Here is a 72089-nt window from a genome sequence, read left to right as displayed (position 1 = left end):
AAATGACAAGAGACAAACATTTCTCACACAAGACTCACATGTAGTCTTTCTAGGAAGAACTACCTATTTCCTTTACTAAGAAAAACATATAAAATAATCAATCTTTTACTGCAAGTATTATCATATTTTCTTTACCAAGAAAACATATAAACAATCAATCCTTACTGTAGAAATCAACCCCATGATATTTCCAACTATTTAATAAAACACAACTGATTATTCTCTATAAAGAATAGAGTTACTTATCTTTTCCTTGGTTCAACATGCATAACTAACAAATTGAACCACCCTTACCGGAAGCAATTTCTCTACTTATGCAATTAGAAGCATAATCTCCTAAGTGTCACACATGCACCAGAGTTACCACTTGATGCTAGATGCAACAACTATCATAACACTACTATGTGACCTTTTCAGAATAATGACTTCAAGGAGACATTACGAAAATCATTAACATCAACACACTATAGTTATCATTTCCAACTCCTTAAGCATGGTCAAGGGAATACTCACATGCACATCGAGCGCTATCTAGTCATCCCAAGACTTAGAGTCTTCTGCAAGATTCTGACACTCAAAGCTTGCTCTATCTGGTCATCACCAGACTTAGCGATTTCTTTTTCCCATCTCCGTCTGTCCCTACAGCATGGTCTTCTTCCTTCTCCTTGCTTCCTTTTCCTTTGGAAGCATCTATGGTTGGGGAAGGTAGTTAGAGTTTTACTGACAACTGTATTAACACAGGTAGTCTATTTATGAATAATTATCACATGTAATTATACCATGAATGGGTCCTAGAAATGTTACCCACTGAACATGCCTCTCCAATTAAGTACACACTGGAATGCAACATGCATAAGAAATTCATCATTCCCATAGTAGAGATAAATTCAACCATCATTAAATCAAGGTTCCAATGGTTTTAATCTCACACAAGTAGTAATTAACATAAACACATACCATGCTAATGAATTTCAATTAATTAGAGGGTAACATCATTAAATCTATTAAGACATAAGAATATACTATTCATCATGCATTCTCATGGTGAATAGAATTAAGAACTATTCTCATAAACAACCGGAACTATAGCACAGAGAGAGTAAGAATCTTTATAAACACATTCCATGCATGTGACATCAGTCAACCTTCACTTGTTTACGAATTGTAATAATCTTAAGTCCAATTCAATTAATGCATATAAGTTCTATGGGTTAGTCATACAACACTAACCAATCTCAACTACCAATCATATTAATGAAACCATGGAAAAACTTAATCAAAAATTAGTTATGACAATCAAGTCTCGCTGCTTGACTCATTGCATGCTTTCAATATCTAAGGGGTTCTTCTAATGTCCTTTTAAAAAAAAATTTCATCCTATTCAAGGATGTTCCTCATAGTTTATATTCATGCTTTGACTCATTAAGTTTCGTTCATTGTAACTTCAACTTTGTTTAATAAATGAATCATTGTTATTGCCATATTTGCAAAGCAAAAGTTGGTAGTTGATTGTCACTTTCCTCAATGAGTGTTCAATATTGTTCTAAGTGCGACAAAAGTTTCATTGTCTTTTATCCTCATCAGGAATCCAATGTTATGAACGTAGTTATGCAACAACTTTGTTACTTACTACTCAAAGTAGTTATAAACATGAATCACACATATCATGCCAAAAGTAGTGTACTACATAAATCAATATGTGAATGGATAAACTCATACCTGAGTTATTGCCCACTAACGGCGTACCTCAATTTCTTTTCCGCTTACCAATTCCCAAAGGCGCCAGTACTGCAACCTTTAGCTCTGATACCACTTGTCATATACCCCGGTAACCTCGCATGTAAAAGTAGGAAGTTAGAATTTTTATACAAATTACCCACTAGTAATTTATCAAATTCATAACTCCACAATCATCATTAACCATTAGACATAGTGTTCATTAATACATCAATTAAATTGCAATAACAGTCAGTAAGTTGCATAACCATTAACCCCGACCATGGTAGTGTAATAACATAAACTATCTCATAATTCCTTGAATCCATTTCACGATTTCCATAACCATATTAATTTGGACATTATGATCATGCCATCAAATAAAGAACCATCAACATCAAGGATTCAACATCATCCAACTGACACAAAAGGCAATCACATAAATCCCACCATTGAACACTGATATACCCTGGAAACCCCGTAGGGGGAAACCAACAAATGTTTAATCTTATTATTAAACGCTCGTGAGGGTTTTCACCCCTCACTCAATGGCTCATAAGGGATTCCATCCCTTAACCATTGTTATTAAAATCATTACAATGAATTATCATTAAGCTGTCACATAACTAGCTAAAAGATAATACAGTTTTCATGTAATCTTTTATTTACATACCGCCACATACAATATTCCTTGTGGCATGATTGTTCTAGCAATGTGTGTTCCTGCAACTCGAACTCATCTGCATGGACCCTTGATCCTCTTCCTGCCACAACCTTAAACATCACCTTTCTGTGGCACCATTCGCCATCGTTTTCCTGTCAATGCTGTTGACAACAAGCTTGGGCAAGAAGATTAGATACCATATTAAAGAATCAATAAACAATGTCTGAAAGAGATTCTTTAGCATCCACTCATATGCGTAAGCAAGCATGACTTACTATTTAACTAGCATATATACCCAAATAATACTGTTTGACCTCCACAATGTTTACTAATGCATAACTCTCTTTAAGAGTTTTAACTCATTAGTTCATGTAAAACCGAGAAAAGAATCAAAACCAGATTCCTATTTTCCAAGATAAATCTTCGTAAATAGCAGCAAAAGAGTGAATAAACATGGTCGTTCTTGTATATTAAACTGCATTCTAAAACCAAGGCGGAAATTAATACTCGTACACGAGTATTCCCATGGTCTTGCAAACAAAACTATAACAACATAAATACATGAATAGCTTCATGCATGTAATACATATTCAAACATCAAAAGTTAACTAGAATCTTAAAGCATTTAACACAAGATTCACATGTAATTTTCTAGAAGAAAAACTACATATACTTAGCTTTTATGTCCACACGTTTATTCCACGTTCTTCAAGAACTGGTCGCCATAGCGCATGCTGAGGTCTTGTTAACTTGCATATTTGAACTCAAGTCTGCAGGCCCCCCGCCTCAGATCTGCAGCATTATAGCTCCAACGATGAGCTGGCACACATACTCACTCTGCGTGAACAACCGCAATAGCCACGACAGGCTCAAATTCAAGATGTATTTCTGGAAAAGCTATAATGCCTTTTTCGACGTCTTCCAATGTTTCATTGCAACACACCTTCGGCAGCACTTTACCACTCCAATCCTTTCACCAGTTGGGCGCAACTCCTCTCAAAGTGTTCACACAGGCTCGATCCACACTTGGCACTCAATAGATTTCAAAACGACTTTACACAGTCCATAGATCTCAGTGGATCAACAACGCTTCCACGCAAGTCTTCTACGAGAGATGCTGTAGTTTCCAACGACGCAGCTAACAACTCTCTGTCGACTCCAAAAAAAAGCTTTGAAGTCATTCGGTGCTTCCAAAAAAGAACAAAACGTATCAACAGATAAAACATTTCCCTTATCCCCATGTTTCCCCGAAACTGTAAGCCTCCTTTTGTTCCGAATACCAAGAATCAGTTCTCAATACCCAGCATCAGTTCCGAATACTAACTGTTAACTATTCCAGCCATTTCTCTCTGAAGCCATCCCGCCGTTGGAGAGCGCCCTTAAACCTAGCCTCATCGCAGGAATTCCCATTGGACGTGGAGCTTGAGGGGAAGGTGGTTACCTCAACCCTCTCTCCAGAAACCTAACCGTCAGATCCATACCCCTACGATCGCACGGGGAGAAACTATACAAATGTCAAAGGGATGAGAAGCTTCCCCTTGTTCAGTTCCATGGAAATCAAGAATCGGTTCAATAACTGATTCGTAAGTTTTGTAACTTAGAATTACTTTTACTCAGGGTTAGTTACAATAGGGATATTACATTTTTTAAATTATAAAAATATATTTTTAAATAAATATTATAATTTAAAATTAATTATTTTATTATATTGCCTCATAATTTTAATTGTATTTATATAAATTTTGCTTATTAGATTAGTTTACTCAATTTTATAAATCCGAAAACCCATAATTATTTAAATCATAAAATTTTGCCTTATGAGTTAAATTATGAAAACACATGTATAAGAATTAAAGTTATAAAAAATATATGTCTCCAAAAACCTTTATCAAATGGCCATTTTTACCTCACCATCGTGTTGAGTACCTAAGGTTACTTAAATTTGATGTTTTGTCATTTGGAAAGTGGTTTTGTTTTGAAAGGTAGATATTATGGAATGTAATTAAAAATGAGTCTTGATATAAATAAGAAAAATGAGTTTGTAATAGTAAATTAATTATTTATATATATGTGTGTGGGGGGTTTAATATGTTAATGTTGAACATGTTTATTTTGGAGTTTTAAATTGTTAATTAAAAAATAAAAATTAGTTGATGATAACATGTTTTAGTTTAGTATTTTCAAGATATTTATGTCTTTTTGTTTTTTATCATATCATATATGTTTTTGAGTATGTAATTCTTATTTATTTTAAATGTGATTGTTGGTGAGAATAATGATGATGTGGGGTAAATTAAATGTATAAGTATAAGTATGATAATATATGATTTAAGGATAGTTGCATGAAGTATGTATATGAAGGACATCTTAATAGGCCTATGGTTAGCGCAACTAGTTACTGATGCATTCACATATTAAGTTGACTAGGGTCGATATGTATCTTTTATGAATCAAGAAATTTCAAAATTACAATTCAACTTCACTTTACCAAGCATGCACTTCAAATCCAGTCCAAAGAATTATTGTCCCATTGTAGTAGCAAAACAAGTGTCGATCCACTACTAATGAATCCATTTCAGAAGTGGTTCTTCTTGTTTTTATAATTCTTCGACTTTACACGTGATGTGTGGACTAGGAAAAAATTTCAAGTTTTTGATGCAGCTAGTCCGGCTTGAGTAGAAAAATAAGTCCATTTTTACAAATTCCAAACTATAAAAAAAATACCACTTCTTGAATACCTACACCAGTTGCATTGAGTAGAAAAATAAGTCCATTTTTACAAATGCCAAACTATAAAAAAAAAATACCACTTCTTGAATACCTACACCAGTTGCATTCTTGTGAAAGACTTGAGATAAATTCCATTCTATTGATGGAAGGAGGCCACTACTCAATATTCATCTTCAAGGATCTTCCTCTACATTTCTATATGTTGAAGAACCAAGGGAAATTAGGTTTAGTATGATTCTTCTTGACTTGATAACAATTTGTGAAGCCTTTTTACAATTTGACTTGTTAGCTTAATCTTCTTGTTCTTATTATTAATGCATGTGGGTGTGCTTCATCAAACTGCTACCAAACAATAAGAAAAAGAACACAAGATGTTTGCTCTCTGTCAGGACCAAAACCTCTCTTCTCTTGAGAGGAAAACCCTTCGGTAAGTTTTCTCTTATTGAAGCTTCTTATTGATCAATGCCAAGCCGTAGACCCTTGACTAGAATATCCTCCAAGCAAAAGTCAAGTCCTTCCTCCTCTCTGCACTTGGTTTCCCTGGCACTTTGTCTTCCTCATTCCGGAAGTTCGTTCCCCAACACTTCGTCATCCTTCTTCTGACACTTTGTTCTTCCTTCAACTGTTGATCTACCTTGTTGCACTTGCTCTAGAAGAGACACTTGCGATGAGTCCCTTCCATTGTGATGATCCCTACCTCCTCCTTGACCAAATGAACTCTTCCTTGAGGTGTAGATGCAGACTTCGTAGGACTGTTCTGCAACCCTAATTCTTGCATGTGTGGGAGGTTTGTTTGATGTAATATGATTCCTCTCTCCTTCGCTTGAGGACCCTCCTTCTTCGATTGGATAGGAGGCCTTATAAGCCTAGATTCAAGCCCAAACAATGAGAAATGCTTGATTGTAAGTTGTTGATGTCATAACCGTAGACAACCCTCTCCTTCACACATGTGACTGGTATTGGCCCTAGAACAGTCCCAAAACCTTTGTTGTCCCTTCTATCTTCTTCTCTACACTTGGTGGCTCTTTCTTCGTCCTTCGCTCACCTTTTCTTAGCTCCTTTACTTCGTTGATTTCAGAGGTAGATGAATGGGACGTTGGAGGAGTGGACAACCTCTATATATAGAGGATTGTCCCTCCTTTAGGCCGACTTGAAGACTGTTGGCCGACTTGTCTTCTTTGCTTCAATTTGCTTCATTTAATGGTGCCATTACTAGGAGGAAGCTTGAATTTTCTTGGAGGTGTATTCTTTGACTCTCATACATAAATATACATAGTGTAACATTCCCTTAAGGTCTTCAACATAATTATTTTGACTCTTTGACTCACCTATAACACTTTAACATGTGCTAGACCTACTTCAATGAGCAAGAAACTCATTGACATATATTATAAAAAAAATATTTCTTTTCTTGAATAAATACAAACATCAAAAGTACATTTATGAAGACCGAACCTAGTTACATTTCCTTCAACACTATAGTTTCTCGATTTCCTATAATACCTGACTTTCAAACTTTCTAGCAACTTTGATCCTTCATAACTTGGATCCTCTACCTCTCATCTCAAATGCACCAAGACAATTATTCATCACTACTATAATATATTGTTGCTATCTCACCATGCACTTCAAAACTTGAAATTAAGGTATGGAATCAACCACTTGGATATGTATGAGGGTGATAAGTGGACTCATATCTAAGTTTGGTGTGGAGATGAAGAACATTTGTGTTTTCAATTAAGTGGAAAATCTGAGATGAAATAATCTCAGAATCTAAGAAGGTTGGGATCAAGTCATGATTATGAGAGATTAATATGTTGATCAACTATGTTGGTGAAAATGATTCCTAGAGAAATTGTGAGTGTAGTGGATGGCACTCATGTATCTCGGTAGATGGATTTATTTTAATATAAACATCAATGGTCAACTGTATGTAGGAAGAAGCATAAAGCTTGTGTGTATAGGTGCAAAAGGAAGAAGAAGAAAGCACATAGTGAAGAAGGTGTAAGTGAAGATGTGATCCTCGAAGTAGCAAAAAATAAAAAGTAGTGCTAGTGTTTGTGGTAGCAATGAAGATGAAAACAATGGAAGCCAAATGATGGTGGATTGTGAAGTTAAAAGTTGGTGAATATTGTGGAATACACTCAAGACTATATTGTAATGTGCATCACACATTGTGTATGTAAGCAATTCTATGGTTTGGTGGAGTTGATGTATTAGTTCTATATAATGTTTGAGTGTGTACCTAGTATCTTCATGGATGGAGTATGAGAATTGTATGTACCTAGGTGAATTATGAGTAATCTTTATGAGGCATGTGTACCTCCATGTAGTTCATGATAATCTAAAACCCACTTTGTTGTGCAGACTCATGATAGACGAAAGTTTGTGATTAGCTAGAAACAATGTTGTGTGATGGTTTGTAGTTATCGAAAATCATTTCATGAGTTATTCATGATAAGTAGAAACCATGTTAGGATGTGATGAAGAAACACAAGTTTATGAGAGATAGTGAACATATGGACAATGATTCCTATAAAGTTTTATGTTCCTTGGGAGTTGGATGCAGGAGCATTGGGATTAGGGTTGAGGGTAAGGCAGCAAAACCTAGAGCATGGTTACATGTAAGGCAAGAAAAACCAAGATGAGAATAATGTTGATGTGGGGGAAATTAAAGGTACATGTACAAGTATGGCAATATGTGATTCAAGGATAGTTGAATGAGCCGTGTATAGGAAGGACATCGTAGTAGACCGACGATTGCAGTGGCTAGCTACCCATGCATCTCAGTGGCTGGTTGTTCCTTTATATGGGCGTCAACGTTTTCATAATGTTTGTAAATGCTAGGTTGGACCACAAATAGAGTTTGCCAATTAGGATGTGCTTTAGTTCATTATGGATCATGTGTTGCTATCGAGAAAATATTGGTAAAGCCCTTAATTGATTGAGAATAAGGCAAGTATTTGTTAAGGGGCAATGTTAGAGGATATAATTCCTACTTGTCTTAGGCGTGATTGTTGCTTCGAGAAAGAGTTTGTTCCTATTATTTAGGAGTTGGTTAGATCTAGTTGATGTGAGAGATATTCCCCAACTAACTAGCTTCCTAGATTGATATGTGTGGAGTAAAGATAATTTCACTATATTGAAAAATTGTTCAAATATTTATATTATAACAATATTTGATGTAAATTAAAAAATATACGTATACATTTTTAATAATAAATATCTAACTAAATCTAATTCCATATATAAAATCAAGGTATTTTACATTTTACTAAATAAGTAATATGAGAAATAATATCTTATTAAAACTATAAATTTAATATTAAATTCCTTAAAATATGACGTCTTCTAATTCTTTTACAATTTTTTTATCACTTATAATTGATACCATACAAAAAGGCTAAATAATCTATTATTGAAATATTTTCTTATTTTTCATTATTAAAACTTCTTTACAATATTTTATCACTTTTAATTTACATTATTAAAAAAGATAATCTATTATTGGAATATTTCCATATTTACCATTATTAAAACTTTATTACCATTTGATTATTAAAAAAACTAAATAATTTATTAGTAGTGGTCATAATTTTTTTGCTACAATTATAATTTTAAAATAATTATAAAATAAATTTAACACTAACTTAATTCATATATATAATTTATTATTTTTTAAATAAAAATACCAACATCCTTTTACTTTTTGAAAATAAATAAAATTATATATTTGTTAACCTATTAAATTATACATTTATTCAATTGATAAGACTCAAATTGACATTTAAATACAATTATGTTGTCGCTGCATAAACTATAATTGCAATCTACCTGATAATCAATAATTGAAAGTATTCGAAGGCTTTCCTTTTACTCCGTTGCTTTTCCATCACGATAGATGCGTTAATTTATTTAAAATACTTAAATATTTAACGGTGCCCGATTATTTTCGAATTTTTATTTTAAAACGGGGGATTATTTAAGTCAAGATTGTAATATTGGAGTTGGTAATATTATTTTCCTCTAATTTAAATGGTTATTTAATACTATAATTGTATTATTATTATTTAATTATAAGTCATGGTTAAGCCAGATATCAAATTAGTTGGTGTATAAGCCAGATATCAAATTAGTTGGTGTATGAGAACCTTCAAATTGGTTGGTGTATGAGACCCCCTTATTTGTGGGACAAAGGACTTACTTTGCTAAGTCTACGAAGGCATACATACTCTAGCCCCTCTGGGTTTGAACCTGTGACCTTTTAGGAGGAAATACATGCTCTTAACCATTAGGCCCACTCAAGCTGTATCATTCTAGAATGCTAGTCATAACTACATCTATTGATATTTTAATCAAACACCATAGTATTATTAAAATTAAATCGCTTATTTGGTATCCTACTATGTAGAATCTTAATCACGTTCATTGAGATGCTTGCAAGTAAATGCCTTATGTGTTAATGGATGTAATCTTTGAAGTGATGAAGAGAAATTTGAAATAGATTATTGGAATTTTTTTATTTTTTGTTTTTATATTTTTGAATAAAAAAAATTAGAGTTATTGATTTATAAGGTTTATTTTAGGGGCATATTTTATTTGCGTGATTTGGGTTTTAAAATTTTTGAAATCCATTTGAGATATTAAAGGGCCATTTTGAGGGTCATAATATAACAAAAGCAACTCTTCAACATTATTCATCCATGGTGATGGATTTTTCAATTACCTCCTAACTGCATTGCAAATAAATGAGAAATTGTTCATTTAATTATTAATTCAATATTGGTATGGAACTTGCAAATTATCGTACATTATATATGCTAGTACAACTTTGTTAAGTGTCAATGATGTTGTAGTATCCTAAAGGAATGTTTGAAAACAAGATATTAATGTTCATTTACAAGTCACCAAGAAAAGCAAACCACACTTGCATGAAGTTAAAAGCCACTCTTACAGGATTGAAATAACACATACTTCTACCTAGTGAGCTTAAGAATCTTAACATTGTAACCCCTAGCATTAGTAGAATAACTAAGCTACTTTTGTAGGAAAGGAAATGATACACTTCTATCTAATGGGCTTAGGAAGATTGATGTTGCAACCTCTAACATAGGTAGACAATCTATACAAGAAGAAAGTAAATCACATAGGCATAAATAAATCACAAAGGTAGTAAAATGATGACTTGCTCAAGGTTTTTGATGATCATGATCCCTATAAAAAAGATGCTTATGAAACTGTAGAATGTTGACAATTTGTAATATACAAAATATAATCCAACAAGAATCTAGTGCTTTTAACTTATGAAAAATACCCACGTCATTATAGTATAATCTTCTATAAATAAAATAAAGTACCTTTCTCCTTGTAGAGTTGGAGTTTTGGTTGGACCACACATATTTGCATGAATGATTTCCAGAGGCTTTGATGTCAAACATTCCTTTAATTTGAAGTTGGTCCTGGTTTTCTTTCCATGTTGACTGGTGCACAAATAGCATTTGCTAGCTTTGAGATTTTGGGAATGTCTCTTACTGCTTGAGTTTTGTTAATATTCGTAAGGTTATCAAAGCTTAAGTGTTCCAAATGCTTGTGCCACAACTAATGTTCATTTACTTGACTCATTTACCATCTGTCTTCTTAAATTTCATTAAGAATATATACATTATCTATTATTCTTACTCTTCTTCTGACCAGTTTTCCTAAAGATGGTCTTCTTATCTCACATTCCTTGTAACAAAAGATGAGATCATGTTCCCGATCACATATTTGTATGAAATTTCGAAGATTATGCTTGATCCCTTCAACGTATAGAGAATTTTGTACTTTCCCCTTGTCATTAATGAGACTCACTATGCTTTTCCCAACAATTTTAGTGAATCTATTGTCTCCAAAGGTCACATTTCCATCCTTTTTTGTTCTTATAGAGATGAAATTTTTCTGGTCTCCTATCATGTGCCTAGAACACCCACTATCTACAAACCAATGATTTTCCTTTTTCTAGGCACATAAAGCTAGACTGCAATTCTCATAGGTAGATTCTCCAATTTTATTTCTCCAAACTTTCTCTCTTTGCTGTGCAGGACAATTTTGTGTTATATAGCTTGGATTATTGCATTTGTAACATTCAAGGCTATACTTTGAAAGAGGAGAAAAGGAGTTATAAGTCCTGATTTTTCCTTGCCTATATGGATCAACAATCTTATTTTGAATATTAGCCCCATAAACCTTGTAATGTTTTTCCTGATGACCACAATTTTTACAAAAGAAATAGTGACCAATGAAAATAGTTTGATACCTATTAGGACAAGGTTTTCTTCATGAGATATTCCATTTAGGAAGGGGCTTCCTCTCATTCCTTCGATGAACTTTGTTTCCTGCAAGGTTATAATGATAAGATCCTTTAAGGACATCAACAAAACTTCTAGACTTTTCTTCATGATTAACATTGTTTTCTTCCTTTTGAATTGGAAGATTCACATGTATAGCCAAGTCCATATTTTTCATGTAGTGGACTTTGAGAGATGAGAATGACATCCAAGGTATGTGAACTATTTATATTCTTGTTGTCTTTATCCAATTCTCCTTTTAGAGATACAACTTCAACTTCAAATTTTTCACAAATTTCTTCCTTTTCCTTTAGCTTATCACTCAACACTTCTTCTATTCTTTTAGCTTCATCCTTCTTGGTTTTGAGAGAGTTGATTTCTTTAGATAAATTTGCATTCTTATTTCTAAGTGAGTCTCAATTTCGTCTATGGAACTAACAATAGTTCCTCCACATTTCCTTCTACTTCTTTCAAACTTTATTTTTCTTTTGGACTATCTGTTTCATTTGTGAAGACCATGAACAATACTTCACTTCTTCCACCATATTCTTCTTCTCCATCAGATTTATCATTGTCTTGTTTAGAGAATAAATTCTTTTTATTTCAGCCTTTCCTCTTAAAGGTTCTTCTCTTAGGTTTATCTTGATCATCATTGTCATCTTTAAAAGGTAACTTTACTACATAATGTCCTATTTTACCACATCTAAAGAAAATGAGAGGTAACTTGCCTTTGAGTTTGGATCCTTTCTTCAACTTCTTGACCAATTGGCGCGAGAAGGTGTGGATGAAGCGGAAGCGAGAATGCCGGCTTGAGTAACGCAAACATTGGTGAGAATCCAATGCTCCGAAAACCTAAGGGTTCCTCCGCAAGGTTCGTCCACGGAGGGTGAGTCAGGGCCTAAGATCAGGCCGAAAGGCGTAGTCGATGGAAAACAGGTGAATATTCCTGTACTACCCCTTGTTGGTCCCGAGGGACGGAGGTGTTCCATTTTAGTATCATAATCATCGATGTTGCAATCACAATTATTTCCCTTTCTTGATGCCTTGGATGCCTTGAATGCAACTTACTTATGAGTTGAATTTCCTGACCTCATATCGTATGTTGTGAGAATTCCATGAAATGCATCCATGATAGAGAGTCAAAATCTTTTAGTTCTTCTTTGGAACAAACATTGGCATCAAAACAATATTGAAGAGATCTCAATACCTTTTGGATAATGATATTTTCTTTGATATCTTCACTTAGACCTTTGAGACAATAGGCTACCTCATCTACTAAGAGAAAATAAGCAGCAATATCTTCTTCATCATTCATCTTGAGACTTTAAAAATGACTTCTATAGGTTTAAATATTTTCCTCTTTTACCTTGTCATCTCCTTCATAAACATGGACGATCTTGTCCCACATCTCTTTAGTTATTTTAATACCCACAACTTTGGTGAATTTTGAATATGACAGGCTAGTTTCTATAAAATTCAAGGCCTTTACATTTTCCACATATGATTTCTTCCCATATGGATATGTTGGAAGAGGAGATGGGATCTTGTATCCATCTGTGACATATTTCCAACTTCGACTCTAACAGACATTAAATAATATTCCATTTTGACCTTCCAGAAGGAAAAATTTGTTCCATCAAATTGGTGGATCTTACCATCTTTACTCGCCATCGTGATTCAAAATCCTTCTTTAAGTTAGGTTGATCTTGAAGAAGCTATCTCTAATACCAATTATTGGAAATACTAAGAGGGGGGTTGAATCAATATTTCTTTCAATTTTTATATTATGTCAGTTAAGATTTCTATCACAACTTAAACTAGAACACAAGAAATAGAATAAAAAATAGTTTTATTAATGAATATAGTGAGGACTCCAATCCTCTTTTGCAAAAATTCGGGCTCCAACCTGTACAACAAAATATCCAACTCCTTTAAGGCTCCAACCTTACATGAGGACTCCAATCCTCAATTCTAAATCGAGGCTCCAACCTAGTCTCTCACAAGGATCCAACCTTGTATAAGAACTCCAATCCTCTATTATAAAATCAAGCTCATGTTGGCTCGAGGGGGCTTGGACCCAGGTTCAGAGTTAACTGTGCTAACTGACAAAACCCTACACTACTGGCCCTTTCGGCAACAACCCGCTTAGTGCAGGCTGCAGTCTCACCCAAGGTAGTATTGGGGGATGCTAAAACTAGGTTTCTGCATCCAGAAGGCTATGTGATGTGGGGGTAAGACGTTCTTTAGTTTAAGGCTTGATCTAACCTTCACAGACCCTTTTTCCTCAAAATCCCCAAACTTAAAGCAAATTCCAATTAAACAGAGTTATGAGCTTCACCTAAGGGTCTAATAATGCATAACATAACATATTGCAGTAGATCCATATCTTTGCCATGTAATTAAGACAATCTTACAGATAAATGGCATTCAACTGAGCATAAATATAGAAAACACATAAGTATACAACTAGAGAAAGAATTGCTTGAAATACTCTTTATTATTCCAGATCTTCAATACATATACTTTTCTGACCCTGCACACACGACTGCAAGGGACCACGCACTTAGTTGCAGACTTACCAAGGTCCCATGCACACAGTAGCAGGAGCCTTCCCCTTCGCCCGAATACATAAAATAACAATTCAGACTCTAAGCATCAATCATAACATTGAACTAACTTCACTTCACTTAATTGCCTAATGACTCCTCAATGACTCCCTTTATTAGTGTTTACATTACATTACCATGGTCTGTGAACCATGGGTGGAGCTTAATAAGACTCATTTATTTACAAAATAAGGGGCTTTGACTTTAATAAAACCCCCTTTGAATCTTAACAACTTGCGCTACTTACACTCCGCTCCTCAAAATGGAGAGACTTTACAATATCTTATCAAAATTTGACTTAAGGCTTAGAAAACCTTAGCCTTGGGGGACCCCGTCCCAACAGGCCCCCAACACAAATATGTGACTAATCCCGAGTCACTTTGCTGGTATGTCCTCGGTGTATGCTTTGAGGTCGCTGAATTCTGACTCCAAGGCTTGAAGTTTTGTTGTACACTATGCGGTGGCGTACCGAACCTCTTCAACCAAATTCTTTGTAGTTGGCCCTACAACTGTTAAGCTCATCATCCTCTGCATGTGCTAAAGGGATTTCAATTTGCTCTGGACATTTTGTGACAGTTGGCTTGCTTCTTTGGCCCACAACTGCGTCCTTACTTAAATGATAGAGGCCTTTCGACGCAGTGCATCAATCTGAGTCTATATGGTTTTCCTTTCTTGGAGTTTAGCGAACCTATGCATAGGTGCTAAGGTCCATGCTTTCGCCCTGATCTCATCAAACTACAGTTGATTCTTGTGGATGTCAGCTTCAATTTTTTGCAGATGCAGTCCTCCTGCGGCGAGGCCAACATTTCCATCGTTAACTGTAGTGGTAAGAACTTCCATATAGGCTTTGATAACAGTCTCTCACTGCTCTCATACCTTTGGAGGGGTGGTAGGCCGCAACTTCATATGAAGCTCTAAAATCTGCAATTGCAACTCAAACCGTATCTTTCCCACCTAGACCTTAGATTATTCCACTACGACTGCCAACTTCTATAACTTCTTGGCAAAAGTTGTCTCTGCAGGAATTTGGAGCTCAAGAAGCTCACTGCATACATGTGGTATTATTGCTTCCAACTAATGACTATGCACAACAACCTGTTCTCATTATTTTAGCTTCTGTGCTTTTTCCTCGAACATTTGCTGGTTGTTAGTCTTGACATCACTGATAACCAAAAATGGCCGTTGTTCCTGGACCCTGAGCTTATCCGATACTCCTTGATGAAACTCATGCAATGGCTGAATGGGAAGTGCCACAAGGTTAAGGCTCAAATTCTTCATATACAATAGGCGTGCCCAGTCCTCTGAAGTCTCAATATGAAATGATCCCTCCAGCAACTGCACTGCATGGAGGTCTATGGTAAGCTCTGTTGTTGAGGCTGTCTCACTTGGTTTCTTCAGGTTCGCTTGACTTGCACTTGCTTGACCCAAACTCTCTTGTATAATGCTTATCTGTACCTGCAATTCCTTAAGGCCCTATTGGACTTTGGTTAATACTGATTGGTATTTCTCTTCGATGTGTCCCCAGATATCTTCTGTCATTGATCTGACAGTATCCCCAATTTCATCAAAGTCCCCATCTGTGAGGGCCAGTGGCTTGACGTTGACAGACTTGCCCAATTTTTATTTCTTTCGCACACCACTAGCGCTCCACTTCTGCCGCTTCTTGATAATGAAAGGAGACTCGAATTCCTCTGTGCCCACAAAAGGGTCTGCGCCACCCTCTTCCTCCTCGACAGTTTCTGCATCGACTGTGCATTATGTCTTCGGCATAGTGGGTTCCTCCATGTCAATCATGACCATATTTGGATCTTTCTTTAGATCTTTCTTCATATATTTCTTCTTAGCCTTCGTCTTTATAGCAATCTTGTTTGTTCCTACTACTTGTGTCGTGTCAGTCGGGGTGAACCAATCGCTTGACCATTTACTGATAATAGCCAAAATGTTTTCACATGCTACCAGATATGGCAGTGCATTCTAGTCTTCTGTCAAATCCTTCGTGGCACATATATATACATTATGAAAATCGGCCTTGAACTTTGTAACATCACGGTATTGAGAAAATAGGATGGGTGATAACCGCGGTCGTTGGTTAATCACCATGAGTAGGTACATTTCAAACAAAACCCAAAACATCTTATTCTCCATGGCCCTTGTAGGGTCTTTGGATGCCCACAACAAGGCATATTGTGAAGCTTCACAGATATCTGGGTCCATCGCGGGGAACTGCAATTTCTCCAATGCTCTCCAAGCTATTAATGTAATTAGAGCCAACAATTCACCCTCAATAGGTACGTCTTCAGGTAACAACGGAGTGAAAACCTTATATTTGATAGCATTTGGGTCCTTTGTGACCTTGGACATTGGCTTATGCGATGGCAAATACAGAAGCAACCTAGAAATGGGTTCTACTTCTTTGGCACTGATTTATTCAAGGCCAGCGGCCAATTCCTCTGCATCCAAGTCCCGCAGTTCCACTTATTCTACACCTCTCAAGTCATTTCACAAAGTCAGACTGGAGTCAAGCTCAAAATGGTCTTCTTTCCCCGCTAATTTTGCCAAGCTCATTCCCTTGGCTATTTTTTTTAATCCATTTTTCCCTTCTATCTTTGCTCAGTTGGAACTTTCCGTAGTGATTGCCGAACCGGGGTTTGTTGCAACTCTTTCTGCTTCTTAGTTGCTGCTGCTAAGGTAGCAGGCTGCTTTCTAGGGGATCACGTCGCTGTAGTATGGGCAGGCGGTGCAGAAGTTATAATATATCCAAGCCTTTCTTGAAGAATTCTTTCTCCAACTCTGTCCAATTCCACTCAAAGATCCAACAATTTTCTCGGCTCACACTTAGGTGCAAAATCGCGAAATAAGCTCTCTAAGAGAAAAGTGTCCAAATGTGGAGTGGAGTGCCATATTTATTGCCTTTTTTAGATTCAAACCACTTGATTCCCTCTAGATCTCCCTCATTAATGCGTTTTTGGCAGAATATTTTCATATATATGCTCCTTAATTGCATTTCCCCCACTCCTTTTAACAGAAAAATAGTTTTCAAATCAACTGTAGTTGTTCCAAAGGTCACTTTATGGGTAGGCTACACAGGACCCCTCCTTATAGCACAAATACCTCGTCACAGCCTCCACTTGTGCCATCTTCCTAAACACCATGAAACCCTCCTTCATTGATACAATTTTCCCCCTACAGAGTAGTTTATAGTCCTATGCTCTCTTTCAACTATCAGAAGCACTAAAAATTTCCTATTGTCATGTATTCATTGTGTAGGGGCGGGATCGTCCTTGTAAACCTTCAATTTTCTCTCATTAATCATGGCAGGAAACACTTCCCCATTTAGCTTCGTGAGGTGAACTGCGCCACCATTCGGAATATCCTTAATCAGGTACGGTCCTAGCCAATGCATCTGAAACTTCCTCGGAAATGTGGTAAACTTTCCATCATACATCAGGACCAAATCTCCATTCTTAAAAGTACGTTTCTTAATGTGATGCTCATGCCACACCTTTTCTCTACCTTTCTGCACCTGCTAATGAAAGCCAACCAAAAAGTAGTCTTCGTCTAAATAAGTAGTTGCGCAAGGAGTTCCTCCATTACATCATGATCTGTCATCTCGGTTACTGCTACGATCCTAAGGGTGGGAACTATATATTCCATTGGCATCATTACTTCTTGTGCATAAACTATTCGAAATGGTGTTTTCCCAATCAATTTCTTACAGGTCGTCCTATATGCCCATAGAATCGTCGGTATGCGCACATCCCAATCATTCTGATTAACATTGTAGACCTTTGTTAGGGCATCCAAGATCTTATTGAAAGCTTCTATAGTTCCATTCGCCTGGGGATGATACAATGTAATCTTCTGATAGTACATTTGGAATTATTCTGTTAAAGCCGCAATTGTCTCATTCAAGAAGTGTGAACCTATGTCACTCTTCAGAATCTTCGGGCATCCAAACCTGGACAGAATAAATTCGAATATAAACTTCACAACAGTTGTCATATCGCAATGCTTCACAGACTGTGCTTTGGTCTGCTTGGTTAAGTACTACGTTGCAGTAATAATATAATGTGCTCCCGTCTTCTTCCCTGGTGGATTACGGGTGTTCGGAATATTGCTGCTTTAATCTCCTGAAGCGTTTCATCAATGCATTCGAACCCATATTTAAAATTGAATGCCAATAAGAAACTCTCCTTCATTTCATCCCAATCAGCAGTCCCATGTGACAACTCTGTCTCTAAATATTAGTTCCTTGGGATAACATCCAAGGTATGAATAAATATATGCACCCACCATGGTTGAGGTACCTCACCCCACCCCTTAGTCCATCGAGCCATATGTTTGAGCAGATCATCCTTTGTTGTGTATTTTTCTGTGAGTTGGGTGTTTGCGTAGCCAAATCTTAATCACATCATTCTACAATTTTCCTTCTAGTCAGCAAAATTATCCTTGTGCATACCCCACAATCTTGTAGATTTAGCTCTTAATGCTAGATCTAAGGCCTAGAACTGATGCTCCTTTGGCATGTCCCTTTCAAAATGGTCAAGAAACATATTGACATCATCCAAGCCATCATAATAAGGCAACTTATATACTAGATATAAAACGTAGCAACTTTGTAAGTCGATTGCATCGTAGCGTAGAGACCTCATGCAACCGATTATGCCAGTGTTCTATCTCTTCATCTGAATTTGATTGACATGAACTGTCCCTCTCATAGCTGATCCTTCCATCCGCAGTGGGATTGATCCAATCTTCATTTTGCACAGTTAGCTTATGTATGTGCTCAATGTCTCCATCTTCATAATAATCATGGGTTGGTTATGTGTATCGTGCACCTTCTCTTGGATCCAACGGAACAATCACTCGAAGATCATTCTTTTCAAATACCATGCTTCACTTATTTAAATTAATGATTACGTTCATGTCGAAGGCCCAATCAAGCCCAAGAAATGCTAGGTATGGATTACTGTCATATACTATCTCAATAACTTTAAAATCTTCCACTGCATTTGCACCTTTAATATCTACAGTTACTCCATGCAGGTGACCCATTGGAATTATCTTTTGCTGGTTCGCCATGCACAGCTAAAATGGTGACCACTGTAACTTAGGTTTTCCCATTGGTTACCGTGTTTTCTTTGACAGTATGTTAGCATCAGAGCCCAAGTCTAGGATTACTTGGTCCATTTCGAAATCACCAATCTACGTTGTCAACTCCATCTCCCTACCAGTTCTCTTCTTGCTTCGGTTCACCTTATTGATTGCGCGCTATTCTGGTAACGACTTATCCTTATTGGAGAAGTTATTTATCATCTATTGCAGTCCTTCAACTGCCTTCTCATCCCATAATAAATTCACGTAGTTATGCAAAAACGATTTTAACACCGTGGGATCTGAATCTTGCTTCGTAGTAACTTCTTCAGGTTTCTCCTTTCGTGGGACTATCGACATCTTATTCTTAGACGTAGAAGCAATTGGATCCATAAAACGTTTTTTTGCCTCCATGAACGTCTCTTTTTCTCTATGTAAATCAAACCCTTGAAAGAAATATTGATTCAACAACTCCAACCTTTAATTGATTCAAAATGGCATTCAAACTATTTCTCAAAAAACTTTTCTAAACCTGCTTCAAAAACTTGCTCAAGAATGTCTTCAAATCTATTCAAGAATGCTTTAAAAAGGTGCTTAAAAAGTATTCAAAATCTTGCTCCAAATTATTCAAAGGATCATTTAAGATTTTGATCTAAAGTTTGCTTCAAAAGGAGTTTTGAAGTCTATTAGAAAAATGTCTCCAAGTCTACACAAGAAGGTCTTTAAGATGGTTGCTGTAAGACTTCTAAAGAATGCTTCAAAAGTGATTTTCCTCAAACAAATTCAAGTCTACTACAGGTGGCCTCAAGAGTGCTTTAGTAAGTCCTCCAAACTACTACTTTAAGTATGCTCCAAAATAACCCTTGTCAATCTCCAAACTAAACTAGAACAGTGAAACAAAACCATAGGTCGAAACAAAGGTTTTAGCCCGAATTTCATAGGCTTGAGGTATCACAGTGGGGGATGGAATTTTACAGGCTATGGGGCTGAATCTTCATAGGTTTGACAATCTTTACTCAAGTTGAAACACAAGAATGAAGTCTCAAGGATGATGTATGCTTATTGGTGGAACCCATGTTCCTTCCTTAGGTCAAAATTTGATTAAGAAGATGGTGTAACAAGATAACCCAAATCTGCTCCAATGATTATCCAAAATTGATCACAAAATTAACAACAAGAAACCATAAACCAAAATATAGCCAACAAAAAAAAACATTCTTTAATTTGTCCTAGGGTTCATGAGATATGAACTAAATTAACTATATGTTAGTTCAAATATGTTTGGTTGGACGAATGGTCAAATGAGGTCAAAATAGTTTCTTATTTATACTAGTTAAGCCCTCACTATACCATAATGTTTGTGGGGGGGTGAATTGATCTCAAGGTAGGGTGACTTGAAAAGGGTGAAAAAATTTGATTTCTCCACTTAAAAAAATACATTTATCCTTATTGGAGAGGAGTAAGGAGTCATGATATAGCTCATTGGAAAGGGCTTAATGTACTCTTTGAGTCTGTGGCATTATTATCTTCATCAAGTCATCCTTTGAAATCAATAACAAATTATTCTTCCAAAAATGGGTTTTCACCTAAACAAAATTGTCTCCTTTTGATGTGATGCTTTCTTGTGTCGTTGATTTATTCTTGTCATGCTACTGATATGATGGTGCATTGATATAATTGATGAAATAATGATTATGGTTCATTGCTATATGGATGTCTGATTAAGAAAGATTGTTAAATTGGGAAATTGACCTAACAATGATTCACCCCCCTCTCTTTCTTGTGATATTTGGACCAACATCAATCATTGCCCACAACTACACAATAGTTGCTATGCTTGATTGAGGGAAAAACCCTACATGTAATCCATGGGGACTAACTTCTAATGCTTATGGAGTAGGTAGAAGACTATACAACACATTTCTCTCGAAGGTAGTTTTAGTGATGGCATAAGTGATGTACAATATAATATAGCTATTGATGCCTTATCAAAGCTTTGGCCAACATAATTACGTATGTATTAATCTGAACATTTTCTCTACACTAAAGTGCTCTACCACTTACCTATAATGCACCTTTTAAATCATATTCCCATTATTGGCTAAAGGAACACAAATATGGCCTAGATGGCATATAACCATGAATGCAACAAAATAGAGATATAACCATAAATACAGAGTTGTAGCATAAATAACACTTCATTTCATTAATATCAAAGAACCGAAATATGCTTACATACAGAATGGAAATAAACTAGCTCGAGCGATGGTAGCTTACCTCTGTCAAGAGATGTGGTGGCTACATGCCCCTGAACTATGTTACAATGAGGCTTGAAGGCCTATGTATTATTGAGAAATAATGGAAAACCCTAAACATCCAAAAACCTAACCCTAGGAGATGAAGCGCCAAAACTATGGGCCTCGTTTGGGTAAATTGGTACATCAACTTCCCGAGGTCGTAAATTTGGCATACAATCTTTGTTTGACATGCACAATACCTGATTAGAAATATCTAATTGAGGAATACAAATTTTAACTATAAACATTATAAAGACTCATGTTTTCTTGTTTTCCAAAAAAACGTCGTGTAGGGCCTCAAAATGGCTCTGAAAGTTCAGGACCCGAAAAAATACCAAAAATAGTAAATTGTGCTACAATTAAGGAAACTGAAAAACTGAAAGAAATAGTGGTGGGGGTCCAAGTGGAATAGGTGGGTGGCCACCAATACCTTCTTGGATCAGTCCTCACCCCTTAGGAAGCAATGGTCCCCATTACGTTGACTGCCTCCATGAGATGGGGAAAATTATGCTGAACTTAGTCTTTGGTGAGCCACTTGCCTTGGTGCAGGTTGGCCAACTTTGACAACCCGATACAGTTGGATCTTTTGTTGGAGAGTATTCTTGATCTATGTGTCCGTGATCCAATCAATTGTGGCATGTTCCATGCAGTTTGGGTTTAACTTTGTTGGTGTGAGTTGTTATGCAATGTCTGATGTGTCCAATAATGGTGGAAAGTAAGGTAGAAGGATATCTACATTGAACACTGGGTGCAAGCCAAGGAATGGTGAAATGTTGAGATTGAAAGCATTGTCCCCTATAGCCTTAGTGATGGTGTAAGGTCCATATCAGAGTGGGCAAATATTGTAGTGGGCCCAGCGAGGTGCTCCTTTTGCAAATGTAACCAAACTTTGTCACCCGCCTAGAACTTGTGTGTCATCTGATGTTGATCATGACACTATTTGTACTTAGCATTGGCTCTATCCAATATGTCATGGACCTGCTGGTGGATGTGTTGAATGTGCTCAATGAAGTTCTTATCCTTTTCAACTTCGGACTGGACATGAGAAGAATTTGCCTGAGTAGCTACAAATGGTATGGCCACATCAATGGGACATAGTGGTTGTAATCCCAACCCCACCTGAAAGGGGATGTGGCCAGTTGAGCTATGGAGAGCTCTATTGTAGTTGTGATGGACATAGGGGAGGCTTTCATCCCATGTGCATGGATGCTTTAGTTATACATGCGTAGAATGTGCATGATCATCCTGTTGATGACCTCTGTTTGGCCATCAGTTTGGGGGTGGAAAGTCATGGACTTAGTGAGCCTGGTATCTAGCATTGACTAGAGACTTGACCAAAATGTACTTAGGAACCTGTTGTCCCGATCTAAGATAATGGACTGTGGGATCCCAAAGTGTATCCACACTCATTCAAAGAAGAGCTTAACAATGGATTTTGTTGTGATACTCTTCTTGTAGGCCTCCAAAATGGCCATCTTAGAGAATCTATTGACGACCACAAAAACATAGTCATTGCCATGCCTATTAGAAGGAAGGACCAACATGTAATCCATGGAGATGGATTCCCAAGGTCGACTAGGAGTAGGAAGAGGAGTATATAGGCCTTGCTTCTTGATGGTTGGTTTGGAAATGGTGCAGGAAGTGCAAGATTTAATGTACCTCCCAACATCCTGTCGAAGGTTTAACCAATTAAAATACTTCCACAATATTGCCACTATTTTCTCTACTCCAAAATGTCCAGTGAACTGACTGTAGTGTGCCTCCTAAATCATCTTGGCATGCTCACTTGAAGGAACACAGATGTGTCCTAAGCGGCATAAAAATGCATCCTAGAGGTGAAAATTTGGAACTTGTTTGTCTTCCAGGAGAATTTTTTATGTGTTGTCGAATTCTGGATCACTCTTGTAAAGATGCGGCCACCCCGATGTCTCATGCCCATAAGCGTTGAGTACAATGATCAACACCATGATTGGGGTCGGCTGAGGAATTCTGCAACATTATTGGTGCTTCCATTCTTATACTTAATTTTGAAATGGAATTGTTAGAGGTATGTGGACCATTTATGATGGCGATCTTTTTGCAACTTTCCTTGTGTCTATATAAACTGTAGGGGTCGATGGTTTATGTGGATGACAACTTCCTTCTCCAGAATGTAATGTTTCCATTTTCACTAGGCCCACACAATGGAATACATCTATTTTTCATAGGTGGGATACTTTTAGACTATGTCTAACAGTGTCTCACTGTGATATGCCACTGGATGCCCCTAATGAGTAAGAACTGCACTAATAACATAGTCAGAGGCATTTGTCTCAATCTTAAATGGTTTTTGTAGGTTTGGTAATGTGAGCACTGGTGCAGAGTAGAGATGACACTTTAACTTGGAAAATTCCTTATGTTGGGATTCAGACCAAAAGAAGTTTTCTTCCACTCTGCCCTTGGTGACTTGACTTAAAGGCCAAGTGATATGAGAGAACCCCAACATGAACCTGCGGTAGAAATTGGCAAGACCCAAAAATCTGCAGAGGTCTTTTAGAGTGGTTGGGGCTGGACAATCCCGAATGACTTGTATCTTGGCTGGGTCCACATCCACACCCCACTCAAGAATGATGTACCCTAGATATTGAATCTGGGTCATACCAAAAGTTCATTTCTCTAAATTGGCACACAACTTGTGTTGTCGTAGGGTTTGGAGGACCTATCAAATATGGTGGAGGTGCTCTTCCCAACTCCAGCTAAATATCAGGATGTCATCCAACTACACCACCATGAATGATTTGGTGAAGGGTTGCAAGATGTCATCCATCAACCTCATGAAGGTTTCAAGGGAATTCAGCAACCGGAAAAGCATGACCAACCATTCGAAAAAGCCCTCCTTGGATTTGAAGATAATCTTCCACACATCAGAGGATTCGATTGGTACCTGGTGATAACCGGACTTCAAGTCAATATTGCTAAAAAATTTGGCCCCCTTGAGCTGGTCTAGAAGGTCATTAATCCATGGTATTGGATACCTATTCTGAACAATCATCTTGTTCAGCACCTGATAGTAAATACATAGTCTCTAGGTCTTGTCCTTCTTCTGTACCAACATGATCGGGCTCCCACATGTTGATGAAATTGGCATGACGTGGCCTTTCTGCAACATCTCCTAAATCTTCCTCTTGATTTCATCATTCTCCAGAACAAAGTGTTACTATATTGGTCCATTTGGTAGCAGCGCACCTAGGGCCATATGAATGGAGTGTTTGACTTGACAATGTAGAGGTACCCATGTGGGTGAGGTGAAAATGTCCTTGTACTCCTCCATGACCTTGTCAATTTTCTACTGTCATGCGGAGGAGACCTATCTGGAGGTTGTGGCCACAATATTATTCTTTCTCTGAGGGAAAACCATAAGGAAAACATATTTCCTAGCTTAGGAAATGATCTTACTGCATTACTTTGCAATGATCAAATAGATGGTGGTAGGCGGTGCTACTTCTGGTATCCTATACAATTTTTTTTCCAAAGTAACAATAAAAATTAAAGGCCTAAACTCATACACATCATGTTGATTCCACAAGTATGGTTGTCCTAATAATACATCACAAACTTCAAGAGGAGAAACATCACAAAGTACCTCATTTGTGACGGGCTTGATGCTGTAGGGAAGGCGACACTACTGGCTAACGCGGAGATCTCGTCCTTGGTGAAGCCACTCGATGGTGTATGATTACAGGTGTGGTGTGGTCGATAGCCCAAACCACTTCATGACCTCTTCTAAAATGAGGTTCTTTTGGCTCCCACTATCCATAATGAACTGCAACGGAGAACCCTTCACCCACATCTATGAGTGGAAGAGGCGCTCCCTGTACTCTGGATATTTAGGCTCATTCTACTAGATCTTGGTGGTGGCAATGGTGGCACTAGGCTCTGCATCAATAATATGCTTCCCTTTCTCATTGCCCTTGTCGGGTTATGACTTAGATTTGGAACATGCATTTGATTCAGAAGCCTTCAGCTCAACCATCAGTGACTTCTTGGCGTGACACTCACTTGTGTTGTGAGAGGGGATCTTATGGAACTCACACCATTCTTCCATGTCCTTCTTTGTCTTCGTGGTGTTTTTCTTTGCTTGCGGCTTCAACAAGTTTTCTTGGGTTTCCCCGCCTTGGCTTTGTCCTTTGCTATGCAATTTTGGGGTTCCTTTCCCTTGCTTTGGATTTGTAGATCCAAAGTCTCACTTATTTTATTTAAATTTATGCTCGATATTGACAACATATCGATAGGCTGTGTAGAGTGAGGAGATTCCCAGGAAATCCATCTCGTCCTTGATGTACTTGTGTAGACAACTGCAATAATTGAGTATCAAATTTTGCTCATAATCCTTGATACCTAACTTCGTGTGAATGGTATGAAAAATATTTGTGAACTCTAACACGCCTTGGTCCCTTCCCTGCCGCAACGTGGTCCACTTTATGTATTTATCCTCGTAGTTCTTGACAGGTTTATACTTCTCCTTGATGGTGTCCCAGAAATAATTCCAAGTGGGTGCGGATGAAAATAGTGAGGGTGCACTCTCGTCCCTCTTCTCACAATAGGTTTCCCACCAGTCCTTGACATGGGGGGCGACTTTGAGGAGTGGAAAAGTAATATTTTCCTGGTTGGAAAATCATGAACCAAAAAATATCCTTCTAGCAGATTTAACAATTTATCTACATCATCCGTATCTATCTGAACTTCAAATATGGGGATATCAAAGTTAACTTGTATATTAAAGGGTGTCCCGCTTTGAGAGTGGTTGTTGGAAGGAGATGTGTCGCCTATGGGTAGTCACCAAAGGATCTGGGAAAAGTTGTCCATCATCGCGTTCCTCTGTCACTCGAGGGATTCTTTGGGAAATATTTTGAAAGGATCTCTTGTCCCCTCGCCTTTAATTTTTCCTGCCATGGGAGGCCGTCAGGGTTTGCGAGGCTGGTCTTGCAAAGGTTCAACCAGTTCGAGCCCTAACTCCTTATACCCTGACCTCGTTGGGGACATGCAAAGAAAAATAGAGAAAGATCAGACCTCTCTATTACCACATATCTGAACTTAAACAAGAACACAACAAAATACATATATAACCGTAAATACAAAGTTGCTGCATAAATAACACTTTATTTCATTAATATCAAAGAACTAAAATATTCTTACATATAGAATGGAAATGAACTAGCTTCAACGATGGTAACTTATCTCTTAGAAGAGATGTGGTAGCTACATGCCCATGATTTGTGTTACAACGAGGCTCGAAGAGCTATATATTATTGAGAAACAATGGGAAACCCTAAACATCCAAAAAACTAACCCTAGGAGATGAAGCACCAAAAATATGGGCCCCGTTTGGGTAAATTGGTACATCAACTTCTCGGGGTTGTAACTTCGACATACGATTTTCATTTGAGATGCACAATACCTCGTTAGAAATATCTATTTTAGGACTACAACTTTTGAATGCAAACATGAAAAAAAGACTCATGTTTTCCTGTTTTCCAAAAAATTCCTTTTAAGGCCTTAAAACGACTCCTGAAATTCAGGACCTGAAAAACTACCAAAAACAGTAAATTATGCTACAATTAAGGAAACTGAAAAACTGAAAGAAATAGTGGTGGGGGTCCAAGTGGAATAAGCGGGTGGCTACCAATATCCACCTGGATCACCTATCAAAGATTTGGCCAACATAACTACGTATGTATTAATTTGACTATTTTCTCTACACTAAAGTCCTCTACCACCTACCTATAATGCATCTTTTAAATTATATTCTCATTCTTGGCTAAAGGAACTAAAATATGGCCTAGATGGCATATAAGTCTATCCTTGAGTTGAAACTCTAAAATTTATTTACTTCTGCCCATTGTATGATATCTAACAATAAATTTGAGGTCATTCTCACACAAATAGGACCACCCAACAATATCATGTCCACAAGAATTAGGCATTGTGGTTAGTGCCACACCTAGAGGTTGGCTAAAGTAATTCCAACATGGTTTGTGCTACACTTATTGTATTCTATGTCTAATTTGAATTTTTGAAGATACATTGATCACTTATTTTTGGCTTGATGGGGCCTGATCCAGGTTTAGCTTTATTTGCGCCAACCAAGAAAACCCTAACTGCTGGCCCTTTCGACAACAACCTGTGTAATACAAGTTGCAGCCTCACTGGAAGCAGTATTAGGGGATGACAGAACCAATTTTCTACATCCAGAGGCTTGTGCGATAGGTGCCTTCAGTCTTTACATCTTAGATCTACTTTCACGCACCCTTAACCCTTCTGAAAAGATAATTATTGTAAATGCACTTAAACAAATTCCATATCTTCGCGAAGGTTCTTAGTTAAACTTAGCATGCATTAATATTAAAGATGTACTATTTTCGTGCAGCAAATAAGAATTAATTCAGGTAAATCATAACGGAGAGTGAAGATACATAAACTTGCCAAAGTAAGAAATAATACACAAATGCATCCAAATTGGATAAAAACTGTCTTTATTAAGGATAATCGTTCAAGTACACATTTCTTTTCCCTGCACACTCAACTCTAGGGGCCCATGCATTCAGCCTGCGTACTTACCAAGGTCTCTACGCACTCAGTTGCAGGAGCCTTCCCTTTCACCTAAGTACAGGAAACAAACCTTTCCTACCTTATCTTACTTCCCCAAAACAATGATCTTTGTTAAACATATACATGGTGTTACACAAAAATATTGTCACCATGATTATTTGCAGTCAGTATGGGTCTATCATCACTTGTACTGTCCTCCTAAGCAAGTCTCAGACCTCAGCTCTTCAAGTCAAGCTTTGAAAATGAGAGAAAGACATTGAAAATCAACAAAGCTCTGGTTCCGCACTTTCTCTCACTGTTGCCTGCGATCCCGCACCTCTTGTTCACAAAAACTGCGGACCTGCCCGCTCTGTCCCTAAAGGAGTGGGTGCGGACCCCTGTGAAAGTCAAAAAGGCGCAAGTTTATCATAAAAAACTCACTTTGGGTTAATTCTAGATGATTCTAGAAGGAATTTTGACGTGGATTGGTCGCTCTTAGGTGGTTCATGCATCCCAAAAGAGAAGGAGCTAATCCCTTGATGAGAGGAGCTATCCCTTTGAAGGAGGACTTTATCCCTTTGAAGGAGGACCTAGTATCTGCCCTCCATTGCACTATAAATTAAGGCATTGGGTTGGTTGCTAGGGAGGTTAGAAGCTGAACATTTTTGAGGGTAAATGTTGGTGGAATTGAGACTTCCTAGTTAAGCTTGAGAGGAGAGATCACATACCTTTTTTGGCTTCATTTGGAAGAGAGTGAAACTTGTCAAAGTAGAGGAGACTTCTTGTTGGACCCTGGGAGGAGCTTGTACAACATCAAGGCACAGGTTGTAAAGTTCTTCTTTGATTTGAATTAATACAATCAGATTCATTTTTTTCAACAAATTGTCTTATGTCATTTGTTTCATGAATTCCTTGATCATCATGTTAAGTATGCTTTATGATATTGGATTTTCAGGTGCTATTTAATTTGTTTGCTTGTTTGTGTTTGCATATTCACAACTAGGGAGCTCATTTGGATCAAAGGAGCGAGGCTTCCACAAACTTGCATTGGACCCAAGGTAGGCCTAAACACTTGTTTGCCTTTGTTTATAAATGCATATTTAGAGAAAGATAGTTTTTTATTGGCTTGCTTGTCACTAGATATCGTTAGATTCTAGGAAGGTTTGTCTTGTCCGTAAGATCGACTCATTCTGTGTGACAAAATGGCGACTCCGCTGGGGACTTGATTTTTTCCTTGTTTTTACTTTGACCTGAGAAACTGTGTTTTTGTTTCTGTTTTTGGCTTGTTGTGTGTGGAATTGGGTAGATTTAGTAGATCTAGGATTATTTTTTGTTTTTCATAACTTTGGGAGAGGACCACACCCTCGGCTTGGGACACAGTGCGGACCTATCCGCACTTTTGCTTTTAGCACAGAGCGGTACCGCACCTGTGTTAACTGTGGGCCTGCGGACCCTGTCAAAATTTTGGAAAACCTAAGATTTTCTCTATTAATCAGCTTAGTTTTTGTTTAGATGTTATTATCCCCTGCCCAGACTTGCATATAACTTGTCAGAAGCTTTTCTTAGGTTAATTCCATTGGTGTTAGGGTTTTAGGTGAAATTCCTAGAAGTTTTGATTGTTGGGTTTGGTTTTCAATTTGGTCTTGTAGTAGCTCTGAGCTTAGAAGCTGTAGAAATCTCAGATCACCTTGGTTTTTACTAGCCTTCTTATGAGTCTGACCATTTGCAAAATCTACCTTTGTTGAGGAATCCACCTTGTGTTTTCTCTTTACGAAACTTCGAAAAAGCTTGTACTAAAAGTTTGGATTTCATTTTTAGAAAAGAAAACAAAAATTGGTTGTTTTTTGACTGATTTGTGATTCTGGACAAATTAGTCCTTAGTTTTCTTGTAGCTAAGTAAAACATCCTTGAAAAAGACATCTTGTAAGCTTTGACTTCAAATAGGTTTTTATAGTTTATAGATCTCAAGATTAGTCATTTCCATAGTTTTGAGTGTTTTATAAAAAAAAAAAAAAAAATCTCTTTTGGAAAAAGTTTGTTTTTGTAGTGGTTGAGTGTTTTCAAAGAAAAGGGAAACTTTTGTGAAAATAACTAGTTGTCACGTTTTGAGTGCATTGGAAAAGACAAAAAGCTCTTCTTTTAATTTGTTTGTTAAGAAAGATTTGTGTTTACAAGTATTTGCATTCTCAAACTCTTTCCTAGCTAGAAGTTCATTGAAAGGAAAAGATTGCTTAATCATCTTAAGTGCATTTTTTATTGATTTCGAGTCGAGTCTTCACATCACGAGTTTCATCTCCGCACCTCTTGACTTAAACAAAAACCAATAAAAATAACGCTTAAAGTAAAATCTATCTAGTAATATTTTTGTTTCTAGGGCTCTGATACACCAACATAGCTTAGGTTAGTGTCTTGGAGTAGGGAGTAATTAACTCTCCAAGACAGTAAAACAAACAAGTAGCTGGATCTTACGGTAGAAGAAAAATCCAATTGTTGCATCTGTACTCTGGGAAAGCTCCTCTTAAAGGAGAAGCACGAGATCATGTCCGAACCAGTGTGGGAATCAATCCTTCCTCATTGGGAACGACGCCAGATATTCACGTATTAAAAATGGTAAACCTCGTATTAACCATTGTCGAGGAGCCTGGGGTCACTTGTTGGTAAACCTTGGATTATGTCAAGGAGCCTTCAAGGGGATTGAGATTGTTACTCTGCCCTTGCGTGCGTATCGGATCGTAGACTGTTCCCCCAGGTATATTTGTTTCCATTGGTAACCTTAGTGACCATATTCTATAGGATTCTTCCTAAGGTGACAGTGGTGGGAAGATCCCACTGTACCTGGAGCAGACGTCAGCTAGACTCACTTAGATTTTTTTGGGGGTTCTCTTCACTCGAGACGGTTTAGTGGAGGAACTTGTGCCAGTATATTCATTAAGCAGGTTGCCGGGGTAACTGTTCCAACCGCCATTTCTGTATTGAACTCTGCGACGTTGGGCTTCATCACCAACTAGTGTTTTCAGTACAGAAAGTTACTGTTTGTGTGTGGTTTGATCTCCTATATTCTTTAGGTGTGTGATTCAAATTTGTTTGGTTCTTTAGAGGCTTTAGGTGGTTTTCATTGAGATTTTACTTTGTTTGCGTGTGAAGTAGTTAAAATTTTTTAATCGTGGCTGAATCACCGAGGAAGTCCCATAGACTTCGGGGCCAACCTCCTGAGTTTTCACCGAGCCAGCCTGAAGGGTTAAGAGCCCTCGTAACTCCTAGAGACAGTAGAGTTGGGTCACCTGAAGAAGGAGAGTCTTCTTTGGTGGTACATCCTGATTTTCAAGCTTTAGTAGCAGATTATAATCCACAATCAGTGTCTGTTTCCGAAATTACTGATATCTTTTCATCTACTAGTGATATAGGTGAGGAACCTGAAATATCCAAACCTAAAAGTGAATTTGCTGCTACTCCAACATCGGGATTTACCTCTCCAACTTCTAGTGGTCCTGGTTCACCCAGGGTAGAAAGAATAATTACCCAAAATATTCCTTCTGGACTTATAGCTATCGAAGAACTTGCTACTCTGGAAGAAGAAGTAGGCATCCCCATCCCTGAAAATCAACCTGTTATTGAACTTAGGGAACGTGAATCAATTTTTTACAGTCCACCTAGGAGCAGTGCTTGGTATCTTTCATTGACTAATTTTTTGGAAAACCCAGGGCTAAGTTTTTCACCACCTCGTATTCCTTATCACCCAACACCTATAGGTTACTATCCTCCGTTAAATATGTCAAGACAGTCGTCCATGTTTACTCAATCGCCAGAATCCTTTTTTTACAGCGGTCCTTCTGTTCCCTCTGGGTATCAGTCACTTTCTGGTACTTTTGCGGGAGCATCTCCTCAACCCATTGAACAAGGGTTATTAACTGGAAACAATGGTACTAAGACGTTGAGTGTAGAAGATATTCTCATGATGTCAGGTACTATTCCTAATCCTCAACCTCAAGGTGGCCAGTTACCGCCTGGGGGGCAACCTCAAAATCCTCAATTATCGCTTGGGGGGCAACCTCAAGGTACCCAATTTGCACCTGGGGGGCAACCTCAAGGACAATACATACCTACGGGACAGTACGTTCCTCAAGGTCAACCCCAGACTCAATATGTACCTCAAGGTCAACCCCAGTATCAATATGTACCTCAAGGTCAACCCCAGTATCAGTACGTGCCTCAAGGGTATCAACCCCAAGGTCAGTACTCGAACCAAGGTTTCCAACCACCCTCCGGTCAAACATATGTTCAAGGAACGGGAAATTTACCTTTGAATTATCAACCCTACCCTCAATCCGGTTATGGTCCTCAATATTCTCAACCTGTTATGGGTCCGTACCCCGGAATGAACTTAGTGTGGGATCCGTCCCAAACTCAACAGGTCTTGCAACCAAATGTACAATTTTCATCTCAAACTGGACAACCCTTAGTTTCTGGTTCACCCCAGCAACCTGTCAAGTCTACTATTCAAACTTCTGTACCTTTGGTAGTTTCTTAGCCTGGGCCTAGTACGCCTTGTACTCCGCCTCAAACGGCTGCTGCAACTGCTGCAACATCTGTTCAATCTACCCCACCTACTTCTGGAGTATCGACAGCTCCAGTTTCTACTGTTCCTGTATCTACTCCTCAGACATCTTTACCTCAGTCTGGATCCACAATTCAAACTTTGGTTCAGATGCCTGTAGGAAAACCTGGTTCAAGTACGGTTGTCACAAGTCAACCACAATTTACTTATCAACCGTACCAGGGACAGTACCAATTCGGTCCTGCTGTGCAGCAGCCAGTCTATCAGTATCAACCGTACCCTGGGTATACATATCAACAACCTCAACAACCCAAGTACAGTCTGGTTAATCCTGGTTTTCCGGGAGGATACAATATCCCAAATGCAATTCCTATTCCTAGTTATCATGGATATCCTCCTCCTGGGGTTGGTCTCATGAACCAGAGTTTTCGGGACCCTAATCGTCAGTTACGTTTATCGCAACTTTGGACTTGCCTGACTTGTCGCGCCTAACGAACGATCCCATTAAATATCTTCCGTTTTGGCCGCCAATGCCGAATAAGTTTCCTAGTGATATTCCTAAGTTTGAAGGCAAATCAGGAGAGGACCCGTCGAACCATGTGATGACTTATCACCTCTGGTGTGCGTCTAACTCCATTTCAGATGATTCAATCCGTCTAAGGCTTTTCCAGCGCACTCTAATTGGTCTTGCAGCCAAGTGGTACATTGAGTTACCGCGAGCCACTTTTTATAACTTTAGTCAGTTAACTACCTCGTTTTTAACTCATTTTCAGTTGCCAGTCAGATATGACAATGTCACGGAATCACTAACTTCATTAAAGCAGTCAACGTCCACTTACATTTCAGATCACATTCATGAATGGAGACGTCAACGGCATTTAGTGACGTTTTTTTATTCCGGATCAGATCTTAGCTGAATGGTTTGTAAAATCTTTATTGCCAAAGATCACTGAGGATGTAGCTAAGGTCAGAGTCGTTACTGAGGAGCAAGTAATTGCTCAAGCACAGTACCTTGACTTGGTTTATACTCAGTCAGGTACGTTACATGAGAAAATCCCCGATCTTCCTAAGCAAAATCAGATCGCTGCAGCTCCTTCAGGGTCTCATGCCGCTGATGGTATGATTGGTACGGTTAACACTAAAAGTAAGAAGAAGTATTCCAAGAATTCTTCTCCTATCATAACCTTGCCAGATTCCCCGACAGGAGATTCTTCTGCGGAGATTTCCGCCGATATTCATGTTATAGAGTCATCTACAGCCAAATCAAAATCCGGTGGTAAGAAGAAAGGGAAGAAGAAAAATAAAACAGATAAAAATTCAAAAGAGAAACCAAAAAAAGCGGAATCAAATGATGAGAAACGCAAACCTCGTTATCCTTGTCTCATTTGTGATGAAGAGCATTTTACAAGAGACTGCCCTCATCGTGCAAAGGTTGCGAATATTTTCAAAGGTTCCCAAACGCCTGCTGTTTTTAAGGATCCTTTTCCAAGTCAAGACAGTAAGATGATAGGTTCTTCCTCGAATGCCAATGAAGAACCCATACTGATGATGTCCCATGTTAGGATTGCGACTCGATCGCATGATTATGGTAGTGAAAGTCCTGTTGATGGTAAAGAAGCAGAATCTTCTCATTCTAACCCATCAACCTCAGCTCCATGTTCCGATCCGCTACAGATTGAGAAACCTAATCTAGACTTAGTAATCAAACCGCCTGCCAAGGGTATACTTCGAAAGTCAACTTTCAATCCACATGCGAGAGTGGCTCAGAACTATAACATTGTTGAGGATTTAGCTGTTTCACCTTCAGCAATGTCGGCTTTGGAAGTGCTGCAATCATGTCTAGCACATCTTAAATTACTTTTGTCGGCTATAGGAGCTGTTGACGTTCAGGACTCGAACCTAATAATTTCGATCTAGAAAATAGTACACCGCGCTTACCTCATCAAATGGCTTTCCAGATCCCAGTGATAGTAAAAAATAGGCCTATTCATAGGACTGTGATTGATGAGGGAGCCTCAACATGTATTATGTCGATACAGTGTTGGAGATCGCTTGGTTCTCCTTCACTAAATCAATCCCCGACGATTCTAAAGGCCTTTGATGGCCGTGGGTTTCATCCTTTTGGCATTCTACAGGATTTACCTATAGCGGTTGAAGGAAAAACTGTTAATCTAGATGTGGAGGTGGTTGATGCCCCTCTAGATTACAACCTTCTCTTGGGTCGTAGTTGGTCTTACGCTATGATAGCTGTCGTTTCATCGGTCTTTCGGGTTATAAAGTTTCCTCATAATGGAAAGATTGTAACAATAGACCAGCTGGCTTACTTTTCGTTCGACCCAGCCTCTTCTAAAAGCATTCAGCATTCAGCATGTCGGTAAAACGACTATCCCGTATAAGGATGTTGGAGTAGGACTAGTTAAAGATGTCGGTTTACTGGGAACTTTTCCTTTTCCTCCGATCAACGCATCATCTTCTTTTGCAACCATTCATATGATTTCGTCAGACACCATTGTTTATGATGATCCTTGGATTGTACCTTCTGAATCTGAGATAGACTCATTTGGTGATGTTATGCCTTTGAGTCCATATGAAATTGTGTATCAGGCTGTGCAGTCGTTTTCCGACCCATCTTCGACCAAAAATTACCTAATGAATGTGGTCCATGAGGAATCATTTTTCACATCAAACTCGGATTCAACAACGTTTTCCGAACTTGTTCACTCTGATGAGAAAATTCGTGAAATCCTATGTGTAGATGATTTACCATGGGAAGATCTCCATCATAGATCTTCGTTCTTACGCAAGAATGATCGTTTTGAAAATTATTTTTCATCAATTTTTACAACTGAATATGTCAAGGAACCTCAGAATCCAATGAAAAATCCTGATTCAGAGTTAAATTTGGGAAACATTTCTCGAACTATTCCTATTGACATTTCGGTTAAGCCTGGAATTGTTGAAAACATTCATATAGGTGCCTCGTGTACAGAAGATGAAATTAAAATATATAAGGCCCTATTTCAAGAATTCCGCAACGTGTTTGCCTGCTCATATGAGGAAATGCCAGGAATTGACCCCGCAATTGTTGTTCATGAAATCAAGACTTACCCGGACGCTAAACCCGTCCGGCAACGTTTGCATCAGATTCACCCGAGAAAAGCTGCTGCTATTAAAGCAGAAGTTGAAAAATTACTCAAAGCAGGTTTCATTTATCCGATTCCGTTAACGGTTTGGGTATCGAATATTGTTCTGGTTAACAAAAAGAAAGGGACAATAAGAATATGTATCGATTATAGGGACATTAATCGAGCCTGTCCAAAGGACAATTACCTAACTCCCTATATCGATCAAATCATTCATGATTGTGCCGGCAGCGAAATATTCTCCTTCATGGATGGTTTTTCCGGATACAATCAAATCAATATTCTACCTGCCGATCAACCAAAAACGACTTTCATTTGTCCATGGGGGACATTCGCTTATTGCAAATTACCTTTTGGGCTAAATAATGCCGGGGCAACTTTTCAAAGGGCCATGTCTTATGCGTTTCTTGACATCAAGCACATTGTGCAACCCTATCTCGATGATTTGCCTGCTCATTCATTACATCGAGCTGATCATCTCATCCATTTACGAGCAATCTCTATGAGGTGTAGGCATTATCGGATTAGGTTGAATCCACACAAGTGTGTTTTCTGTATAGAAACGGGTCGATTTCTGGGGTTTGTTGTTTCGAAAGCCGACATTCACGTCGATCCCTCGAAGGTTGAAGCTATTGTCAAATTGCCTCCTCCTTCGAGTCTTCGCCAACTCCAAAGTTTGCAAGGGAAAGCAAACTTTTTACGACGATTCATTCCTAACTACGCCGAGGTTACAAAGGGTTTTACCCGGTTGTTGAAACATAATACTCCATTCTATTGGGATGAGATAGCTTAGAAATCTTTTGATGCACTAAAACACGCGTTGACCCATGCACCGTTATTGCATCCTCCCAACTACAACCAGGACTAATTCTTGTATCTCGCCGCCTCTCATTCCACCATTGGAATGGTCTTAGTTCAGGAAGATGAATTCGGTACTGAACATGTGATATATTACCTTAGTTGAACTTTAAGTCCAACTGAGCTAAAATACTCACATGTGGAGAAATTGGCATTGGCAGCTGTTCAAGCTGTCCAACGTTTTCGTCACTACATTTTACTATGTAAAACTACAGTAATTTCTGATTGCAACCCTATGATCTACATTTTGACCAAGCAATTGCTAGGGGGCAAGTACTCCAAATGGATTGTGATCCTGCAGCAGTTCGACTTGGAATTTGAAAAATCTAAGTCTAAGAAATCTTTAGTTTTTGCGGAGTTAATGTGTGACTTCCCGCATGCTGACACGGAAACTGTGGCGGAGGAGCCCATTGCGGATGAATCCTTATTTCTAATCAGCACTTTAGATCCGTGGTATGGGGATATCATCGTTTATCTCTAGACCCAATCCTTTCGGCCAGAAATTTCAAGGTCAGAACGTCGAAAAATACGATTCCAGTCCCAACAATTCAGAATTATTGGAGATACTCTTTATCGTCGTGGGGTGGACTCTGTTTTTCAACGTTGTTTAACTCACGAGGAAGCTAAAATGGTACTAAATGACTGTCACTCTGGAGCGTGTGGTGGTCATATGTCTGAGTATGCCATAGCCCAAAAGATATTGCGCGCTGGCTACTTCTGGCCGTCTTTGTTTAAAGATTGTATTAACGCGGTCCGAAAATGCCACAACTGCCAAATTTTTGATCGAAAGATGCGCGCTCCACCTGCTCCTCTCCACCCTATAATTGCTGTTGGTCCTTTTGCCAAATGGGGTATCAATTTTATTACATGTAACCCTCACTCGGTCGGGGGGCATGCGTATATCATCCTTGCGGTAGATTATTTTACCAAGTGGGCCGAGGCGATGCCTACGTTTGAGGCAGATGGCAAAACAGCTGCAATTTTCATGTTCAATCATATAATTGCTAGGTTTGGTGTTCCACAAGCGATTATCACTGATCATGGGCGTCATTTTCGAAACGTTATGATGACCGAACTTACAAGCCAGCTTGGCTTGCGTCACGATAGTTCAACTCCTTATTATCCACAAGCTAATGGTCTGGTTGAATCCATCAACAATGTTTTTGTCATCATGATCCGACAAATCATTAGGATTCATCGGTCGAATTGGCATAACATGCTAGTTTCAGCACTTTGGGCGTATCGAACCTCAAATAAAAATGTCAACATGGTTCACTCCTTTCCAACCAGTTTATGGTCTTGAACCTGTGTTACCCATTGAATGCGAAATCCCGTCATTGCAAATGGCCATCGAGTTACTTCCAGTCACTTCCGAAGAGGAAAAACGTTTGTTATACTTGGCTCAATTAGATGAGAATCGACGTGATGCTGCATTGGCAATCGAAACTCACGCAAAACATATTAAAGCTCAGTATGATCAAAATGTGACCCCTCGAAATTTTTCGGAAGGAGATTTAGTCTTATTGTACGATCAAGCTAATGATAAATTAGGCGTTGGAAAATTCGTTCCTATGTGGCATGGTCCCTATGTTGTCAAGCGAAAGCTAGCAAAAGGGGCCTATGAATTGGTAGACTTTGACGGGGACTCTTTAGGTAAACCCAGAAATGGTCTTTACCTGAAGAGGTATTATGCTTAAAGAATGGGTATGGAGATTTTTTAGTTAGGATAGTTTTCTTTCTAGCTGGTGTGTTTTAGTTTAAAAAGTGTGCTTAGCTTAGAGAGTGTTTTTCGTCATTATTCCTGCTTATCTTGGTTTTACTCTTGATATTGCAGATGTCGATGCCTCTCCAAACATACATTGGTTTCACTGATGGTGCTTGTCGTAATACACGGAACATTTCTTCCGTAGCTTGGGTTATCTATTCGCCCTCTGACGAGTTGGTATCTATGCATGGGGTAAGCCTCGGTCAAACAACGAACAACATTGCCGAGTATAGTGCAGTGATTTGGGATTCGGAGTTTGATAGTGAGGTTAGATTCTGAACTCATTGTATTACAGCTTAATAGAGTGTATGCCATTAGAAATCCAGTGTTATTGAGATTATTTTTGGGAGTGCGTCTCTTGGAACGTGAATTTGATTATATTGAATATCAACATATTCCAAGATCTTTAAATACATTAGCAGATGCAATTGCTTCTCGAATGTTAAGTAGACATTTGCAATAATCATACATGTAAATTTAAAACCATTCCATAACATGATTTACAAGATAAGACGGTAATAGTGATATATATAGGAGTGTGTCAAAATATACATCGTCCTCGATCATAGGTTGAAAAACACCTTATGATCGGCAAAAATGATAAGTACAAAAAGCAAAAATGTCATATGTGTCTACAATAGTCGATCATCCTATCACTGGTGATGATCTCGATAAGAAACCACTGTACGGGCCACCTTACAAAGGAACCTCCTAAAAGGTCCTGGGACCCCAATCACATAGCGCTGTAGTCAATGAGGAATGTCATCTATGCCAGTCTCTAGAATGTCCCCTGTCAAGCGCTCTAGATGACTTTCCAACTCGGCCAAGGTCTCTGCTGATTCGTCCTATGGGGCTGGCGCCGCTGCAGCTGGTTGTTTCCTCTCGTAAGGCCGGAGAGTGGCTGGTTGCTGTGGACCCACATCTGCATTGAAACTTTTACTATCAGTTTTGGGACGACATAAAAACAAAAAAAAAATTAAATAGGAAAATGTTGAAAATGATTTTACCTGAATCATCCCATTGCTCTCTTGGTGGAAGAGCCATGTCTGGGTCACCGCGAAAATCTACCCCAGCATAAGGGAAGTCCTGAATAGCAAAAACCTGGTTTTCCAACCAATGGAAATACTCAGGTTTGAATCGAACGACCTCTGTCCCCTCGTCAGGATGACGGGCCATAACTGCAACCCATCGCATCAGTTTGGGCTCTCGAGGAAGCCCAGCTCCAATAGTAAGGTGCTGCGGGACCAACATTGGGACCCTCTCCAGACCAAAGCTCACAACCAAAGCCCCATAACCAAAGGTCTTCAGTTGTCTGTTCTTGGCTCTGGTAAGTTGGCCTTTTACATTAGCCAACACAGCATCACACCAGTTGAAGATGGTGCCTCCAAAGCAGTCAACTGCCATCCGCATCTGGGATCCGGTGGCAACATGTAGTGCGGCACTCCTACAAAGTCTGGTAATAGTAAACGTGATCACCATGAGTTCAGGACGGGATATGGTTTTAATGTCTATCCCTTTGTCTCTATCCTGGTTGTTGCAGAACTCTAGCCGGAGGCTATCGACAGACTGGCCACCTGGCCTAGTCCCAAATAGAGTCAAGTCTTTGCCTCTCTCAGGCAAACCAGTCAAAAAGTATATATCTGCCGGCTCAATTTTGAGCTGGTGGCCACCAATGAAGAAACACTGGTCCTGTATGCTCCACCTGTCTACCAGCCACTGCAAGAAGTCCACCTGGGCCCTCATGCCAGGTATGGCCCAAAATTTGTACAAGCTGCATGCCTTCAATGCATCGATCGAAGGTTGGTGATTTAACATGGCAAGATCTACGTCCTCATGCTCCCGTTCTCGCCAATCAAGCATGATGTACACTCTACATCCAACAAAAAGGCAAATTAGAATGCAAAAAATTAAATTGTTTGGTTCAATTTTGAGAATTTTTGGGTTAAAAGCCCTTGCTGCGGGGACTGCACCCTCTCTATTAGAGATAGTACGTGGGTCCGCACCTTGCCTTCATGGAAGGTGTGGACCCCTGACTTTTTCCCCATTGAGAAAAAGTCGGGGTCTGCGAGTTGCCAGTGTTATGCCTGTGAGCCCCTGCGCGCGGGTTTCTAGCCTAAAAACCCTCTAAAAAATGAAATAAAACCCTAAAACACAAATTGAAACGGTTGAAATTGAAGAGTAGGATGATGTGGATTACCTGGAGGAGATGGCGTTCGATTCCGACGGATGGATTTTCCACAATCTTCACGGGAAGTTTCTGAACAAAAGCACTATTTTCTCACCCAAATCTTTAACGGTAAAAATGAATTGACGAAGGCCCTTTTTATAAGTTTTTTGAATAAATGAATTGCAAATTTGTTTATGTTTCACTTTAGAAAGTTAACTTTTGTAGCATTTTTATCCATCTCAAACAGGTATGAGTAATGTTTGCAATTTTTGTTCAGGATAACGGATTGTTCAGGTGAAATCGATGATTTTCGACGAAAAAACATTTAGAGTCACTTTTAAGCTCTTTTCTGACTCCTAAAACATGAAAAGATCGCCGAGTTTTTCTTTTTAAACTTGTTAAAACAGAACTAAAAAGACGGTCCACTTACAACTCTTTTTTGACCGTAAAAACATGAAAAGATTGCCGGATTTTTGTCGTTTCAAATTCGATATTGGTTATAAAACGATGTGTCATTGATCATTTTTTTACTTTTTCGGATCAGAGGCACTAATTACGAAAAGTACTCCTTGGTTGTAAAGATCAAGTGGTTCTCTCAAGTATTATTTTATACTTTTTCGGGCTTGGGAGACAAATTTACGAAAAAGGTCAACCCTGGAGTCTTCTTAAGTTTTTTCAGACTCTTTAAAATTGAAAAACGCCGAGTTTCTCCTATACTGGACTCGTTAAAATTTAACAGTAAAGGACCTGTTCAATTACAAACAGGAATGAACCACTCCTTCTTAGGGTTCGAATTTAAACTAAGTTGGACTCATTCGAAGGATGAGCTTATAATCAAGGAAATGTTATCCTCCTCAAGCTTGTCAAAAATAAAGAGGTACTTGCTAGAAATGGTGGGGGAAAAGAGAGAAAAATGAGCCTGTTTGTCATACTTTGTAACCACTCTTGAACATGACACTTTTATTCACCTGGGTTGGGAAATCCTTTGCCTAACAGTTGATCAAACCACATTGAAAGTCTTTAGCCGGTTTCTGGGTATTAACTTTGGGTCAATTGTCACCAAACCATCTGTTGTGTCGTTATGTGTTCAAGAGGTCAGTGCCAATAAGCCATTCATCTGCAAAATATCTGTCATCCATCTTGACCATCCCTAAGTCAGTCCTTGCAACTAAATTTCTTCAACTTGATCTATGATTTCGTGTTGTGGGCTTGCCTGCGACGGATCGCTTTATATCGACTTCAACTCGTTACCTAGAAAGATGATCTAGAAATCGTCAGTACCTTGGGATCTGCATGCCTCAATGGCAGGTTTCTCGCCTTTGATGACAGGTTGCATCATTGACCTTCGATCAAAGGATTCCGTGACATGTTCGACATCAACACATCTATTCACATCTCATGGATTGTACTGGGTACTTTGTGAGCCATTGACATCACTGGTGGTTTCTCTCACACTTGTTAACAGTTTACATCATTGACTGGTAATCAAGTGGTTTCTACCATGTTCGACTTCAATGCATTCATTCGCATGGATAGAATCGTACTGTTCCGGGAAGTAGAAATGAAGACCCTAGAGCTAGTTTCTGCAATCCAGGTTGCGAGGAATTTTGTATTCATTATATGGTGGACTATTCATAAACAGATGGCTGCGTCCATACTGTGTCTGCATGAGTCTGTACTTGTGATGTATTACAAGATCATTCCTATATCAGAGCAGTAGTTAGTTTTCTAAGTCAGTTTTGATCTGAGTATGGGAATGCCTACCTCAGCGATGATATAATCTCATATATATATCTTGCATTGAATGTTTTTACAGGTTCCGACCGGGCTCTCCACAAGATGATCCTCAAAATGATAAAGTACTTCACTCTTCCTAAATGATAAATGAAATCCTCATCTACTACAGACTTTGCACTTTAGGGGGCAATTTGTTACACAAAAATATTGTCACCATGATTATTTGCTGTCAGTATGGGTCTATCATCACTTGTATTGTCCTCCTAAGCAAGTCTCAGACCTCAGCTCTTCAAGTCAAGCTTTGAAAATGAGAGAAAGACATTGAAAATGAGAGAAAGACATTGAAAATCAACAAAGCTCTGGTTCCGCACTTTCTCTCACTGTTGCCTGCGGTCCCGCACCTCCTGTTCACAAAAACTACGGTCCTGCCTGCTCTGTCCCTAAAGGAGTGGGTGCGGACCCCTGTGAAAGTAAAAAAGGTGCAAGTTCATTCTAAAAAACTCACTTTGGGTTAATTCTAGATGATTCTAGAAGGAATTTTGACGTGGATTGGTCGCTCTTAGGTGGTTCATGCATCCCAAAAGAGAAGGAGCTAATCCCTTGATGAGAGGAGCTATCCATTTGAAGGAGGACTTTATCCCTTTGAAGGAGGACCTAGTAACTTCCCTCCATTGCACTATAAATTAAGGCATTGGGATGGTTGCTAGGGAGGTTAGAAGCTGAACATTTTTGAGAGTAAATGCTGGTGGAATTGAGACTTCCTAGTTAAGCTTGAGAGGAGAGATCACATACCTTTTTTGGCTTCATTGGGAAGAGAGTGAAACTTGTCAAAGTAGAGGAGACTTCTTGTTGGACCCTGGGAGGAGCTTGTACAACATCAAGGCACAGGTTGTAAAGTTCTTCTTTGATTTGAATTAATACAATCAGATTCATTTTTCTCAACAAATTGTCTTATGTCATTTGTTTCATGAAGTCCTTGATCATCATGCTAAGTATGCTTTATGACATTGGCTTTTCAGGTGCTATTTAATTTGTTTGCTTGTTTGTGTTTGTAGATTCGCAACTAGGGAGCTCATTTGGATCAAAGGAGCGAGGCTTCCACAAACTTGCATTGGACCCAAGGTAGGCCTAAACACTTGTTTGCCTTTGTTTATAACTGCATATTTAGAGAAAGATAGTTTTTGATTGGCTTGCTTGTCACTAGATATCGTTAGATTCTAGGAAGGTCTGTCTTGTCCGCAAGATCGACTCATTCTGTGTGACACATGGCAACAACAAAGTATGAATGATAAGCATGAGAGTACCTCTATTATTGACATGATATACATTTATAATACATAGGAGTGACCCTTGGTTTCATATTCCAAGCGGTCCCTTGGACTCCCTTTGGCTGTTCAGCTTCCACGCCAACCCTTAGAGGATTAGGTGTCCAACATTCCCCCCCTTAATCCGAAGGGTTATATATGAGTCCAAGAAGAGAGTTGTAATACAAAACGTGCAAAAATGCATAGCAACACTAGGTTGAATGTGCTCTCTAAAATGTTGGTATAAGGGGGTGGTTTAAGGATGACCACCAACATTGGAATGCTTATTGCAGTTCTCGAAACTCTTCCATATCTGGCATGAAGCTGAGGTCTTCTGCTAGAGGAAGTGATCCTAATGTTTTGAAGAGGGAAACCTTCAACCTTAAAAGGGAGGCCTAACCTTGCATAAAAAAGGAGAAACTCAACCTGAAAAGGGAGGTCTCAACCTGTGATGGTTTAAGGATGACCAATAACTTTGGAATGCTTAATGCAATTCTTGGAACTCTTCCAAAACTAGCAAGGAGCTGAAGTCTTCTGCTAGAGGAAGTGTCCCCAATTCATTTAAAGAAATCTCTCAACCTCGCATAGATGGTTTAAGGTTGATCATCAACTGAAAGCATGCTCAGGGGCATCTTTGTCTCTGGATACAAGTCTGAATCTGGTATGGCAGGTTGTGGCTCAAGCTCGTTTGATGTGGCTTTGAAGCTTGTAGATGACCATCATTCCCCCCCCCCTGTTAGATACAAGGTGAGAATATGGAGAAAACTCAACTCCAAGACTGTTCAATACTTTAGAACAAGTTTTGATATATGACTGAAATATCTTCTTGGTTGTTGATTCCCTTTGCCAAGAAGCGATCCATCCAAGATGAATATTTTTTCTTACATGAGACTTGTTTTTGAAGCATCTATTTGAAGAGTGACTAGTTTTATGACAATGCTTACATGGATGAAGATCAAAATAGTGATATTTCGCATGGCCAACTCTTTCACAATGTTGGAATTTCACAATCTGTTTTTGTAGAGGAGGAGCAGGTGAAGATGAACTGTCCTAAAATCCAACACTTTGAAATTGAATTGGCTTAAAGTAGTCTGGAATATGAAAGGACACATCCTTGTCATATCCAAGTCCTATTCTGTGCTTGTTATGGACAAGCTCTTCCCAAGGTCTGATGATGGGCTTAGGAAGTGTAGGCTGGACTTCTGAATCTACATGCACATATGCTCTTGAATCAACCTCAAATTTACTATCTTGATTAGTTTCCACATGTTGATGGAAGTCAATTTTTGACTAAAAAAAGGAATTGTTTCGAACATAAACAAGTTCATAATGACGATTACGTTGTTGTAGCTCATCTTGTTGTAGCTATGTTTCAAGATGCAAAAAATCAAATTTTTCTTGTGCATTGTGCAAACAGGTTCTAATGTCAACAAGAAAACCTTTGCTAATTCTTACTGTACCATGATCAGAGGAATGTATCAAATTTTATAAGAATTCCAATACTTCACCAATTCTGGCTATTTTATTCGTTGTCAAAATTACACTTAAAACTGATCACAACTATGAACTTGTAGAGAATAATCAACACTCACTCGCAATACAATGTCACTACAATTGGATTATACAACAGGTTGTAATTGTCTTCAAAAACAGTGATGGCTCTTGATTTCAGTTGTGTTTGGTTTCATGTCAAGATTTCAACCAACACCATTTGTTCCAATAGATAAGCAATGTCAACTTATCCCATTACATATGAACCATACATGCTTCACACTCAACACATATGAAATAACATATACATATATATATATATATATATATATATAGAGAGAGAGAGAGAGAGAGAGAGAGAGAAGCTTCATATGCCATTACATATGAACCATACATGCTTCACACTCAACACATATGAAATAACACACACACACACACACAGATCTCTCTCTCTCTCTCTCTCTCTCTCTCTCTATATATATATATATATATATAGAGAGAGAGAGAGAGAGAGAGAGAAGCAATGGCAACTTATCCCTCAACATATAAAAGCTTCATGTGCCATTACATATGAACCATACATGCTTCACACTCAACAAATATGAAATAACACACACATATATATATATATATATATATATAGAGAGAGAGAGAGAGAGAGAGAGAGAGAGAGAGAGAGATTAATCAACACCATATAATAAGCATGAAGGTTTTAATATCCACAACCAAACCATAATAATTTAAAACACCATATACAATGACCAATGCACATGTATATACCTCAACCTTCAACAAAAGATACGAAGTCACCAACATACCATCTAGTTCTATATGTCCTTTCGACGATCAACACAAGAATATAGAAGGAAACAACCAATTCTATTCATGCATTCATGGACTTTCAAAACTTATGGAGAGCCATGAAGGGCAGTTGTCACACACTTCCACTACGCATAGGCCACCACGCTTCTGATTCAGGTATGATTGTGTGGTATAATTGGTATGGCGGGATACCACTCATATTAACTATGTGGTATTAGCTGTGTGGTATATGTTATATAGAAAATGGAGGAGCGGTGTCAAATTGGACATGAAGGGAGTGAAGAGTGGTAATCCATAATAGTCGCGGAGCCATGAGCATTGTACCACCAAGAGAGCGTATGTATTGAACAACTGTGTAATCAAATATAAAACTAGATACCACTAGATTAATAGAGTGGAGTCGGGAGGAGGAGAATTGTCAGGCCATGTTATGCGTTATATGTATTGACTAGACAGGTGTAGGACAATCGTTATATTGAATAGAATGTTGGGATATGTCAGGAAGCTATAACCAGATATAAACTATGTTATTTGAGGGTCAACGTATGACCGGGTCACATAAGTGTGCATGGGTTTGGTGGTAGGAGCCAATTGGTGGCTGAGTATGAGGAGCCAAGGTTGAGAGTATGGAAGGTTTGAATGACAGGAATTGATTAACTCAACTTCAAGAAAATGAATCACCAAACACTTATTGCAGCTACTCAAAACATTACAAAGATGACGAAAATTGTTGAGAAGAAGGTTCAAGGCATCAGATGTAAACAGACTCCAAGGATAATATAACAGGCTTGTGGAGGGATTATCTCAACACTCGAATTTTCCTATCTCAGACACATGGATTGTTAATCCTCTTCTACCAAATGATATAGTAAAAGAAGTTGTACCTGGGAATATTAGATGAGATGAACATTTTTTTTTTGTTTTAAGAAGATTGGTACAATATCTGAATATCCATCTAAGAAATGAGGATGTGCAAATGGAAGGGATTGTGCCAGAGCGTTCTCATGCAGTAGAGGACGGGAAACAAAAACAAAAGGGAGGAGTAGATTCAATGTATTGGGAGTGGAATATTATTCAACACAATGTAAAAATCAGGGGTGGGATTGGTATGGGTATTTGATGCATACACAACTGCACCTGTGAAGTAGGTACCCCACATAACCAACGACATAGCCATTATGCAGAGGTTTCCAGACATATTATTGCAAAACACAGCCGTAGTTATGGAGTCATTGCAAGACATAGGTGTGTGTCTGTAGCAGTTGCCATAGAGGGGAAAACCTGTGGAACAATTGCGAGGCAGAGGCACACCTATCGATTGTTTTGAGCAACAAAGAAATCAGTGAGGCTTCAACGTGCGTGTGATTATGGTCAAGCAACCGTTTCAATTTCAATGGAAGAATGTTACAATCAACGTTATAGTTGGTGAGGTTTCAACCCATTTCTTAGGATGGACTTGGAATTAACGGGCAACTAAAATACAGAGGTAACATTTGAATGAGTAATGGAGAAAGAGCACAAAACTTATATTGGTTTGCAGGAGCATAGAAAATGGCAGTTACATGGCAAATATCATATCTAGAATTTAGCTGAGAAAACATTCATGAAATGCAAAAACTGACATGCATAGAGAGGTCAAAAAACGAGTGGCTCAAAACGAAGTAGGGCAGGAGAATGCCCACTCTGATACTATGTTAAACCCATACATGGCAGAAACAGAGTATGAATGATAAGCATGAGAGTACCTCTATTATTAACATGATATACATTTATAATACATAGGAGTGACCCTTGGTTTCATATTCCAAGTGGTCCCTTGGACTCCCTTTGGTTGTTCAACTTCCACGCCAACCCTTAGAGGATTAGGTGTCCAACAATCTTCAATCTTAGTTGTCCCTTAGAATTGTAATGAATAATCTATATATAGCATTTTACTTACAATACCATGGTCTGTAGACCATGCGCGGGTCTAAAAACTCTCTATCACTTACCCACCTAAGGGACTCAAGCCCCTTTGACTCATACTATCTTCGCACTTTGCTTCCAAATTTTGCAGAGACTCTACATGCTTACAAAAGAAGATTACAAAATTTTACCAAAATTTGACTCAACTTGACCCTAGGGACCCTATCCCAATAGGCCCCCAACACAAATTGGGTGACTTTCCCTCGAGTCACTTTACTGGTGCAATAATATTTTCTTCGTTTTTGCATATCTCCACCTTCAACACCTGCAAATTAGCAGTACCCTGCATTGTGATCTACTGTACCTCTTCAAGCAGCTTCTCTGTAGTAGGACCTTCCACCGTGAGGCCCATCGTCCTTTGCGTCTGCTGGATGGTCTTCAACTTTTCTTGAACTGACTGAGTGATCCAACATGCTTCCTTTGTCCATGGTTGTGTCCTGGCCGTCAAGATGGCCTCTTTTCGTTGAAATTCTTCAATTGCTCTCTGTAGTTGTTGTCCTTCCTGGAGCCAAGAAAAGCACTGTAATGGTGCCAAAGTGTTCGCATTTGACTTGATTTTGTGAAACTGTTGTTTCTTCTCCCTTATATTTATACCAGTATTCTACAGAGTGGGGTCCTCCTATAGAGATGTCCAAAGTTCCATGGCTTGTTCAAAGAGATGTGTTCTGCTCTTCACGGCTGTGTCCAGAGTGGCCATTCCCTCTTTAATTGCTGCTCTGTGCTGTTCTCGGACTTCTAGCAGAGTGGTTGGCTACAACTTCAACTGTAGCTCTGAGATCTACATCTGAAGTTCAAATTGGACTCGACCGATTTCCTCCTTTGATTCCAAGACCGTTGTAGCCAACTTCCGAATCTTTGTTGTTGATGCTACATTTTCAAGAATGTTGAGTTCTGGCAGCGTATTACATTCTTGTGTAATCGCTGCCTCCAAGTTTTGGCTACACGTGGCCATTTCTTCCTTCTATTTCAGCGTTTGCACCTTTTCTATGAATATCTGCTCCTTGTTGGTTTTCACTTTGCTAATTACTAGCAACATGCACTGTTCCCTGGCCCTTAATTCGTTGAATACTCCTTGATGTAATTTGTTGTCACCTTCTGAAAAAGAGTTCTAGTTGTACAAAGAGGGAAAAAGACCAGAGAGATTTGGAGCTAGCCTCCAAGCCATAGAAGCACTCAAAACTAAATTGAACATCATCCAATGGATAGTTCTCATAATTAGCTTTCCAATGGTGTATGGATCTCCTCAAATGGACTCCAGAATCAAAAGTTAGAGTAGATTGAAAACTACCTTTGAAAACCAAAAAACAAAGGAAAATGTTTAAGTATAATCCCAGATCCCACAAAATCAGAGTTTTCTAAAGAAGAAGCAGGGGAGGTCAGAGCAAACTTGTGATCAGCGATCGCTGATATCAGTAATTGATGATTAGAGGTCTGGGGCACATCGACGATCACACCTCATAGCCATGCGACATATCGGTGATCGCAACCACCGAAACATATCGCAAATCGACAATCGGCGATTTCAACTTATCACTCTTAGGAAACCGCAAGAGGAATATGCTGATAAGTGTAAATCACTCGGAAAGGCCAAAAATTATTTTCAAGGGAAATCAACGAAAAACTAGGGGCACGCTGACCTTTTCTCTCTCCTCTAGGGGTCCACGTGGAAGAGTATTATTAGATCCGATAAAGACACGGTGGCACTGACGTCACCATGACATGGAAGTATGAAGGACACTGGCATACTGATCTGGAACTTTCAGGCATAGATGGGAGCATATCTAGCTGACACGTGTCACCCCTTAGGAAGTGACACATGGCACTGATGATGTCATCAATTAACAATCGATAATCGGCGGTAGCAGCGCATTATGCACCACAGGGAATTTTCCAATTGCGAACATTCGATTGGGGGGGATCAGATAATGGGGATAGCTAATGGGCACGGGAAGAGTGAAGAACCAGGAGCTAAGCATGACAGACTATCCTGCATATCAGCGATCACAAATATCAAAGGGTGAAAACAAATACAGTGTCATGAAACCTCCGAATGACAATAACATTAAAATCACTGAGATTCAGGCCTGTGGTGTGAAATCATCAAGAATGCCTTGGAAAATGTAACAAAGGAAAAATACCCTAGCTCCTGAAGAGTAAATGCCTGCTCATAGCCCCTAGTCATATGAAAGAAAAGGGGATAAAGTGGATCATAATGCACTGTTCTGTGAGGTCTTTTAATACAAAAGTCCCGAGGTAATAACTGCATGAAAATGGAATACAGGGCTTTAAAGATGTGATGGGTTGGTAGCTGAAATATTTAAGAAGGAAATGGAGCATTCAGAAGTCGGCATGTGCTAACCTCGTAAATTCCCTTGTGACAAGAAAATAGGGTCAACACAGACAGGGTAAATGAGCTCAACTGTAGCACGCCTAAGATTGCTGTGAGTAAATGAATGTATAGAAGCTCAGGAGGACTTGATGATTCAGCATGGAGTTCCATGCAAGAGGAGGACGAAGTACTGCCCAGATGACCTTTGTTGTTGTACTGTGACGTAAAACTCATAGCCGACCCAACTTTGGAGAAAACGTGATTCAAGTAGTAAAGGCAAAAGTGACTGGAATCAATCGAGTACCAGAGAAGGAAGATCATGACAAATCAGTTACCCAATCAAAGGTGATCCCAGGGATGGGCAAGGAGATATTTTGCTGGTGTTTTCATCTAATTGTTGACTTGTTTTGTTATCATGTAATGTGTCACAATTTAATGAAGCTATTAATATTTTGTAGTCATTTTTGGGCCACAGAGCCATCCTAGGCCGAGACAGCTAGTCAATTTAACAGCTGAGGCTCAAGTGAGATATTTTGTTGTAATTACTGTTCAATGTTCCCCTATTCAGATAAATAGTGGGAAGAAACACTTCACAAAGGTTTAGAATCCTAAATAATAACTACATGTTATTTTTGAGACTGTTTGACTTCAATATTTGCATCTTTCATAATATTAATGAAATGGTGGTGATTCCCCCTTCGAGTACTACATTATGTTACCTCTCTGTTTAAACTCCATTGTGTTCATGTTTCCTCTCTGATTTCATGTAATTGTAGCTTCTAGAAATGTTTCATATGTTCTTACAGATTCATTTGTATTGAATTGTTAATGCACATGCCTATATTGCTCTTTGAGATTATATCTTTAAAATTGCGCTCCATGAATCATCGCACCTAGTCCTCTTTCATCCATTATGTCTATCTTTAACTCAGATAAGTGTAGAATTCTTGATGTTTCAAGTTCTATATTATGATTTATTGTATCTCCTCTTCTTTCATTGCTCTGCCAAAGATGATTTAATTGTAGGTCCTCGAACTACTCAGCCTCCACTAGTTTATACATATATTTCTGTGAGTTGTATATGAACCAACCCATGTTGTTTATCTTGTATATATATAGGTACAAAAAAATATATGTGATGTCTCTAATTTCCTGAGAATCATATGAGACACATAAAATCTAGATGTTCCAGGCACTAGACTTGTAGGCAATCCGAGGTTGTCTCTGGAAGCGAAAATATAATTTGTGGAGGGTCTCAATAGGAAGTTCCACGAGATTGACACCCAAGTCTTTGAGTCGTGCCAACTGAGTGTTTCTTTCCTCTGTCTGTGTGCGTAGGGACCCCTCTAGCAGTGGAATGACTCTGATGTCCTGTTGTAGTGGCTACAACCACCCTCCAAAATTTTTCCTTAGATTCGTTTTGGAGCCTCCCTACCAACCTTTCACAACAACATGTCTTGCCTTGTCAAGTACACAAGCTTCAGTGATTTTCTTGCAGAAAGACAAACTGTCTATCAAAGCTTGATGAATTCCCCTCACAGGTTATTCCTCCGGACTTGGTTCAGCTGCAGGCTGAGCAACTCCCTCAAGAAATTGCACAATTCTGGAGGGAAACCGTCCTTCCCTCCAAAAATTACGCAATTCTATCTGGCAGCCTATTGGGCTCTAGAATTACACAAATCTGTAGGTTTTAACCCCGTATAGAAATTACCTGCATACGAATTCTAAAACACAGAAAATAAATAATGCGAGAGCAGAACACATAAAACACATATACACAGAGCTTTTCCCCTGGATCCCAAAACTAGGACGACCAGCTTGATTTTTCATTATGTTCCTTTCAATGTTACAATACATATTTATACATGCCGAAGCATCCAATACCATGGACCAAAAACCATCGCGTCCAAAAAACATGTGCGAAAATCATGCACAAAACCATAGGTGGGTTTGCCCAACCTAACATAGGGTCCAAAACCAAAATTTTCTGGGGTGCTACCCCGGACCCCATAAAGTGGGGTTACAGGTGCCCTTCAAACCCCCTGTTAACTACGTGGAAAGAATATAACACAACCCAACATTCTCCCACTTGTTGTTTTCTTTCCATAGAGGTCCATAAGAGAGCTTAGTCATTTTCCTAGCCCTGAAATGACCATTGTCTCTCTACACCAAGAGAAATTCTCAGAGCTCACAGATTTTGTCAATGCATCTGTAGTATTCTTCAAAGTGTTCACCTTTACAAGCAACACCTTTTTGTCTTCTATCATATCCCTCACAAAGTGATACTGAACATCAATGTGCTTTGTCTTTGAATGATATGTAGGGTTCTTTGCTAAGAAAATTGCACTTTGGCTGTCACAGTCTATCCTTATAGCTTCATGTACTAACCCCATACTTGAACACAATCTCTGCAACCAAACTGCTTCCTTGCTTGCATGAGTGGCTGCCATGTATTCTGCCTCTGTAGTTGATAGTGCCACTACAGATTGTTTCTTACTCATCCAACTGACTGCACCTCCAAATAGGTTAAACACATACCCACTTGTAGATCTTCTCTGATCCAGATCTCCAGCCCAGTCAGCATCAACAAAGCCATGAATATGCAACACTCTGTCCAATCCTAGTCTTCCTTGGTAGCACAAACCATAATCACTAGTGCCACACAAATACTTTAAAACCTGCTTCACTGTTGTCCATTGCTCCTTTCCTAGTTTTGACATAAACCTGCTCAATACTCCCACTGCATGTGCGATGTCTGGTCTAGTATAAACCATTGCATACATCAGGCTACCAACTACACTTGCATATGGAACACGAGACATGTCCTCTTCCTCTTCTTGTGTCTTGGGACATTGTTTAGCAGATAACCTCACACCTATAGGAATAGGAACCTTCACCGGTTTACTATCCTACATATTAAACCTCTGCAGTATTGTCTTGACATACTTCCTCTGGTTTATCCAGAGCTTCCTCTTTGCCCGATCTATTTTAATTTCCATGCCAAAAATATAGTTTGCAACACCAAGATCTTTGATGTCAAATTTGGAGGACAATTGGGTCTTCAAATCCTGGATAACTTCTTTGTCATTTCCAACTAACAACATATCATCCACATACAAGACCAGATAAATTACATGGTCACCAATTAATTTAAAATACACACAGTGATCTACTTTGCTTCTGGTGAAGCCAAGTCCCCGTATAAATGTATCAAATTTTTGATACCACATCCTTGGTGACTGTTTTAACCCATATAGAGACTTCTTTAACTTACATACCAGTTCTTTCTTACCCTTCACCGTAAAGCCTTTAGGTTGCCTCATGTAGATCTCCTCTTCCAGATCCCCGTGAAGAAATGTTGTCTTCACATCCATTTGTTCTACCTCAAAATCAAAAGCAACAACAACAGATAAAAGTAATCTAATAGAAGTTACCTTCGCAACAGGAGAAAAAATATCACCAAAATCAATTCCCGCACCTGGGAATAACCTTTTGCTACCAACCGAGCTTTGTATTTCTCCACTTTTCCTTCTTCATTTGTCTTCTTTTTGAACACCCATTTGCTGCCAATGGGTTTCCTTCCAGCTGGAAACTCCACCAGATCCCAAGCCTCATTTTTGTGCAAAGATGCCATTTCATCAACCATGGCCTCTTTCCAGATTTTTCCATCCTCTGAATCCACTGCTTCCTTCACAGTTTTGGGTTCATCATCAGTAACAGACAAAGAAAAATTTGAACAGAAAGTAGATGGACTATACCTTTCTGGCTGCCTTCTTTCTCGAACTGATCTTCTCACAGCTGGAGTTTGTGGCTCTTCATATTCTGATTCCTCCTCTGTTGTAGAGTCTGATTCTTCCTCCTTTAGCTCAAACTCTATCTTCTCAGGTTCCTTTGGTTGGACTTCATGTTTAATAACATCTCTCACCTCTCTAAACACCACATCTCGGCTGTACATAACTTCCTTGTTACTGGGTTCCAAAGCTTATAACCCTTTAAACCATCCTTATACCCAATAAAGATGCACTTTTCAAATTTACTATCCAACTTGGTTCGTTTCTCCTTTGGAACATGTACATATGCATCACATCCAAATACCCTCAGATGCAAAAGAGAGGGTTTCTTACCAGTCCATACCTCTTGTGGAGTCTTATCCTCCAACGCTGATGAAGGTGACCTGTTGACCAGGTAACATGCAGTATCCACCGCTTTTGCCCAGAATTCCTGTCCTAACCCAACACCACTGAGCATGCTTCTTGCCCTTTCGATCAACGTCTTATTCATTCTTTCTGCAACTCCATTTTGCTGAGGTGTATATGGAATAGTCTTCTATCGTGCTATACCACACTTCTTACAGAATTCTTCAAATTCCTTACTGCAAAACTCTCCACCGTTATCTGTCCTCGGCGCCTTTATCTTATTCTCTGTCTGGTTTTCCACCAGAGCCTTAAATTCTTTAAACCTATCAAACACTTCAGATTTCTTCTTAAGGAAATGTATCTATGTATTCCTTGAGAATTCATCTATAAATGATACGTAGTACACAATCTTACCCAGTGATGGAACCTTCACAGGTCCAAACACATCACTGTGCACAAGTTCTAATATCTGTTTTGCCCTCTTACTACAAGAGGGGAAACTCACCCGATTCTGTTTCCCATATACACAATTTTCACAGAAAGCAAAATCCAGAGAGCTATTACTCATACCTTCTACCATACCTTTACCATGAAGTATCCGAAGCCCTTTTCTCCAATATTTCCAAGCCTTTAATGCCATAGCATGGTCTTCCCTCTAGAGACCACTAGATTTTCTGCTCCACTTTTAGGAACCACAAAACTATTGCACCCATCAATAACAGTGCTACCTTGCAGCTTGTACAGAGTTCCAATCCAAACTCCCCGCATCAATACTAGTGCTTCCCGAACCATCTTGCAGGTATCCTTCTCGAACACTATTTTTACACCTGCATCATCCAGCTTGCTAACAGAAATCAGATTTCTGGCTAATGCAGGAATATGTAGAACACCTGGAAGCATTCTGATCCTTCCACCTTGCAACTTCAACTTTACTTTTCAGTGACCAACGATTCTAGCCTTCCTGTCATCCCCCAAGAAGACATCACCACCATCATATTTCTCATACTCGCAGAACCACTCTCTATGGGGAGTTAAGTGAAAGGATGCACCTGAGTCAATCAACCATGCCTCATGATCTACATGTGTACTTGAAGAAGCCAAGTACACATCCCCACCTTCATCTAAGGTGGTTTTCACCTCTGTAGAAGAATATTCATCAGATCCCTTTCCTTTATTAAGAGCTCTAGATTTACAGTCCCTTTTGTAGTGCCCTTCCTTTCCACATTTCTAGCACACCACCTTTACAGGTTTTCCTGGAGATGTGGATCTCCCACTCAATGACTTATTTTTGTTTCTATTCTAGGTCTGCCCTCGTATAGACAAGGCATCACCATTTTGGCTCTCCATATTTTTCCGTCTCATCTCCTCTGTCAGCAAGGATGAGACTATTTCATCAAAATGCAAGGCAGTTGCATTGCTACCTATTGCAATAACCAGACTATCCCATGAATCTGGTAGAGAACACAACAAACTGGTGCACTTATCTTCATCTGAAATTTTAATATCAACAGATGCTAACTGACTTACCACAGTATTAAATGCATTCAGATGATCTGTCACTGAGTCTCCATCTTTCATCCTCAGGTTATATAGATTTTTCTACAGGAACAGTTCATTCACCAGAGACTTAGATTGGTACAAAGTCCCTAACTTGTCCCACAAATCCTTCACTATTAGCTTCCCCTGATACATTCAGCAATACTGAATCTGAGACACACAATCGTATTGTGCTCTTTGCCTTCCGATCCAACTTCTTCCATTCTTCATCGGACACTCCCATTGGTTTAGTACCTGGATCTACCGTGATCCACTGGTCTTTATCCACCAATAGATCCTCCATCTCGAGTTTCCACAACTCAAAACTCTGACCATTAAATTTCTCGATCTTTATCTTTCCACTGCTCGCCATCTTATTTCACCACCAGAATCGATCTCGCAGATCTCCCACTGAACATGGTCTACCGCAGGCCCGAGCGAAACCCCTCAGCAACAAAGGCATCCCCTTGAAGCCAAATCTGCTCTGATATCAAATGTAGGTTTTAACCCCGTATAGAAATTACCTGCATACGAATTCTAAAACACAGAAAATAAATAATGCGAGAGCAGAACACATAAAACACATATACACAGAGATTTTCCCCTGGATCCCAAAACCGGGACTACCAGCTTGATTTTTCATTATGTTCCTTTCAATGTTACAATACATATTCATACATGCCGAAGCATCCAATACCATGGACCGAAAACCATCGCGTCCAATACCATGGACCGAAAACCATCATGTCCAATACCATGGACCGAAAACTATCACGTCCAATACCATGGACCGAAAACCATAGCGTCCTAAAAACATGTGCGAAAATCATGCACAAAACCATAGGTGGGTCCGCCCAACCTAACATAGGGTCCAAAACCAAAATTTTCTGGGGCGCTACCCCAGACCCCATAAAGTGGGTTTACGGGTGCCCTTCAAACCCCCTATTAGCCAGTTAGGCTTCATCCAGAAAATTGAGCAAATCCTCCCAGCATGGTTTCTCAGCCCAAGAATTGCGCAATCTTGGGCAACAGTCAGGTGCTCTGCTTGGAAATTGCCCAAATCTCCTTGGAAGCCAGCCCAACTCCCTCCTGGAAATGCGCATTTTCTCCCAGCAGTTGAGCAGCGTCTTACATGTGTAGTTGACTTGACCAGTTCCCTCTGGGACTGAGAAAAACCAATTTGCATGAAAAGGCAGCCCTTGATTCAGGGAACTACTTTTAGGAGTTGGACGTTGCATGCATAGATCATTCCGGAAATGTCCCACCAAGTGTCGCTCTTCCTAGATTTGTGGCATGCGTGTCACATCTTCAATTTTATCAAAACTCATGAATCAGAGGCTGCAAAGCTCATTCCTCATATCAACCTTGTAGCTCTGGCATCCCGCATCACATCTAGGATTAGTCGGCACATTCAGCTAAGATTTTTTGGGGTAAGTCCGCCTTCCATGTCTTGTATTACATTTATGGTGCTTTTTGTGGTTTGCTTCGTATGAATTTTGTCTTCTTGATTTCAGTGAGCACTTGCTGTCGTTTTGATACATACTATCTTGTACTAGCACAGTTTCAGTTTTACTTAACATATCACTGTTGTCGCATGCATGAAACTGTTTTTCACGAACGGTCATCGATTCAGTGAGTTTTTCACGAACGGTCATCGATTCAGTGATTCACCTCACCCACATGCATGTTGTTCCATTTTTTGAATCTGCCATTCACTGTTTTCATGCACGATCCTTCACTTATGCTTACACTCAGTATCACCATGCATTCACATTCGCTTTCAATTGCTCGTCGACAGGTCTGGGCAGCCTTGGCCTAGACTCTACCTCACCAAGGCAGCATTGCACAATCCTAAAAGGGAAGGCTATATCTTCCTCTCAGGAAATGTGCATTTCTTCCCAGTGGCTGTTCTCTAGTCTTACATTGCACAATTTTGAGGGATAGTGATTGCTGGCCCAGGAAATTGCGCAATGCAGTCACTAAGCCTACAACAATTGATAGCTGAGATTGTGCATTGCGCAATTCCAACAGTCAATAGCCAGGCTGGACTGTGCATTGTGCAGTTCCAGCAGTCAGTTAGCCTCCTGACAACCCAGACTACACCTTGCGCAGTCTTGGTAGTCATTCTCCTGACCTCCCGGTGGAAATTATGCAACCTTCATGATCAGTCACACAGGTATGTTGCAAGTTAGTTCTCAAGTTCATTTTGGTTTTCGACTGATAGATTTCTTTCCATGAGTGTTGCCATGTCTCCGAGTATCATTGGTGTTCATCTACCTCTCAGTAGCACAGGTACAATGGTTTCCAGGAGAGCAGAGTCAAAGACACCGTTCACATCACACTTGGGGATGCACTCGATCAAGTGTCTATGAACTTGCCTACCCACGAAGACATCAAGTTGTTGGTAGACAAGGACATCAAGATATTACGGTAGCAACATCACAACAAGCAGCACCATTGTTATAGACATTTTTGTGCCTTACAGCATTGAGCATGAAATGTCCATAATCTAAGGGATCCAAAGTCCCTAAACATGTTGTTCCTACCCCTAGAGGAACAAGGCTAACAAACCACAGCAATTCACAGAAGTTCTCCACCAGAAACTGCTAAAAAACAAGTCAATTCAGGATCATTTCAGTGGATACACTAGCTGTTTGCGTTGAATGTCAAAGCCAACACTGGCTACTTGCGCTGAATGTCAAAGGCAACACTGGCTACCTGCGCTGAGCGAGAGTGGACATGTGGCAAGTTCATTTCTCAAGGTGTCAGAACCCAGGAAGCTTCCAAAATGACACTTGCCTCAGGGAATTCGACTGGTGATGAGTAAGAGGTTCCAAATCTCCAAGTGGAAGCAAGAACCTCCAAGTGGAATCAAGAACTGACAGAGGGAGAGGACACTAGTCAGATCTCAAGCTGACTCATCCTCTCTCCAAACATCTATATATGGATCTCTCCTCCATGAGATCTAGAGGCTGGAATTTTGTTATTGCAAAGAATTGCTGTTGGTTTGAGACTGGAACTATTGGGTGCTTAATGCTTTGAAGGGGGTGAAGATAGGAATTCCATTTGCTGGGAAGGAGATGCTGGATTGGAGCCCTCTGGGTTGTATCTCTTCCTGAACCTTGTTATTCATCAATAAAGCTATCTTGGTTTCTCCTATATGCTGATGTATTCTTGATGTATGATTGCATTAGTATGTTTAGTTTATTTCTAATCCTGAACTAGTTATGAATATGAATCCATGTCTTGTGTAGTGTTCTCTTCTTGTGATCTTGCAGAAACCTCTTGAAGCTGGGCGAGCGAGAAGGCAAGTAGTAGGGAACTCTCCAAGAGAAGAGAAGCCGGATCGAGGGACAAACGGAAGACACCGGTTAGTCCATCCATCTCTCTCTTCATTCTTAATTCATAAAGGAAGAATACTAGAATAGCTATCTCTGTTTGTTGCTAAGGCACTGTCACACCTTAGGTGGATAGGATCGTCCTGCATAGGCATTTTTCCCCACAACAAATTAGCGACTCCGCTGGGGACATCTGTTTAGTCATTTTATTTGTGTTTCTATCATTGTTTGTTTCATAGACTCGACAGCAACAATCGAACTGCATCTGCTATTCTCGGATGCAAAGTAGACAGTTGCTGCTTTGATCCAATCACTGGACTTGTCTATGATCTGAACAATGGACTCACAAATGATTTGATGATCCTTTGTGATAGATCTTAGTACTCCCTCAAAGCATCCCTTTGATTGTACCTTGCTTGTTGCTTTTATTTGGCCTGAAACAGTAGATTAAATAGCAATCTGTGACCCAGAACCAGTGAGAAACGAGAGTTTCTCCTTCAGCGATGACCCAGTGAAGGGATTCTGCATTTCAACGCAGGTCCCGTGAAGGCTACCTGCGCTGAATGTCAAAACCCCTGTGTTGAGGTTGCGCTGAACCAGTTTGTCCTAGTGCAGCTGGGGTTCTCTGCTCTGTTTTGCCTTGTTTTGATCTCTGATTTTTGCAGCCTGTAACCAGCATAGGTACCAGTCTGACAACTCCTTTTCTCTGCTTAAATTCCGCCTCCTTTTGTACAAAAAGACTGTGAGTGTTTTTATGTGTTTGTGGCGTCAATTACAGTCTTCCTTTGCATGAGTGAAATAATCATCCTGTAGCCTTTTGATTCAGATCTGTTGATTGTGATCTTAGGAGAGAGTTCATTGGCTGTTTACAGTTGGTTATACATTCATTCTTGCTTTTGGTTTGAGTTTGTCTCTTTTAAAGTGTCGAAACAGAAGTTTATTTCGAAAATCGTTAAGTGTTGTAATCTCTTCTACCCTTTCTGATTTCGAAAAAGTAAACTTGTTTGTATTTGTCATTTAAAAGAAAATTCAAAGTTGTGCAAAAAGCTTTCTTTGTAGGCATCAATACTAAGAAAGCGGAAAACAAACACCTGCATTGTGCATTTGCATCTTGATAGTTTGCATGCTTGATTTAGGAAAAGTGCATTAGAGTGTGCTGATTTCTCTTTGAGAAAAGATGGTGTCTTTCTTTTCCCTTAGTAGCTAGGATTTTCAAAGTTGAAAAGATATAAAGCTTGCTTATCATCTTTAGACTGCATTTAGGAATTTGTATCATACATCTCGTGGTGAACCTTGAAAGGCAAACTTTAAAAAGATCAACCTAAAATAAATTGAATGAACTTAACAACGCTTTGCAACATAACGCACAACATAGAGGTCTAGGCTAGAGACGTGTTCCGGCGTCGTAAAGCCTGGTGACTGTCGATCTCGTTGATGGTGGGTGATTCCTCTTGAGGGACGATAGTGCCAGTACGGATTGTGCTCCCACGTACCGTCGCGTATATATTGGGAGACCCCTATAGGCATAAAACCTTTATCCTTAGGAAGCCGTGTTGGCCGCCCTACTAATCGCAATGCACTGAACACAGCATTCAGGAAGATCGACCGCCCGTACCTTAAAAAGTATTCTGCGGTTTTGCGAAAAGTTTGGCACACCCTCTACCTAGAACTCCAGAGCAGTTCCTTTTGGCCTTTTTCAAACTCTATAACGGAAAAAGTCCATCCGAGCATTTGTCACTTCGAGCTCGTTAAAACATCGAAGGAGACTAGAGTCATCTTTAGCTTTTTCTCGACTCCTTAAAATTGAAAAAGCAAGTTGTGTCTAAGCGTCATTAAAATTTATTTTAAACGGAATAATCATCACCATTCCCTCGTTGGTCTTCGAAGTTAGTCTCTTTTCATCGCAAGTTCTTGTAGAATCGCTAGAAAATCTTTTGGATAGACTAGATATGTTTGAACAACCGTCGACATCCAGGACTGTGTCATCCGACACAGCAGCGGCAGAGCCTCCTGCTGCTACCCCAACGATGTTCAATGGTATACCATCTGTCCCGGCAAGTTATCAACAACAAGCCGGAGTCCTATCAGGGACTGCTTCGACGACATGGTTAGTTCCTATTTCTTCATCCGGATTATCATCTGGTATTTCTTATGTTGAAACTCAACAAATTGATCCAATGTGTCTTCAAAGGCCAATCTGCGCTTTAAGTACTGGATTGCCACCATATGGAGGGCAGTATGCCTTTTCATTGTTCCCTCCCGGAGAACAACCATATGGGAGTTTACAACAAAGTTCAGGTCAAACTGGAATTACATCCAGCGGTTGGGTACCAATACTGCCTCAGCAACCAAGGGTTGTATATTCAATGCAACCAGTCCACCCTGTGTCAAATATTCCCACTATACATGCTATGGTTACTGCGTCGCAAGTACAAGTGCTACCTGTTGTATGTCAACCCCAACAGCCTCAGGTTGCAATACAACAGCCTCTTGTCTCAATGACTCAATCACAACCTCAGGTTAGTGCCTCCTTATCTAGAGCGACTCAGGATCAAACAAGTACTGTGACTCTTCATCTTGGTCAATCATCCAGTATTGGTCAACAACAAATGGTTCAACAACCAGAGCTGGTTCAAACTCAACAACCCCCATTCCAGCAATCATATCAAGGACCTGAGCAACAAGTCTTTGTAAGTAATGGGCAACCATATTATAGTGGTTATGCCCATCAACCTTGTCAAAGTTGCCAGCATTATGCTGGTATGCAAAGACCCACTGCTCAGGCAATTCCATCGTATCCTGGGTATGCTTCGCCTAACCTGAATCAACAGTTGCCCTTTGTAGCAACTCTAGAATTACCAGATCTAAACCGGCTGACGAATGATCCAATTGCTTATGCCCCTTGGTGGCCAGCGATTCCGCATAAACTTCCGTCAGATATTCCTAAATTTAATGGAAATCCAGGTGAAGATCCATCGAATCACGTGATGACATTTCATCTATGGTGTTCATCAAACACCCTAAACGATGATTCGATAAGGCTTCGCCTTTTTCAGAGGACGTTAATGGGTCCAACGACAAAATGGTATATTGAGTTGCCTAGAGCTTCGTTCGACAACTTCAGTACCTTAGCCACGACTTTCTTAACCCATTTTTAATTACCGATAAGGTATGAAACGGGAACGGAACTCGTAACCAACTTCAAACAGACAACGACCACTCACATATCTGATCATATACATGAGTGGCGACGTCGTCGTAGGATGGTGAAAACGTACATTCCCGATCAGCTATTAGCTGAATGGTTTATCAAATCCTTACTTCCTACAATCACGGAAGATGTGGCAAAAGGGGGAGTCGTAACAGAAGAGCAAGTCATCGCTCGTGCGCAATATCTGGACTTGGTCTATACTCAGTCTGGCACGCTCTACTACAAAATACCTGACGCCCCTAGACCGGAATTCTCAATTCCTCCTCCTGCTAAATCAAACAATGACTCTCACGCCGGCGATGGCGTGATTGGCAAAACAGATACGAAATCGACAAAGGCTACATCTAAAAAGGCCTGTAAGATTTCTAGTCAAAATGCAAATGAGGAACTTCTTGCCTCGGAAGTAAATGTCATGTCGACAGACAAGGGCAAACAACTTAAGCAACCAGGGGGCAAGAAGAAAAAGAAAGGGAGAAAAAGGAAACCCCCTGCGGGGTGTCATATATGCGATGAGGATCATTGGACGAGAGATTGTCCACATATAGCTGAAGTTAAGAAACTCTTTAAGAGTTCAAAAACCCTAGCGGTATTGACTGATCCGTTTCCAAGCCTGGGAACCAAACTGGTTGCTAATCAAAATGCTTCCCGATCCAAAGTGCTTATGTTATCTTTCTCAAGGCAGCAAAATGATGCTTTGACAAGGAATAAAGATTACGGGAATCCACAGGTGTCGAATAACAAGGCTAATGAACAACCTAGTAGTTCGACAACAACTTTGACCAAAGTTGTGCCACCCATCATTCCTGAACCAATGATAAAGTCGCCAAAGGGAGTAGTACACAAATCGACATTTAATCCTCGTGCCAAAGTAGCACAGAATTATAATATAGTAGAGGACCTGGCCCAATCACCGTTCGCTATGTCGACACTTGAGGTACCGCAAAATTGCCCCTCCCAAGAGCAAGTTTTATTATCAGCAATAGGTGGGATTGGCCCAATGGATTCCAATCTTGTGGCCTTTGATCATAAAGAATATGACCCTCAGTTACCAGCTCAACTAGCTTTCCTTATTCAAGTGAAAGCCCTCAACAAAACTGTTCATCAAACAATTATTGATGAGGGGGCATCTACATGTCTTATGTCGATGAGTTGCTGGAAAAATTTAGGCTCACCACCCTTGTCGAAATCGTCAACGACGTTAAAAGCATTTGATGGACGATCATACACTCCATACGGGATTTTAAGTAACTTGCAAGTTGAACTAGGGGGAAAAACAGTAGGAATTGATGTTGAAGTAATTGATGGAAAGCTCGATTACAACATCCTACTAGGAAGGCCCTGGATATATGCCATGGCCGCAGTTGTGTCGACCTACTTCAGGAAGATTGCATTTCCCTTTCAAGGAGAAATTACAGTCGTCGACCAACAAACTTTCCTCCCCGACAGTTCACAAGTTACGGGAAGCATTCCAATGATCCATGGAAACAATCATTCGCTTCAAAATATTGGAGTAGGTCTCCTAAAAGACCCTGCCTTAATGGGTACTTTTGCCCTACCGCCTGCAAGTAATCTGGCGGAAGTGGCCATAGTGGAAACCTACAATATGAAATTTCTATATCTAATGGATTCGGAAGATTCCTAAACATTTTTTCAGTGTGGATCATCGCCCTAATAGAAATACTGTAAATACAGTGGGCTGCGAGGACGGTTCTAATCTCATGTCAACCTCGTTAAAAAATGAAACAAGGAGTCATGAGGATAGTTCTTTTACTGTGTCAACCTCATTAAAAAATGAAACAATCTCCTTTCCAAATCTCAAAGGTAAACCTTCATTCCAGCCACCGAATTGAATACAATGAAGCTTGGGGGGCATGCACCTCGATTTGCGTTATTATGCTGGGGGCATGCAAACAGTTCGAGCAGTTTTAGCACACAGTTCATGCTCGTTAAAAAATAAACGCAAGATTCGAGCAGTTTTAGCACACAGTTCATGCTCGTTAAAAAATAAACGCAAGATCCGAGCAGTTTTAACGCAGACTTCATGCTCGTTAAAAAATAAACATAAGCAATGAGCAAGTGTTTCCACCAGCGTTTAAGCTCATTTTAAAATAAAAAATGAACCTACCTGGTAAATAACCACAGTGAATGTAACCTTATCAGCCATTAAAGCCTTGGTCGTGTTTGCACCGTCACCTCCACTTTTCATTTGGCCGATCGTTCACCTCCATATGATTGTTTACCCATTTTGAGGAACAACTGCGAAGAGTGATTTCACCTAGCCATCCTTGTGACACTGCCGTGATTGGAAAATTCCAACGTGTACCTAGAATCAGCTGCTAACCCTGTTTATCACTCGTTCCTCAAAAGACGAGTCTTCTTTAAGCTCTTTTCATCTGACTTGTAAAATATGAAAAGATTGCCGAGTCCTTGGCCTTCCAGCTTGTTAAAGGGACAGGAAGAGCTATCCCTCCTCTAGATTTTAATCTTTTTGGACCTGAGGGATTATTGCACAAAAAGATCGAGCGCTTGTTTTATTCGGCTCGTTAAAACTATCGAAAACTCATCCCTTCTGTATTGTTTTATACTTTTTCGGACTTAAGGGATTAGATGACGAAAAAGGACTTTTTGAGTTAACTTTATGTACCTTTTCAGACTCTCTAAAAATGAAAAGGACCGAGTTATCCTTGTCGTTAGACTCGTTAAAATCATTAAATAGCGACAAACTTGTCTTTAGACGAGAACAAGTTTCACTATCCCTAGGCTCGTTAAAACATAGCGATGGGCTTGCCCGAAGGGTAGGTTATAGAACAAGCATATGTTATCCTCCTCAAGCTTGACAAAAATAAAGAGGTACTGGTCAGCGATGACTGGGGAAAAAATTGGGAGAAACTCAAGAAAACTTTGATGGTAGCAAGTCGCTCTTGAACATGACACTTTTCCTCTGTACCACAATCGGGTTGGGTTGTTTCATTCACCGGTCACATCCATGGTCTCGCCATACCATCCATATTTGGGTTAATGCTACCGATCCATCGCATCAGTGTCGCCATATGTTCAAGAGAAGTCGTTCAGAAGAGTCAACCGTGTCCCATCCACTGCCATACATTATCCTTCATCCTTTCATGACCGCCACCCTGAATCATATGTCACAGATCGTTTTCACCTCCATCAAAATCATTAGCTCCGTTCCGTGTCACTGATGTGGGATTCATTAAGGCCCTCCTTTGACGGATCGCTTCTTGTCGACATCAGCTCATTATCCAAGAAGTTGATCTAGGAACAACCCCTTCAGTACTTTGAAGCTTGCATGCCTCAATGGCAAGTTTCTCACTTACGGCGACAGGTATACATCAATGACCTTCGACCGAAAGATTTTGCGTGGTGTTCGACGCCAAGTCCTTTATTCACACCACGTGAATTGTACTGCAGTACCTTGAGGGTCATTATCATTATCGGTGATTCCTCTCGCGCTTGTTAACGGTTTACCTCATTGACCGGTAATCAAGTGATGTCTTTCCATGTTCGACTTCAGAACAATTCTCACATGGATCGACTTGTACTTAGAGTGAAGATCGAACGAGTTTGAAGACCCCGGATCTAGTTTCATCCATCCGGGCTGCGATATATATTCAGGAAAGATAAAGACATTGACATGTACATCATTGCAGCAGATAATCATCCTACTCAAAGAATGATAATTTCATCAAAATTATCAGTCTACCATCAGACGATTGTCTGTTCTATGTACAGAAAAATGAATTTATAAAGCTGAGCATGGGAATGCCTGCCTCAGCTAGATCATGAAAGCAGTATGAAAAATAATGTATTGTATTGTATCTTATTACAGGTCTCCTCCCAGCATTGGATGAACTTCGGATCCCCTTGATAAAGCATTTCACCCGATAAACAGCCCCATACTTTAGGGGGCAACTATTATAGACATTTTTGTGCCTTACAACATTGAGCATGAAATGTCCATAATCTAAGGGATCCAAAGTCCCTAAACATGTTGTTCCTACCCCTAGAGGAACAAGGCTAACAAGCCACAGCAATTCACAGAAGTTCTCCACCAGAAAGTGCTCAAAAACAAGTCAATTCAGGATCATTTCAGTGGATACACTAGCTGTTTGCGCTGAATGTCAAAGCCAACACTGGCTACCTGCGTTGAATGTCAAAGGCAACACTGGATACCTGCGCTGAGCGAGAGTGGACATGTGGCAAGTTCATTTCTCAAGGTGTTAGAACCCAGGAAGCTTCCAAAATGACACTTGCCTCAGGGAATTCGACTGGTGATGAGTAAGAGGTTCCAAATCTCCAAGTGGAAGCAAGAACCTCCAAGTGGAATCAAGAACTGACAGAGGGAGAGGACACTAGTCAGATCTCAAGCTGACTCATCCTCTCTCCAAACATCTATATATTGATCTCTCCTCCATGAGATCTAGAGGCTGGAATTTTGTTATTGCAAAGAATTGCTGTTGGTTTGAGACTGGAACTATTGGGTGCTTAATGCTTTGAAGGGGGTGAAGATAGGAATTCCATTTGCTGGGAAGGAGATGCTAGATTGGAGCCCTCTGGGTTGTATCTCTTCCTGAACCTTGTTATTCATCAATAAAGCTATCTTGGTTTCTCCTATATGCTGATGTATTCTTGATGTATGATTGCATTAGTATGTTTAGTTTATTTCTAATCCTGAACTAGTTATGAATATGAATCCATGTCTTGTGTAGTGTTCTCTTCTTGTGATCTTGCAGAACCTATTGAAGCTGGGCGAGCGAGAAGGCAAGTAGCAGGGAACTCTCCAAGAGAAGAGAAGCCGGATCGAGGGACAAACGGAAGACACCGGTTAGTCCATCCATCTCTCTCTTCATTCTTAATTCATAAAGGAAGAATACTAGAATAGCTGTCTCTGTTTGTTGCTAAGGCACTGTCACACCTTAGGTGGATAGGATCGTCCTGCATAGGCATTTTTCCCCACAGCAACCATGAACAACAGTTGAAGGAAACATACCAGATGAAACAAATGCAAGAGGAATGTTGTTGACAACACAAAGGCAGAATAAAGTTGCAAGCTCAAGAAGATGCACTTTTGATAAAAGAAACTTTGGAGGCTTAGGCTATGAGGTGATGGCACGCCACGAAGATCATGCGAAGACAGAGAATGGAACGGAAAAGGAGTTGCATGTCCTTAAACAACAACTCAAGGAAGAATAGGAGTTGCACAAATGAGAGAATGAGTTACGGCATGAACATGTACAGCAAGGGGTGCTACATGCAGAGACGAATGAAACTGCACCCGTACAAGTTATAGATTCATCTCAACAGCTAGCACAGAGCAGCCAGGGTGAGTGGTGTTGTTGATCGCATGCAAGGGAATTCAACAACATGCATGTCATTGTGCACACACAGGCGATCTAACCCATTTGGAACACTCACTGAGGCAAAGACAAGAAGCAAGTCCAGCTGAAGCTAAACATGTAGTTGAAAGTTGATGCGCATGACCAACAACGCACACTGGAAGATCAACACAGACACTATGCATTAGTGTGTTGCCAGTTCGGCTGCACCCAAGAAGACCATGCGCATGCTACCAGATGAGTTCGATGGAGGAGCTGCACCAATGCACCCGGATGAACCAGAGGAAAGAGTTCGCTTAGGGAATATGTCACCATGGAGTGCATGCACACCATCACAGATGGCCAAACTTGGCATCAACTCACCACCTTCACCATCACAAGCATGTCAAAGAGTTTGTCTCACTACAATGGACCGAGTGTTAGTGATGCCTTGCATGGCTTTCTCAAGCCATTTTGTCTCACATGGGCACATGTGCATTGTAATGTAACATCTTGTCAAGTGGAAGTTCAAGTGTCGATAGTTGGATGTAACAATCATAGAGTAGATGAAGAGTCATGAGGGTAGATGAACTGTCACAAAGGGGAATGTCAAGGGTCACCACACCCTTTTCTATAAATAGAACCTCATAACTCATTGCAAAAGCTTTTGGTTAGCCAAGCTTCCGATAAGACTATCTTAGAGAGAGCTTGGACAGTATTGTAATGAGCCTTGGCTTCTCCATTGTGCAAAGCTAGTACATATCTTTGGAGGAGCAGGCGGTTGTGGATGTAATGTTTTTCTATCGAAAGTAGTGGTTGGACATGGATGTATTTTATGACTGGAACTTATGCTTCTTAATATAACAGACCAACAGGTTTCATGCATATGTTATATTGTATTCCAGCTATCTTGTTTACTCTAAATGACATATGTATTTGTTTACTTACACATGCATGTATGGACTATTCTGTATAAGTATGTATGAATCTTTCTGAAATGTGCTGATAGGATTAACCATCACTTTGGATTGTTAGCTAACTTTCTTTCCAGTTTGTGATGCATCTTTGCTCATGTGTTCCCTTCCAAGCCGTGTGCTACCACAAGTTTCCAAGTGGTGCACTCACCCAAATCTCCATGTGTTAGAACTGTTCATGCATCTTCCTTGTCTTACTGCGGCTGTCACACCCTTGCTACCAACAAAGTTATCTTACTTGCCTCTGTGAGAAATAACGGTCAAGGAATTATCGTACGACCCACTGCTAGGACTCCTACACCAAACGGTCTAAGGTTTGAGTGGGATTTCTTACCGAGGAGATCCCCTGACATGTTGGTGGGTCCAGCACTGTCAACATTTCTGGCACTGGAAGGAGGGCCAAATGACAAGCTATTTCCTCTCGTCTTGTTTTGAACCTTTGCATATCTATCATGGATTCTTGCACTCTTCTCCCTCCGTGATGTTTTTCGAATCACAAAGATGTGACCATCACAAGGGAGTTCTTTGATCTCTTGTCCACTTACACATATGATTGTGAAGGCGAAGTGGCCTGGCCTGAGTTCTTACATGACTTTCTTTCCATGTTTCATGAGGAAGATGGATGTTCTGACGAACAGACCAACTTGCTTCTTGCATACACACTTCGCGAATATCCACATCGGTGGCTGTGAAGCCTATTGGTTGATAGTGTGCACTCACTTGAGCACTTCTGTGATCTCATTGAAGACACTTTCTATCATTTTGAGCCATACCATCTTGACAAAAAAATGTTACAACAACGAAAATCTCTGCATGAATCACCTATGGATTTTTGGCAGCACTTCTGTGATTTGCAGTTTCAAGCTCCGAAGAGCGAGATGAAATTTTTCTATCTTTGGGACTGATTCGAGTACTACCTTAAGAAATATGCTCGTCCCAAGAAGAAGTTTGAAATCAAGCCCTGCTCAGCATTCTTCAGTGATGGAGCTGCACAATCTCAAACGAAGACGGTCACTGTCACAAGTGACTGTCTTCTGTCCCCTCATTAAATAGCTCCACCACTGTAGAGTGATGTGGGAGATCATGCTCACACGTCAGTTCAGTGGTCACATCTTCCCAGCATCACTTCACTTAATTTTCGCGTGGATTTGGTTGTGAGTCCATCAAGTTGTTACATGCATCTTGTTTCACAACCTCCATCTTCATACTCGGCTAATCCTCCAGATGATACTGTCTTGTGTTCTTCCATTCTGGACTCTACACTTGTTGTGAACAAGGATCAAGCCATCGACGGGGTTGGTGTGTTGCACAAACAACATGTGTTGTCATTCATGAAGAGTGTGTGGTCTGAAATGTGGATGCAAATTAGAGTTTAATTTAATGTCAACCCGGGAAGGTAAACTTAGAAGTGCTTATCTAAAATATATAGATCTAGAAAGATTCCTAATTTGTCCAAGATCTTAAAGTCCCCTTACAGGAAAATATTCATTAAGATCTCTTTCAATAACTAATCAAGCCTAGATCTAACAATTGTTTGAGATCTATGATTCTCTTACAAGAACATATTCTACAAGATCTCTTCCAAAATTAGATCATCTAATTAGAACTTAAAAGCGGAAATGAAGTAAACCTAGATCTAATCATTGTATGAGATCTTATGGTTCTTTTACAAAAACACTTTCAAATAAGATCCTTCCAATATTAGAACATTTAATAAAACTTGAAAGTTGAAATCAAACAAAAAAATAAAGTAAATTATAAAGAAATAAGCATGCAAGTGAGGCCATGGGGGCCCTCCATAACTCCATCAGCACACCACTTCAATGGAGACTCAGATGTAGAAGCAAAATTGAAGTATGATCCTTTATTTCAAAATCTCCATTACAAACCAACTCTAAGATTACAACTCTAAGCTTCTAAGATTACATACTCCAAAATTCTAAGATTACAAAAACTTCCAGATTACAAATGGAGGAGATTGTACTCCTATTTATACAATGGGATGAGTAACAAACTCATAATGATCATCCACTAATCTCTCTTTAGTTCCATAAATCTTGCAACCATTTTTAACTACTTTCCCATTATTACAAAATATGATCCCTTTGAATCATCCACAAATCTCTCACATATCTTGGATAAGATATGCCAACCAAATCCTCCATGATCTTCTCCTTAGGAATTGGATAAGATATGCCAACCAAATCCTCCATGATTTTCTCCTTAGGAATAGGATAAGATATGCCAACCAAATTCTCCATGATTTTCTCCTTAGGAATAGGCTTGCATAATTATCTCCTTAATATAGTGGAGGAGATATGGACAAGTCTCTTGGAATTAATTCTTCACAAATTTCCTACACATCACAAAACTCACATATTCTTGAGTTATATAAAAATATGTATATTTTCTAATATTTAATCATAAATTTACTTGTAATACAAAAATGAATAAAATGGAAAATAAGAAGGTGAAACCCAAATGTATTTATGAAAATGATATGATAAAAGGTTAATGGGATGATGAAATGTAAGGAATAGTGAAGAAAAAGGTGGATGAAAATATGACATTTCTGAGTCCCAACAAAGAGTATGACTGGGAGCTTGAGCATCAATATTCAACAAAGGATGACTCCCTTCCATCTGAACCTCCTCTGTTCTTCACTGACATCTTTGGTGAACCTTCCATCCATGATTTCGCATGTGTATCTTCATCTATGGATGCACCCATTGTTGATCACTCATAGGACACACTAGATGTGAGCCCATCATTTGACAATAGAGAGGATAAGCTATTCATTGAAAATCCACTTGATTTTTCATCTGCATTTTCCAGAAACATAGAGGATGAATTTGTTCTCTTCTCATCTACCCCTCTGTTTGATTCATCAGATCATGAGGATGCCGATGAAAACACTGATTTTGCTTTTTGTGGTTGTCGTGATACATTTACTTCCATATTTAATCACGATCACGATTCTATCATAGTTGATTTTTTGAAGCCACCGATTTATGATGATCTATATGATGATGAAGTTGAAACACTCAAGAGTGTCGAGGAACTTCATCCCTAGCTGATGGTTAAGTCAGACCCTCGCTCTCTTGGGGTTAGTTTCACTTTTGATCAGGAAATTTTTCAATCACCCAAAGCTCCTCATCACTCATTTGTATGAATTGAAGATCAATATTACACACAAATCATGCTTCCTCCACTTGTACTCCACGATCCTATCGCTCATGCATTGGAGCAATCTTACATTGCAAGCATGCGTGCATGACGCAAGTTGTCTTTGTTTTTTTCATTTGCTTGCATGTCACAGTCAAGAGTGTGCATATGCTTCAAAGATTCACGTAGTATCGCACAACATTGTGACAAGTCCACAGATCACATGTCATGCACTTGCACTCACTTATGTCCTATGGACA

The sequence above is a fragment of the Pinus tabuliformis genome, chromosome X, assembly GCF_031772625.1.
Source record: "Pinus tabuliformis cultivar Carrire ecotype Pingquan chromosome X, CPIR1, whole genome shotgun sequence".
Lineage (NCBI taxonomy): Eukaryota > Viridiplantae > Streptophyta > Pinopsida > Pinales > Pinaceae > Pinus > Pinus tabuliformis.
The sequence above is the reverse complement of the archived record's forward strand: the minus strand, read 5'-3'. Positions refer to the sequence as shown.